The sequence below is a fragment of the Phoenix dactylifera genome, chromosome 15 (assembly GCF_051530095.1).
Source record: "Phoenix dactylifera cultivar Ajwa chromosome 15, Ajwa_hap1_PhDact_Kaust_v1.1, whole genome shotgun sequence".
NCBI lineage: Eukaryota > Viridiplantae > Streptophyta > Magnoliopsida > Arecales > Arecaceae > Phoenix > Phoenix dactylifera.
Window position 1 is genome coordinate 1,166,168 of NC_143204.1, and position 72,089 is coordinate 1,238,256.

At 40.9% G+C, this 72,089-nt stretch overlaps 2 non-coding genes and 1 pseudogene across 2 annotated transcripts; 2 read left to right on the forward strand and 1 right to left on the reverse strand.

Annotated features, from left to right (window-relative positions):
• Positions 1-26,615: 26,615 nt before the first annotated feature.
• On the forward strand, positions 26,616-26,721 carry LOC149751185 (small nucleolar RNA R71). Its single transcript, XR_016398590.1, has one exon. It is a non-coding gene; the product is annotated as a small nucleolar RNA R71 (small nucleolar RNA).
• Positions 26,722-37,014: 10,293 nt separating this feature from the next.
• On the forward strand, positions 37,015-37,112 carry LOC113463132 (small nucleolar RNA R71; annotated as a pseudogene).
• Positions 37,113-41,607: 4,495 nt separating this feature from the next.
• LOC120105123 (small nucleolar RNA R71) lies at positions 41,608-41,716 on the reverse strand. The gene has a single exon (XR_005507509.1). It is a non-coding gene; the product is annotated as a small nucleolar RNA R71 (small nucleolar RNA).
• Between the last annotated feature and the right edge of the window lie 30,373 nt (positions 41,717-72,089).

Sequence of the window (72,089 nt, forward strand, 5' to 3'; positions counted from 1 at the left end):
CCTCAGTCGGGGTGGACTCCTCGGGCGGGGCGGATTCTTGGCTCGTCGCGGAGACGGGCTTCTGGGCTGGCCGCGCTCCTCGCGGCGCCTCTTCTTGAGGTTCTGCTCGGTCCCGCCCCGCCTGACGGCCACGGCTTCCTCAGCCTTGGCATATTTCCGGGCCCGAGCGAACATTTCGGTAAGGTCCGCTGGAAAATTCTTCTCAATCGAGAAGAGGAATCTGTAGGACCGGGCTCCAGTCTTCAGTGCTGACATGGCGATTGACTGGTCAAGCTCCCGGAATTCCCATGTTGCGGCGGTAAACCGGTCCAGATACTCCTTGAAGGACTCTCCCTCCTTTTGTTTGATGTCGAGGAGGGAGTCGGATGTCCGCCGTTGGGGCTGGCTAGCGGCGAAATTGCCAGCAAACTGTCTGCCGAGCTGCTCAAAGGAGGAGACAGTACTCGGCTTCAGCCCGGTAAACCAAAGCCGGGCTGGTCCTCGGAGTGTCGCCGGAAAAGCCTTGCACATCATGGCTTCCGAGGCTCCTTGTAGGGCCATTAAGACCCGGTAACTCTCCAGGTGGTCAAGGGGATCAGCCTTGCCGTTGTAAGGCTCCACCTGGGGTATCTTGAACCGGAGGGGAACCGGTTCATCTTCAATCTCCTGGGAGAAGGGCGACTTCGTATTGAACTCGAAGTCGCCAACGTCCTGATTTTCTCCCGTGGAGTGCCTGGATTTGGCGCTCCAGCTTCTCGACCTTCTTGTCGAGTTCATCATTCTGGAGGATCGCTACAGCGGTTCCTCCGGGTGCAGGTTGCCCTGGAACCGACTCAGCTTCTGAAGGTTGTGGCCAGCCTCCGTGGCCTCTGACTGGGTGCTCTCTCCAGAGGGAGGCCTGGACTTGAGAGTCCTGACCTCGAAGAGGAAGCCCGCTTATAGGGGGCTCCGGTTGAACTGGAGCCGGGGGAGGCGGTGCCGTTGGGATGCCTCTAGGTTGCAGGCTTTGGACAGCGGTGGCCAAGGCCTGCACCTGTTGCACCAGGGCATCAAACTGCTCCGGCCGAACTTGATGAACTGACTCAGCCGGAGGTGGTGAGTTTCGGACGGAGTGCTCAGGACTGGGTGGAGGATGTCGAGAGGCGTTGGAGGCCCCTTTGCTTCTTAGCTTCATGGCAGCGAACTCGGGCCCTTCCTCTAGCGCCAACTGTTGCTGGAAATTGGACCCGGGGGCCGCCGTGAAGCCGGGGAAGGAGGAGCTCCGCTGCTGCAAGAGGCGGACGGCGGTGCGCCGGCTGGCTGCGTCCTCCGCCGCGGGGGGTGTGCAAGTCCTGCAAGAAAAACCGGTGGCCGGGCTCCCCGGCGCCGGCCCTCCGATGCCTAAGTCAGAGGGGGCAAGTATCTGGAGAGAGCGGGGAAGAGGAAGTGTATGGAGAAAACACAGTATTTTATCAGATCAAGAAGACGAAGGGAATGATGTCATCAATTGTGTCTGTGCTTCCCGGAGAGTTCAGTCCCGGGGGTCTGTTTCCGTTTTTGTTGTTGTCTTCCCTTGGTTCTCCCCAGGTTCCCTTTTATAGGAGGGGATTACGTTACCTGGGAGGTGACCGGAGGATTTGTCCCTGTCCGTAATAATTGGGCACGATTTGGCCCATTTATGGCGTAGTGGAGAACGGGGCCGAATCAAACCGGAACCAGGGAGTTGTCACGGTCGATCGGACCTGTTGGAGTGGTTGAACCGCCGGCCGTGGCGGGCCTGGGGTCTGTGGATGGTAAGTGCATTTATTACCGAATGAACCGGCGGTCAGGTAGAGCCATGCGCTCTGATGGTTCAGTGATCCGGAGATCGTCTTGGGCCGTGTTCATTAAATGCCTGAGTGCATCGGAGACTTGAGGGAGTCTCATGCATTAATGGCAGGTCGTGCCGAATGCCTGCGGAGATCTTATGTCTTGATGGCTTGGAGATAGTGGCAGGTCGTAAGCCGTAGGAGTTGTCAAGTCCCTTGGACTTTAGGCGGAGGTTGAACATTTGGTTAAGGCATCGGCTCGGCAAGGGTGCCGAGTCGAGCTGGTCGCCCAATGGGGCGCCCTGTGGCGGGGCTGCTTTGAATACTCCTGGTCGGCGCCCTTTAGGCGAGCACCTTCTAGCAGAGCGCCTCGGCGCTGTCTTTGGTCGGCATTTTCTAACCGAGCAGCTTATTTTGGTTGGGCACCTCTCGGCGCGCACTCTGGTCGGCGCCCTCTAGTCGAGCGCCTTTCTGGTCGGCATCCTTTGGCCGAGCAGCTCTCTGGTCGGCGCTCTTTGGCCAGGCGCCTTTCCGGTCGGCACTCTTTGGCCGAGCAGCTCTCTGGTCGGCGCTCTTTGGCCAGGCGCCTTTCCGGTCGGCACTCTTTGGCCGAGCGCCTCCGTTATGGCATGACTTGGGGTTTTTCCCCCAACAGGTACATAGGTATTCCCAACCTTGGGCTCGGAGTCTCTCTCCAATAGAGAACCCCTCACTAGCTAAGAACTGGAAATCTATGTACCTACCCGTGGTTACTGTGCGATTTGCACAGGAAGGGGTCACGGTTGGCGGAGCAACCGGAGGAGACGGCGCGGAAGGCTCTTCCCTCCGTTCCTCGTCGTCGTTTGCTACCCTAGGACGCCTCCCACCCGTCCGCCTAGCTCTCTTAGGTGCCATGGATTGGAAACTCTAGGAAAATGGGGAGATTTTGGTTTAGTTTGTGGTGGAGAGAAAATGGAGGCTAGGGTTTTTTGTTGGGGACGAAAGAGGATAGCTTGGGTCGGCTCGAGCTGTTTCGACCTAATTTAAAAACTTTCGTTCGGTCCCCGAGACGTCTCCGCGACTAATGCGAGACGTCTCGCCGGGCGGACGTCTCTGTGATTTGCCAGAGACGTCTCCGGCACTGAAAAATTTCAGACTGATTTCTATCTTTTTCCAATTTATTTTATTCAACCACAATAATCAACTTGATTTCTTTTGGTGAATATAGAGTGAGTTTGCTTGTGATCCTTCCCTTCAATAATACATCCTACAAAAGTTTTTATAATGATTTTTGAATTTATAAATATTGAAATGAGGAATGTTTGACCAAGTTTCGAATGCCTATGAAATAGGCTCTGAAAATATCTCCATGAAGAGTCCAAGGGAGGGTAACCATCCTCCGGAAAGTCAAACAATTCGTCATTTAACTTAGATAGATTCATGCTTTCACTTAATAGATACTAGGTTTGCTATTTGTGACCTTAAGGTGTATTACTAGCTTGAATAGCATTCACATGTATTTCTAGAGCTTACAAAGCTTTGCATTACAAGTTCAATCTAATTGCTAGGGTCATACAAGCACAAAGCATTCCTTAGAAAGTTGAACCTATCTTTATTAAGGGGCTTTGTAAAGATATCGGGCAATTGATTTTCAATACATACATACTCAATCATCACATCATTTTTCAGCACATGATCCCTTATAAAGTGATGCCTAATCTCTATATGTTTTGATTTAGAGTGTTGGACAGGATTTTTTGTTAAATTAATTGCATTTGTATTATCACATCTAATTGGTATGTTGTCCATTTTGATACCGAAGTCTTCAAGTTGTTGCTTAATCCAAAGAACTTGGGCACAATAGCTTCCAGCTGCAATGTACTCAGCCTTAGCTGTGGATAAGGCAACTGAATTCTGTTTCTTGCTAAACCAAGAAACCAAATTAGCACCCAAGAATTGACATGTGCCACTTGTGCTTTTTCTGTCGAGTTTGCACCCGACAAAATCTGCATCGGAATAAGCAATTAAATTTATGTCAGATTGTTTAGAATACCATGAGCCTACATTAGATGTCCCTACTAGATATCTGAAAATTCTTTTAACAGCTTGCAAGTGTGATTCCTTGGGACATGCTTGGTATCTAGCACACATGCAAACACTGAATAATATGTCTGGTCTACTAGCAGTAAGGTAAAGTAAAAAGCCTATCATACCTCTGTACAATTTGCAGTCTATATTTTTACCTTTTTCATCTTTGTCAAGCTTGCAACTTGAGCCCATGGGTGTGTTGATTTCCTTTGCATCCTTCATCTTGAATTTTTCCAACATTTTCTTGATATATTTGGACTGACTGATGAAGATGCCTTCCTCTGATTGTTTTATTTATAGCCCAAGGAAGAAGTTGAGCTCACCCATCATGCTCATTTCAAATTCTCCCTGCATAAGCTTGGCAAACTCTTGACAAAGACTATCATTAGTAGCACCAAAAATTATATCATCCACATAAATTTGCACAAGCAATAAGTCATTCCCTTTTCTTTTAATGAAGAGGGTTTTGTCTACATTTCCTCTTTTAAATTTATTTTTAATTAGGAAATTACTTAATCTTTCATACCATGCCCTAGGGGCTTGCTTAAGTCCATACAATGCTTTATGCAATTTATAAACATAATCTGGATGTAAGTGGTTTTCAAAACCTGGAGGTTGTCCTACATAAACTTCCTCCATTATATAACCATTTAAAAAGGCACTTTTTACATCCATTTGATAGAGTTTGAAATCCATGAAGCATGCGTATGCCAAAAGTAGTCTAATAGCCTCTAACCTAGCAACATGAGCAAAAGTTTCATCAAAATCTATTCCTTCCTCCTGATTATAGCCTTTGGCAACTAGTCTAGCTTTGTTTCTTATTGCTATTCCATCTTCATCTAGTTTATTTCTATATACCCACTTGGTGCCTATAATTGAAACATTAGGGGGTCTTTTCATTAGAGTCCAAACTTGATTTCTTTCAAATTAATTTAATTCCTCTTGCATAGCATTTATCCAATTTTCATCCTTTTCGGCTTCCTCTAGTGATTTGGGCTCTATTTGTGAAACGAATGCAAGATAATTACTAGTATTTCTTAGAGAGGATCTTGTCCTTACCCCTTGTGAAGGATCACCAAGGATTAGATCCCTTGGATGACCATGTGCATACCTCCATTCCCTCGGAAGATCTTGATTTCTTGCTTGGGGTTGATCTTCTTCATCTTGCTGAATCGTATCTTCCTTGACTTCATCCTCAAGTTGTTTGTCTTGTATGGAGAACTCCTTCATTCTGTCTTCAAGTATACCTGCATCACCATCTTCTTCTTTCTAGAAGAATCTCCATTAGCTTCATCAAAAACAACATGAATGGATTCTTCAACAATGAGAGTTCTCTTGTTGAAGACCCTGTATGCTCTACTAGATGAGAAATAACCTAAGAAGATCCCCTCATCTGATTTAGCACTAAATTTACTTAGATTGTCCTTTTCATTGTTTAAAATAAAGCTGCGACAACCGAAAACATGAAAATAGCTTATATTGGGCTTCTTATTTTTTATTAACTCATAAGGTGTTTTCTTTAAGATAGATCTTACTAAAGCACGGTTTAAAATATGACATGCAGTATTTATTGCTTCAGCCCAAAAGTACTTTGGTAGATCCGATTCGCACAACATGGTACGGGCCATATCTGCTAGTGTGCGATTCTTCCTTTCTACCACCCCATTTTGTTGGGGTGTCCTAGGGGCCGAGAAATTGTGATTGATACCGTTTTCTTCACAAAATTTTTCAAAGTACTGATTTTCAAACTCGGTACCATGATCACTCCTAATTGCTTTTAGTTTAAGATTAAGTTCATTCGAAATCCTATTATGAAACTTGATAAAAGCGGAAAAGGACTCATCTTTATGTGCAAGAAATGAAACCCATGTAAAACGTGAAAAATCATCAACAATTACAAGACCAAATTTCTTACCCCCTAGACTAGCAGTTCTAGTAGGTCCAAATAAATCCATGTGAATTAGTTCTAAGGGTTTTGATGTCGAGACTATGTTCTTAGACTTAAAGGAACTTCTTGTTTGTTTCCCTAGTTGACATGCAGCACAGATTTTGTTCTTTTCAAAGTCTATTTTTGGTAATCCTTTGACTAGATCTTTTGTAATCAATTTAGAAATTAAATCCATGCTAGCATGCCCTAACCTACGATGCCATAACCAGTTAGTCTCATTGACTTTGGCATCCATGGCTACAAGACATTGGCCATCCTTCATGGTGAGATCATCAAGATCTACCATGTAAACATTTCCACGCCTATGTCCCGTAAGTATGATTTCATTGTCAATTGGACTACTAATTATGCATAGTGAAGATTCAAAAGACACTTTAAAGCCTTTGTCATAAAATTGACTTATACTTAATAAATTATGTTTTAATCCATTAACTAACAATATATTGTCAATAAATGAGGAGGGTGATATGGAAATTTTACCAACGCCAATGATTTGACCTTTAGCATTGTCTCCAAATGTGACTACTCCTCCTTCTTTCGATTTCAAGGTGACGAAAAGGCTCTTGTCACCGGTCATATGCCTTGAGCAACCACTATCAAGATACCACATTCTCTTTTTACTTCCGGCTGCAAGGCATACCTGCAAAATAATCATGTGAAGCTCTTAGGTACCCAAGTTTTCTTGGGTCCTTCTTGGTTAGTGTAGTTGGTCCCCTTAGGCACCCACACTTTAGTTGTGTTTTTACCTTTTACAAATATATTCTTGTTAGATTGAATCTTTCTTTGAATGCAAGAATAGGCTTTATGTCCACTTTTCCCACAATGAAAGCATGTAGGTTTTTTAGTTTTGGTATCTTCTGCTTTCACAAAAAAGTTCTTTAGATATTTTTGTTGTTTGCTAGTTTTGTATCCTAATCCGGCTTTATTAAAAACAGCTCTTTGATTGGATAGAATAAGATTTAATTTTTCAGAACTAAGTGTAAATTTTTCCACAATTGGTTTGTACTTATGTACCTCATTTTTAAGAACCAAATTTTCTTTAACCAATTCTTCCTTATCATTTTTAAGGGATTCGACATTTTGCATAAGTGAGGTATTACTATTGAGTAGGGATTTAACTTTTAGATTTAATTCCTTAATTAGTGTTTTTGCCGTTTTGTTTTCAATGCTAAGCTTTGAATTTTTATTTTCTAGGTCAATGGTGTTAACATTTTCAACGCTCTCCTTCTCAATCAATAGGTTTTTAATGTCATCCTTTAGTTTTTGATTGGAGGCCTTTAATTCTTTATTCTTTGCTCCTAACATACTACAATCACTCATGAGCTCTTGGAAAGCTTCATATAATTTTTCTAAAGTAAAATTTGTGGTTGAGCTTTGACATACCTCATCGTCTTCAAATGCCATGAAGCACAAGTTGGCGGTCTCTTCCTTCTCTTTCTCGGAGGATGATGTGTCACTATCATCCCAAGTTGCTTTCAACGCCTTCTTCTTCTTCTTTCCAAAGTGCTTCTTCTGTTGAGGGCATTCGGAACGGATGTGTCCCGGTCTCTTGCAATCATAACATATGATTGGGTCTCTTTCTTTTTCTTTTTCCTTTTCCCAATCATTTCTCCCTCCAAACTTCTTTCTTGGGAAAGGTTTCTTTCTTCTCATGAATTTCTTAAACTTTCTTACTATTAAGCCCAAGTCCTCATCTTCGCTTTCTTCTTCACTCTCACTACTTTCTTCTTCACACACACTCGAAGTAGCCTTGAGTGCGATTGTCTTTTTCTTCGGCAAATCTTCTTCATGTTGCTTCATTGTGAGCTCATGCATCATCAATGAGCCCAATAGTTGCTCAAGTCCCAATGTGTTGAGGTCTTTAGCTTCCACGATCGCCGTGACCTTTGCTTCCCATGCTTTTGGCAAGGACCTGAGAATTTTACTCACAAGTTCTGGGTTAGTGTAGGATTTGCCCAAATTCTTTAGACCATTTATTATGTCCGTGAAGCGTGTGAACATGCATGAAATGGTTTTGTTGGGTTCCATCTTAAATAACTCATATTTGTGAACTAGAAGGTTTACTTTAGACTCTTTGACTTGATTGGTACCCTCGTGGATAACTTCGAGCCTATCCCATATTTTCTTGGCGGAACTACAGGTGGAGACTCTATTAAATTCATTCACATCTAGAGCACAAAACAATGAGTTCATGGCTCTAGCATTGAGTTGAACCATCCTACTATCATTCTCATCCCAATCCTCTTCAGGTTTGGAAACTTGAATGCCATTAACCATGTGAGATGGTTCGTGTGGTCCCTTAATTATAACCCTCCACAAGGCATAATCTTGTGCTTGAATAAAAATCCTCATTCTAGTCTTTCAATAGGAATAATTTGTCCCATTGAAGAGTGGAGGTCTATTGGTTGCCTGCCCCTCAACAGGAACATTGTTGAAGGGTGTTGTCATCTAGATCTTTGGCTAAGACGGTTAGGTCTTCAAGAAATACACAGAGCACCTGCTCTGATACCACTTGTTGCCCAGAGATGGTCACCCAAGAGGGGGGTGAATTGGGTGTTTTAAAACTTTTTGACTAATTAAAACAAAACACACAAGTGTATGTGCAAAGGTAAAACTTAAAGTAGCAATCACAGTCAAACGCAAACACACAAAGATTTATAGTGGTTCGGAGCTTCCACTGCTCCTACATCCACTCCCCAAACACCTTTGGGAATTTTCACTATAATCAGCGATTACAGTACGGTAGTTTTGCGAGTTCACTACCCAACTCGTTGTTTTACCCCGGGCTAACAACGAACCCTACAATCCCCCAATTTAACCTATGCTTGGGACGCCTATCCCTTGTTCCAAGTCCCTTGACTGGAACAAGCACAATAAACAAAGGTTTTACGAAGATTTAAAAGCTCTTAATGAAGCGAATATAACAATGAGAAATAATAAAACCCGAAAGAACCCTTTTAGCCGTTGAAAGCATGGGTAATGTTGGTTCTTCCGATGTGGATCGTGTTGGCTTGAATGTGAGCTTTGAATGCCGAGTGGGAGTGAGTAGTTGAGCACGAAATCAGATGGGAAAGCTTGAATGCACTTGATTTCTCCTCTTGAAAGCTCTAACTCCCTTGAACCTCTTTTTCTTTCTTCTCTCTTGAATGATCTTGTGTTGGGTTGGTGAGAAGTTTTGGAAGGCACTTAAAAGCTCCCTTTTATAGCCCAAAAGGCAATAGATCCGTTAGACACAAAAATATGACCGTTTGAAATTCAAATTTATCTGAAAAAGTGTGTCAGTCGCGTTCCAGGCGCTCCGGAGACGTCTCCGCTTCGACGCGAGACGTCTCGGCTGTATAAAATTTCTCTTGACGTTGTTTGGAGTCGACTCGGCACTTTTATAGGGACGTCTCTAAAGAAGAACGACTTGAATGCTTGTTCTTCTGTTTTTCTGAGAGAGTCGGCTCAGCACTTTACGGGGACATCTCGGGATGTTTGCGCTTTTTTCATGGGGACGACTCCGCGACTTTGGGGACGACTCCGTAGTTGTATCACTGAAAAACATGTCCTCTGGAATCCCCTGAGAGAGTCGACTCCGCACTCTCTGGGGATGTCTCGGGAAGTCCGCTTTTTACTCGTGGGGACGACTCCGCGTCCTTCGGAGACGACTCGCGCGCATCCCTTGAAATCGGCCTTTCTGCCGCCTCTGAGAGAGTCGACTCCGCAGAGTCAGGAGTCGACTCCGACCCTGCGAGATGCCTCGCCAGGTGTCGGGGACGTCTCCAGACGTGCCAATTCTTCCTGTTCGTGCCAAAGACGTCTCTGAGATAACCCGGAGACGTCTCGGCTGTCCCTGATCTGTTTTCTTCAACTCAAAAATTCTTCAATAAATCCTTGAAAAAATATGGAAACTTGCCTAGACATTTCTTAACAATATTCTTAATAAAACACCTGAATTCCTCAAATAAATTGTTAAGATAAGTGGAATTATACTCTAGTGTTTTGTATTCATCAAAATCCATTAGGGGGTCATTTAATTTATCCAAAATTGAAGGGTATGAATCAGTAAATCCTGAAATTATAGCTCCTCCTTTCATTTGGAATTATATAAGCCTTCATATCATGGAATCAATTGTGTGGCTTATATGTGTTTAATGAATTTGCTTTCTTAAGATTTCAGATTCTCTCCCTCAATATATGCATTCAATTTTGTTTAGGTTCTCTGAATTTTCTTTTAATATCTTGAAGCTTTTGAGCTTAAATTCTTACTTTTAGAGGGAAAATCTGTCAATTTGTTCTTGAGTATGATTCAACTAATCTCCGAATATCTCTTGAATAGATTATGGAGATTACTTCTTGAGGAGCCCCAACAGAGAGATAATGAGCCTCGAGGTATCGAATGCACTAAGAACAAATTACTTTTTGCTTTAAGGATTTTCTTTTTAGTGATTTCCTTTACATTTCAATTCATCATATTTTCTCCTCCTTTTTGTCATCATAGCAAAAAGGCACAAAACACAGAAAAGTATAAGAACTCAAATTGCACAGTTTTAAAAGAAAATTTCTACTCATTGTATTAAAGTCAAATTTGAGTACAAGTATGATTACATAACAGAAAAAGTCCTCAAGGGACTGTACATCATAAAAAAACACTAGGGTTTCTTTGTAGTGGAGGATGTGACTTCTGTACTCAGTCTAGTATGTTTGATGACCAAGCTTATCCCCTCAGAGACGTTTCCTAGTTGTTCGATATCTTCGAGGTGGCTCTAGACTGTATCGAAGTCAGCTGGGTCACACTTTCTTGGAGGGTGTCAGATTTGGAGATCAAGGCATTTGCTAGCCTTTCTGCACCCTGACTCTGGCTACCTAGCTCGTTTCTGATGCTACTCGCATCTTCCTCGTGTCATCCTTTACGTCGCTAAGATTCCAGTATTGAGCTTGGACTAGGCTCCTTATGTTGTAGATTTCCTCCTTCAGGTCTGCTACCATCTTGGACACGGCTGCTAAGGAGGGAACGACATCAGAGGAGGGAGCACTCAGTGGACCTCGGAGCTCTCTCGATAAATCATCTCTCAGCTCCCTCACAATCTCCTGTCTCATCTCCCGGAGCTGCTTAGTGCTGATCCGGACTTCTAAAGGTTGCTGAGGTGGTGGAGCTGTAGATGGTCCCGCTGAAGTAGATGGGAATGAAGGACCAGAAGTGAAAGGAAAAGTGGGAGGAGCTGAGCAGTGGCCCTGATCATGGTCAGAGCTAGGTGAATGGTGAGTAGTGGGGTCGGAAGGTGTGCATGAAGATGTTTTCCTAATCCAAACATCCTCTACTTTATGGAACTCCATTCTGTGGAGAGTCCCCACACCCATGTGATCAGTATTTCGAAGTGAACGAAAGGGTTCCCCCTCAGGGATAGGGACCTCTAATTCCCTAAAGAAGAGTATGAATAGCATGCCATAAGGGAGACTCAACCTAGGTTTATCTAGGGGTTCACAGATATATTTGTAGATGAGTTTGGGAAAGTTGATGGGAGTATCTTGGAGAATGTGGAACATCAATGCTAGGTCTCTCTTAGAGATGAAGTCAAACCTACCAGTTTTGGGAAAGAGAGTCCTAGAAATGATTGATAGTCAATTTAAAAGACCACGTAATAGCACGTATCTGGTAGGATAGTGATTACGGGTATCGATCCACAGGGATTGAGGTACAGTTGTTTTTCTTTAAAAATATTTAAAAGGAAGAGTTTGTGAAGAAAATTAAACTAAGCAAGTTAATAAAAGAAAATGCGATTAAAAGGATATCAGTTGGAGGAAACCTATGGCAAGGAATTCACCACTAACATCGGAACAAGGGTTATATGTATTTTAATTTATTCTTGGATTAACATGCAGATTGGGTACAAGCCTAATAAGCATTTAAATAGAAATTCACAAAAGTAATTTAGAAATAATCCATCTTCAGTTGGCATGAAATGTCTATCCTAAACTAATGTGGCAGGACACCGTATCTTTCCTAAGTATGGACTATCTTATATTTACTTAGTGATCATGAAAAACTGTTGTATAAACGTTATACTTAAAATCATAGAAATTAAATATGAGATAAAATAAAATATTTATTAGGATCAAAATAAAGTTTATACAACTCCAAGAATAAAAATAAAACAAATACAAAACCCTTGGCCCTTTGTTAGAGCTGCATCCAGCCCTAGAGAAGAGTTTAGGCTTCCATGCAGTGGTGGACGGCAGTAGCAGCACAGCAGCGGGCTCCCTCCATCTTTTCGACGTCTCCTTCCGGTGTAGCTTCTACTGAAAACGGCTCCCTCTCAGCTCTTCTGGAAAATCATTCCCAGAATACCCAAAAATAATCTCTCTCTTGACTTCATGGGATTCGGCTCACTCCAAGCTTGATGGGGGAAGAAGAATGGAACGGAAGAGAAGAATGAATCCCAGAGAAGAGAACTCCCTTCCTTTTATAGCTTCCCTATCCTCTGTTAGCATCCGGAGGAAAAGCTTCCCGAGTGAAAAGATGAGGATGGAGGAACGGCTTCTGTTCCATGGCAGCGGGCGACGCATAGAAGATTTGATTCGAGCGTTGGGAAGAGGCAGATGGTTGGGAAGCTTGATCCGTGGACTGTTGCAGTTCTGATCCGTTGAAGCAAGGGATAAGGGTGGTAGGTGGGTAGCTGGGAGCGGAAGAACTGAGATAAGGTTTAGATACTAATCTAGACTTGGTTCTAGATGGCTTGGGAACAGATGAGTCTTGATTCAGTGGGAACAGGGGATTCAGAAGATGCTGCCGTTGGCTTGGTTCGGGAGGAATCAGACGTTGGCATGCATCGCTGATGGTTGATCCGTGGGATAAGGAGGATCTCGAAACAGGGGAGCTGGATGCAGAGGAATTCGGACGCGAGATGAACTCAGGACGTTGGGAAAGCTGGACTCTATTTTGTGGGAAGTTTGGATGTGAGCGTGGGAAGGATGAGGATGAAGGGGAGGAGGATCTGCACGTGGGAGGATGAGGATGGGTTGGTTGAAGACGCTAGATTTGGTGAAGGTTGGATTTGAAATGGGATACGGCTGGGAAGATGTCGTGGAAGGAACATGGAGAGCATGGGATGCTGGGATTCGTTCATGACCGGGAAGAGATCTTGACGTTGGAAAAATCTCCGGACGGTTGGAACACATGGATGAAGGGAGTTTGGATTTGGTTCATGGCTGATTCGTGAGATAAAGGTGAACTCGGAACAGGGGAACTGGGAGCTGATCCTTGAATCGCGGATGGGAGTAGGGGAGTTTGGATTCGGCTGATGGCTGGTGGACACCTCGCAGACGGCTGGAAATGGAGCTAATCCGAGCTGACCATGAGATACTTGGACGCGGAGGGAAATGATCACGCAGAGGATTGATCGGTTATTTCAATTTTGAAAATAAACCACGCAATAGCACGTATCTTGTAGGATAGTGATTACGGGTGTCGGTCCACAGGGATTGGAGACAAGTTATTTTTCCTAATTAAATGATTACTTCAAAGGGGATAAGCTAGAGTAAATGATAAAAACTAAGAATTAATATGGGTGTAGTAGTATGAATTATCTATGGAGAGAGGTGTTTAGGTGTAATAACCCCAAAAAAAATTTTTTTATATATAAAAAGGGATAGAATAGTCCTTTTCAATTAATATAAGGGGTAAAATAGGAAAGAATCAAAAGATAATGGCATAGTTGTAGATGCATTGAAGTGGTAAGGGTAAAATTGGAAGGAATCAAAAGTTAATGGCATAACGGTAGATATGTTGAAGTGTTAGGGGCAAAATGGGAATTTAATAATATTAAACAAAGGGTGAATAGTGTTTTGATGTGATTTAATTAGGGGGTTTGTGTGGCTTTTGGATGGAAACCGAGAGAGAGTCACAGGGGAGTCTCAGACGGACAGAGAGGAAGAAAAAGAAGGAGAGGAAAGGAAAAGAAGAAAGGAAGAGAAAAGGAAAGGAAGAAAGGAAGAGGAAGGAGATCCCGGTTGCACTTCTAGCTGAAGGGAAAAACGTAGATCTCCTTCCCCTCTACGCAAGAACCTCGATTTCCAAAAAAAAAAAGGTAAATATCCATCCCTATCTAGTCTTTTGATGACATTAGGCTATACAAAGGGTGGATATAGTCTAGAGGGGTCGGATAAGGGTTGTAGAGGCGGTTAAAAGAGGAAGAATCGGATTTTGACAAATTTTTCCGGCACTACGGAAAAACTGTGCCGAAGTCCCAACTTCGGTGAATTATTTAGGGGGTCAAACGGCCTCCGATGATGATGCATGTTATCTTTTTGGAATCCTCTATGAGTGTAGAATGTTAGGTAAAAATTTCATCAAATTTGGAGTCTGAAAAGTGGATCAAATCTGGGATGAAGTAACCGGCTGTCGGTCCAGGTTACTGTTCATCCGGGTGGAAAATAGGGGATTTCATGCTATAATAGGGTATTAAGCCTAGATCAAGCAAAAAGGGACCTTGTACTCATGCAAGGGAGTCCCTAATACACATAAATGATGAGTTAATTAATTAAAAAGAAAAAGAAGAAAGAAAAGAAAAGATTTAGGAAACAGGGGAGTTGAATCAATTAAAGTTCTCTATATTATAATTGGCACGTAGATTATAGCCCTTGATACAAAACTAAATATATTGTAAATGCATGTATCAGTTGGGCAAGAAGCTAGGAAACAAGAGGAAGAAGTTTTCCACTGCCAGCTGTAGATTTTTGGAGGCGTATCAGGGCTGTGCCAGATTGACAGGTGAGTGGGAGTCATGTACTTTGCACTATGAGCATTCTTAATTCATTTTCATGAATGTCGCCAAGTGTGAATTGATTCCACTTGAGCATATTGATTGATATTGTAGTAGATTCCTCTATAATCTTGATTCTCCATGCTTGATTATTCTGTGCATGCATTTGAGGGAACATTGAGAGGAATTACAAGGGGTTGATGAGTAATCAAATTGATTCCGAATTGTGAAATGATTTCTTTTGTAAATTGATTTCATTTCCTCCATTTCAAAGATTTGTAGAGCCTTCTTAGTGGTATATTGAGTTGTATTGCACTTCCTTGACCCTCACTCCTAACCCTGATGTTAGTTTATGATTGGGTCATGATCGAGTGAGTGGTAGTCTTGATCATACTCCTTTTTAGTAGAGTATTGGGAGGGTGCATTATGGCATTTATGCATGGCTTGGTAGTATCTGCAGGACACCTATAGTCGATGGGGTTGAACATCGGCCTTTGTGCACATAGTAGCCTTCTGGGTGGGCGGAGCCCAGTCCCTTCCTAGGGGGGGACACGGCCCTAGGCGTAGGATCGGCCGGTCCTACGACTTATATTCTGCTTGCCGCCGGGCATAGTAAGACCCCGCGAGGTGCAGTATGGCTTTCCGCGGATGTAGAATTCCCGCGAGGTGCCGTTTAGTATGTAGATGTGAGATGGATTTCTGTTCTGGATACTGGCCAGCATTTATATGATCAGTGTGGTGTCTTATCCTGCATATGCATGTGACAGTAGGGAGTTGTTGCTGGTTCGCCTGGGGCGTAAAACCCACCTCCCGATAGCTGTCTAGCATTTATGTTATCGGTATGGTGTCTTATCCTGCATATGCATGTGACAGTAGGGAGTTGTTGCTGGTTCGCCTGGGGCGTAAAACCCACCTTCCGACAGCTGTCTAGTGATGATTTACATATTGGTGTGGTGTCATATTCGATGTATGCATATGGCAGTAGGGAGTTGTTGCTGGTTCGCCTGGGGCGTAAAACCCACCTCCCGATAGCTGTCTTGTTGATGATTCAGCCTATTGACACCTGATTTATATGATTCAGTACTATGACCTGTTGAACATATTCATGAGTAGCATATATGTTGACTTGATTATTCCATATATGCTTCAGATGAGTTGATATTGATTGTGGTGATATTGATGATTTACTCCATATTCTTTATGTTGAGTTCATGTTCATCTTGTTATTGATCTTGAGATTTTACCTCGAGCCATGATTATATCTTGTCTCATGTGCATAGTACTCTCTACTCCACTCACTGAGTATTTATATACTCACTCCCCAGTTTGATGTTTTTGATTGCAGGAAAGGTATTGTATAGAGAGGAGCAGGATTAGTGGTTGCCTGCTAGCTGTGCCGCTCCATAGTATAGTATAGTATAATGTAAATAGAGGTTTATACCTTTTGGTGTATTATAAACCTTCTATTGTATATAGTGCATAGTTACAGTCATAGATCCTGTTGTGGATATGGGTTTGACCATGGATGGAATGGGAACCAGATTTTTATACAGATGAGTTATATGCCTGAGATAATGTATTGATATATATTGTCCAGGTTCATTATGTGACGGATTATGTGATTGCTGCTCTGACAGGTAGTGTGTTATATGTATTGAGATAATCCTGACAGGTCACCATAGGAAAGGTGATCATTTTGTGCATGCATCATGCCAAAATTTTTCAGAATTTATGGATGATTGATAGGTAGTAGGGTTCTACGTGGTGGCTGGTGGCCTTATGCCTACCCGCACCCTAGGACCGTCGCGGCGGCCCGCCGGGAACGGGGCGGGGGTCGTGACAAAGCTTGGTATCAGAGCAAAGGTTAAGAAGAGTCCTGTCAGAGCAATAGGGTGAGTCAGGATTAAGTATAGGATTATACTATGGAGCATAAGGTTTTTCTGTATGTTAATTTATGAGTCATTTACAATTCAGTAAAATATATTATGACTCAGTGTGTAACGACTGCCCTCTCTTTTTAACTCTTTTAGAGACATATAAAGAATACCTCCAAGGAGAGGATCTGCTCGTCCTGGAAGGAGGATGGAGCCAGATATAGCATTGGATGCGGGTTCTGCACATGTCGAGCCCCAAAGAGAAAAATCTCCTCCTGCTGATAGACGGAGGGTTGATGATCAAGGAGAGGTAGGAAGTAGAGATGCATTGATGGAACAGTTACTGGCGGAGAATCAGGCTCTGAGGGAGCAGATTGCTCGGGGGAAACCTCCTGCCCCGTCAGTAGTATCTATCCCACCTTCTGTACCTGTGCCAGGAAGTTTGGCCAGGCGAGCTCTAGATGATGAGGGGATTACTGTACAGGAATTTCTGAGGCTCAGAACCCCGGAGTTTAAGGGGGAAGAAGGTGAAGATCCTCAGAGATTTCTGGAGGAGACTGAAAAGATGATACGGAGACTGCCCTGTTCTGATGCAAGAGCTATAGAACTTGTAGGGCTTACAATGAAGGAAGATGCCTGGGACTGGTACCAGAGGCATATGGAGGACAGATTGTACAGTAGGAATCCTCCAACCTGGGAAGAGTTCAGGCAAGCAGTGATGGATGAGTTTTTGTCTCCTGCTGAGAGGCAGAATCGGGCTCTTCAGTTTGAGAGGCTGAAGCAGATGCCCGGAATGAGCGTATCTGAGTACGCTCGTGAGTTCACTAGATTGGGAAAGTATGCTCCTTACATCATCCCCACTGAAGCTGTCAGGATAGAAAGATTCAGGCGGGGTCTGATTTCCCCGCTTTATAATGCGGTGTTGGCAGTAGAGGTCCCCACCTTGTCTAGGCTGATAGATAAAGCAAAACAGTGGGAGACCAGAAACAAAGAGGAAAGAGCTGAAAGAGAACAGAGAAAAATGAGTGTGGGGAAGGAGCAAAGCAGTAAAGATAGATCTGAGGGAGTAGATCTCTCGGAGGGCCCGACGGAGCAGTCTGTACGCTCAGCTCCACCTGCCCCACGTAAGAGGAAGTGGAGGGAAAGAGGTCAATCACAAGATACTTTTCTACCATCAGTACCTCGTCCTCCGGTCACTATGGCCAGAACTGAATCCAAGTTTCAATCATGGCCAGTGTGTGGCATATGTGGGAAGCAGCACCCTGGTAGATGCAGAATGGGTCAGGGAGTGTGCTACAGATGTGGACAGCCGGGTCATTTTGTCAGAGAATGCCCGCAGGGTGCCACCCAGCAGTTTGTGCCCTTGGAATCCTATCCTTCTGTGCAGATGGACAGGCCTAGTAGTAGGGGGCCTGTAGGCAGAGGCAGAGGTCAGACACCAGTGTCACAGCAGAGTGCCGGACCATCTCAGCCATTAGCTCCAGTAGGCAGAGGGCAAGGAAGGGTGTTCACGGTAAATCCACAGGAGGCACAGGCATCGAATGCAGCTATGACAGGTATACTCTTCATTGATAAGATTAAAGCTAGAGTGTTATTTGATTCTGGAGCTACCCATTCATTTGTATCCCCTTATTTTGCTAAAAAGTTAGCTAAGAATAAGATATTAATGCATATTCTCTTAGCTATTAGTACACATGTAGGGGATAGTATAAAAGCAAAGTATGTGTATCCTACCTGTGTGGTAGAGATAGAAGGTAAAACACTTCTAATTGATTTGATTTCCAATACCACACCGAGCAGAATATGAAAAGCAGATACACTCACCCCTTTGAGTAATCAGGTAATTTACTCTTTTAAATTCGAGGACGAATTTTATATAAGGGGGGAGGATGTAATAACCCCAAAAAAAATTTTTTTATATATAAAAAGGGATAGAATAGTCCTTTTCAATTAATATAAGGGGTAAAATAGGAAAGAATCAAAAGATAATGGCATAGTTGTAGATGCATTGAAGTGGTAAGGGTAAAATTGGAAGGAATCAAAAGTTAATGGCATAACGGTAGATATGTTGAAGTGTTAGGGGCAAAATGGGAATTTAATAATATTAAACAAAGGGTGAATAGTGTTTTGATGTGATTTAATTAGGGGGTTTGTGTGGCTTTTGGATGGAAACCGAGAGAGAGTCACAGGGGAGTCTCAGACGGACAGAGAGGAAGAAAAAGAAGGAGAGGAAAGGAAAAGAAGAAAGGAAGAGAAAAGGAAAGGAAGAAAGGAAGAGGAAGGAGATCCCGGTTGCACTTCTAGCTGAAGGGAAAAACGTAGATCTCCTTCCCCTCTACGCAAGGACCTCGATTTCCAAAAAAAAAAAGGTAAATATCCATCCCTATCTAGTCTTTTGATGACATTAGGCTATACAAAGGGTGGATATAGTCTAGAGGGGTCGGATAAGGGTTGTAGAGGCGGTTAAAAGAGGAAGAATCGGATTTTGACAAATTTTTCCGGCACTACGGAAAAACTGTGCCGAAGTCCCAACTTCGGTGAATTATTTAGGGGGCCAAACGGCCTCCGATGATGATGCATGTTATCTTTTTGGAATCCTCTATGAGTGTAGAATGTTAGGTAAAAATTTCATCAAATTTGGAGTCTGAAAAGTGGATCAAATCTGGGATGAAGTAACCGGCTGTCGGTCCAGGTTACTGTTCATCCGGGTGGAAAATAGGGGATTTCATGCTATAATAGGGTATTAAGCCTAGATCAAGCAAAAAGGGACCTTGTACTCATGCAAGGGAGTCCCTAATACACATAAATGATGAGTTAATTAATTAAAAAGAAAAAGAAGAAAGAAAAGAAAAGATTTAGGAAACAGGGGAGTTGAATCAATTAAAGTTCTCTATATTATAATTGGCACGTAGATTATAGCCCTTGATACAAAACTAAATATATTGTAAATGCATGTATCAGTTGGGCAAGAAGCTAGGAAACAAGAGGAAGAAGTTTTCCACTGCCAGCTGTAGATTTTTGGAGGCGTATCAGGGCTGTGCCAGATTGACAGGTGAGTGGGAGTCATGTACTTTGCACTATGAGCATTCTTAATTCATTTTCATGAATGTCGCCAAGTGTGAATTGATTCCACTTGAGCATATTGATTGATATTGTAGTAGATTCCTCTATAATCTTGATTCTCCATGCTTGATTATTCTGTGCATGCATTTGAGGGAACATTGAGAGGAATTACAAGGGGTTGATGAGTAATCAAATTGATTCCGAATTGTGAAATGATTTCTTTTGTAAATTGATTTCATTTCCTCCATTTCAAAGATTTGTAGAGCCTTCTTAGTGGTATATTGAGTTGTATTGCACTTCCTTGACCCTCACTCCTAACCCTGATGTTAGTTTATGATTGGGTCATGATCGAGTGAGTGGTAGTCTTGATCATACTCCTTTTTAGTAGAGTATTGGGAGGGTGCATTATGGCATTTATGCATGGCTTGGTAGTATCTGCAGGACACCTATAGTCGATGGGGTTGAACATCGGCCTTTGTGCACATAGTAGCCTTCTGGGTGGGCGGAGCCCAGTCCCTTCCTAGGGGGGACACGGCCCTAGGCGTAGGATCGGCCGGTCCTACGACTTATATTCTGCTTGCCGCCGGGCATAGTAAGACCCCGCGAGGTGCAGTATGGCTTTCCGCGGATGTAGAATTCCCGCGAGGTGCCGTTTAGTATGTAGATGTGAGATGGATTTCTGTTCTGGATACTGGCCAGCATTTATATGATCAGTGTGGTGTCTTATCCTGCATATGCATGTGACAGTAGGGAGTTGTTGCTGGTTCGCCTGGGGCGTAAAACCCACCTCCCGATAGCTGTCTAGCATTTATGTTATCGGTATGGTGTCTTATCCTGCATATGCATGTGACAGTAGGGAGTTGTTGCTGGTTCGCCTGGGGCGTAAAACCCACCTTCCGACAGCTGTCTAGTGATGATTTACATATTGGTGTGGTGTCATATTCGATGTATGCATATGGCAGTAGGGAGTTGTTGCTGGTTCGCCTGGGGCGTAAAACCCACCTCCCGATAGCTGTCTTGTTGATGATTCAGCCTATTGACACCTGATTTATATGATTCAGTACTATGACCTGTTGAACATATTCATGAGTAGCATATATGTTGACTTGATTATTCCATATATGCTTCAGATGAGTTGATATTGATTGTGGTGATATTGATGATTTACTCCATATTCTTTATGTTGAGTTCATGTTCATCTTGTTATTGATCTTGAGATTTTACCTCGAGCCATGATTATATCTTGTCTCATGTGCATAGTACTCTCTACTCCACTCACTGAGTATTTATATACTCACTCCCCAGTTTGATGTTTTTGATTGCAGGAAAGGTATTGTATAGAGAGGAGCAGGATTAGTGGTTGCCTGCTAGCTGTGCCGCTCCATAGTATAGTATAGTATAATGTAAATAGAGGTTTATACCTTTTGGTGTATTATAAACCTTCTATTGTATATAGTGCATAGTTACAGTCATAGATCCTGTTGTGGATATGGGTTTGACCATGGATGGAATGGGAACCAGATTTTTATACAGATGAGTTATATGCCTGAGATAATGTATTGATATATATTGTCCAGGTTCATTATGTGACGGATTATGTGATTGCTGCTCTGACAGGTAGTGTGTTATATGTATTGAGATAATCCTGACAGGTCACCATAGGAAAGGTGATCATTTTGTGCATGCATCATGCCAAAATTTTTCAGAATTTATGGATGATTGATAGGTAGTAGGGTTCTACGTGGTGGCTGGTGGCCTTATGCCTACCCGCACCCTAGGACCGTCGCGGCGGCCCGCCGGGAACGGGGCGGGGGTCGTGACATTAGGGCTAGAATCCACCGATGGATTCGTAATTGTGATGCTTTCAATGACTTAGATGCGTGTATGATCTGATTGCTCTTAACTACAAGTTAGGGCAATTATACAAAAAGCTGAAATCTAACCCACAGTATGAGTCATCTAAGCCTGGCACAAACCATCTTTTCTAAGGATAGGCATGGTCTGTCCTATTTAGCATGATTCATCTGAGGATTAATTTTTCAAAGATAAATCCGATAGTTGCATAGCAATCTCTTCCAAACCACAGGTATTGGATTCAATTTCGATAAACTAGATTAATTCATGCAAAGACTTTCTACAAGATAAACATCTTACATAAATTAAACAAGACATTTTAAGATCATAATTTCATCGAGTATGCAACTGTCTTACAACGCTAAAAATCAAAGAAATGCAACACAAATACTCATCCATGGCTTCATCAAACCCCTAAACCGAGGCTTAGCTGCTCATGGTGGCCGGAAGTCCTCCCATCTTCATCTCTCTCTCGGCTTTCTTCTTCTTTTCACTGAAACGGGGGGTCTCCCCTGTTTTTCTTTCTTCTCAACCGAGCCCCCCCCTTTTATAGTCATCCAGTGTGCTCATTCGGGAAGGGAGAAGAGATCACGGGCGGCTAATTTCGGGGCGTGATGCTGGAGGGCAGCTCGCGGACGAAAATGGCGAATGGCTGGATCTCGGGAGGAAAGCATGATCCGTGGAGTGCCGGGTTGAATGCAGATGGCCGCTGGATCGATGGGAGGTTGACGTGTAGATGAGATAAGGTGAGATGGCCGCGGGATCGACGGAAGGAGCTGGACGAGCCGATCACGGACGGCTGGGCAGACGATGATCGCGGAGAAGGCTGAATCACAGAGATTTGATGGCGGAGGAGTTGGGAAGAGAGGCTGCACCGGTTGATGGCGGAGAAACAGGATGCTGGGGGGGAAGCGAAAGAAGAAAGTGATCGGATCCATGGCGTGATACGCTGGGATGCGATGCTGTCTCGGTTGCTCGGAATGGCAACCGTGCGGAGGCGCTTGTCACGACGTGGAGCTGGAAATCCGGAAGAGGAGATGCCGCACGTGGTTGATGGCGGAGGAGCTGGGAATCCGGAAGAGGAGATGGCATGAATGCGGTGGGCACGACGCGGGATCGACGGGAGGAAGGTGGACGGCCCTGATGCAAGGAGGGAGGAAGAAGATAAACAATGGCTTATATATTATATATTTTTTTTGTAACACTGTTCATATGAACAGTGTTTTTCACGGAACACTGTTCATATGAACAGTGTTACCTCGGAATACTGTTCACCTGAACAGTGATTCTGGTAATTTTTGGGAAAAATTATTTTTCTTGCTTTATTTTGACAAGAAAATGGGCATATATAAATTTAAAACAAGGATCTCCTCTATTTTGCTTAGTTTGGAAATGTGATGCGGAGACGGGAGTTTCTGAACCGTTGGATTGCTTGGATAGTGGTCGCGGGAAAGGAATAGGATTGGTTTGGGAATTGGCTTTGGATTTGAGGTAGGTTATGATCTTTAATTTGCTTGAACTTGATCTCGAGCCCAATGTTATTTAAATTCAATTATTGCTAAACTGCTTCAGACCAGACTCGATAAAACTAAAAACAGGACCGTGACTTAATAACATTAATCAAACATTTTCCCCATACAAAAATAATTAATTATAGCTTTCAATCTAATTAGGACCAAAACCCATTTAATTATAGCCTTAGCTTGATTACAACTCCATTAGGTTACCAAATCGGGTCAACACAATCTCCTCCTTATATGTTTTCATGAAAGATTATAACCAGGAGAGAGACAAGTTTAGAGTCTGTTTTGAGAAAAGAATTATTTACCTCTTACCATAATTTAAATTTAATTCAATGTTTATTCAATTTCATGGTAAAATATGTATTTATCAGTTTAAAAACATTGATAAGTGCTATGGAAAGATAACTAAATTATAAATTATTAAGCACTTATCACACCCCCAAACCTATGTTTTGCTAGTCCTCGAGCAAAATTAAAGAAGAATTCTAACTCACTTTCGCAGGCATCGCGGTTACATTTACCATATGTAACAAGGCTTTAAACCCCTAGGTTACCCTAGTGGACGAGTTATAGTCTCGTGAGGGTTTCCAGTGAAGATACCCACAAACTTCAATATCATTTATTGTTATGATTAATTTGTTGTTGTTGTTGTTGTTTTTTTTTTTTTTTTTTTAATTCGATTGATGAAACTTCAAATTCCAAGTGCATACTAGCTAGGAAAAAAAAAACTTTTTTTTAATTAAAATCTAATTTAAGATACATAAATGATAAGAATTTCAAAGCACACACGGTTTTATTTACTAAGTCAGCCCAAATTCTAGATTAGTATGCAATCTAAGTTAAAGTCATTAAGTTTCCTTTTAGGGAGTTGTAAGACTTATTTATACTGGAGTGCTCGGTGAAATCTGGACCGTACCCAAGCTAAGAGTTCGGATCTCCAAAATATTGCTAATACCAGTAGTTTCCAAGGATTGGTCGAAGGAACCTACTCACTGATTCAAAATCATCTTATCTGCAGGATTTCGAGAGTTGTGGATGTTTACTTTAGTACCTCACGGGCTTTATCTGTAATATTCCAGTTTACTCGAATTTTTACAACGACGGCTTTCACACTATTGTCTTTTCGGTCAATACAGCATTTTTTCCTTTTTTTTTCTTTTCTTTTTTAAGAAAGATATATAAATTGTGCACTTTTACTCTTGTGGTGATTTCTCCGTGTAACGAGCAATCAGTCGACAACTCTCACACCAGTTGGCATAAGGTGTCGGGCATCAAGACTCCCCTATGGACTTATGCTCGGAGTCCTCATCACAAGCCCACTTGACCTTTGACAATAGGTAGCCCTTTTCGATGTTCCTGACTAAATCCATTATTATTGATGATTTTTTTTTTTTTTTTTTTTTGGACTAGATAAGTATGATTCATCAGGGTCCAAGGTTGCTACCATACTCTCAACATAATGTCGAGCCTAGACCTTAGAAGAGTCGGCCAGTGTGTAGTGAAATTCCAAAGTATTAATTAGCTTACAACTCCCTAAGAGAGACTTAATAAAAAGAACTTAAATTTGTATTACTTTCCACTAGTCATTGGGCTTTTTAGATTTTATATACCTTGTGTGTTTATCATTCTCGCATAAATATATATAAATTAGGATTTTTTTTTTAACAAAAACTTTTTTTTTAATAATTTTTTTTATTATTTTATAAAAAATGAAAATAAACACATTTTTTTTAAAAAAATATTTTTATTTTTTATTTTTTTTCTTTTTTAAAAAAAATGATTTTATTATTATTATTTTTTATTTTTTTTATTTTTTTTATTTTTTTATATTTTTTTTATTTTTTTTTTATTTTTATTTTTATTTTTTATTTTTTTTTTGGGATGAAAATCAAGATGAATACCCCCAAACCTAAACCTAACATTGTCCTCAATGTTAAGAAATAATCTAAGAGAATTGGGTTGCCTCCCAACAAGCGCTAAGTTTATTGTCTTCAGCCAGACATAGTGAGATAGTTTTTGCATCTCCTTCTATGAGGTCATCTATTTTGTCTATCATAAAACATTCAATTTCCCTTGCGGGTTGGTCGTCTGCATTGAACACATTTAATTTTACCTTCATGTTTCCAAATGATATATTCATTACCCCCGTTCTACAATTTATGCACGCATTGGCTGTTGCTAAAAAGGGGCGCCCAAGGATCACGGGGATTTGTTTCTTAGGATTAGGTTCATGTTCCATATCAAGGACAATGAAATCTACTGGAAAATAGAATTTGTCTACCTTGACAAGAACATCTTCAATTATCCCACGTGGTGTTTTTACAGATCGATCAGCCAATTGAAGGGAAACCGAGGTTGGTTTTAACTCACCTAACCCAAGTTTCTCATAAACTGAATAAGGTAAAAGGTTGACACTTGCCCCTAGATCTAAGAGTGCTCGATCAATGAAATTATTTCCTAAGACACAGGAGATGGTGGGAGCACCAGGATCTTTGAATTTCGGAGGGGTGTTGTGTTGGAGAATAGAACTCACTTGCTCAGTTAGGAAGACCTTTTTAGGCACATGTGTCCTAGATTTTCGCTTTTGTGTACAAAGGTCTTTGAGAAATTTGGCATAGGAGAGAACTTGTCTGATGGCATCAAGGAGTGGGAGGTTGATTTTAACTTGTTTGAAGACCTCTATCATCTCTTCTAATGAAGTTCCCTTTTTGCCAAATGGAGAGGGTGAAGTAAGAGCTTCAGGAAATGGGGCCTTTGGGATGTGAGTTTTGGCAGAAGATGGACTAGCTGAAGAAGAAGAAGAAGGTTTTAGATTTTCATTTGACACATTTCTATCCTCTTCTTCACCTTCCTTATTGTTGTCCTCCCCAATCTTATTGTCTATTATACGTCCACTCCTTAGGGTAGTCAAAGCATTGGCTTGTTCATGATGAATTGCATTTAATTGATTTTCTTGAGCCATGTATTGTCCCCTAGGATTACTTAGTGGTTGGCTTGGAAGCTTTCCTTCCTCTCGCTTGTTCAGTGCATTAGCTAGTTGACCTATTTGGGATTCTAGCTTGGCGATTGATTGCGTATGAGAGTGCACTAATTGTGTAATGGTTTCCAAACCTTGAAGGGCGTTCAACACTTTCTCCTCAAAGGCTGTGTTTCTTTGGGGTGGAGGAGAAGTGTGTTGAAATTGAGTCGAGGGACGGTAGGGATGAATATTTTGTTGGGTTTGAAAATTCTGAGAATTTTGAAAATTTTGGGAATAGGGTTGGGCTGTGTTCGAAGCTTGCTGCTTCCAAGAAAAGTTTGGATGATTTCGCCATCCCGGGTTATATGTATTGGAAAATGGGTCATTACCCGGTCTAGGCAGTGTTTGAGCAGCATTGATGTGTTCTTGCACGAGTTCGGAGAATTGGGGCGCTGAAGGGCACTCATGAATAGGGTGGGATGGGCTAGAACAAATAGTACACACTTGTGCTTGGGAAGAGTTCATGTAATGCCCACCTATCATCAATTGGTCAATCTTATGGGACAATGCATCTACCTTGCTAGACAGGTCCATAGAATGACTTATTTCACAAATGGTCCCTTTTCTTTGAGAACTCGGGGGTGCTTGACGAGAACATGAAGCATGGTGGAGGGAGTTTTCATTTAGATTTTCAAATAATTTCCATGCTTCATGCTCATTTTGAAGCATGAATGTCCCCCCACATGCGGCATCAATCATCTGACGGTTTCGTTCAGTCAATCCGTCATAGAAGCATTGCACTAGCTGCCACTTAGGTATTTGATGATGTGGGCATTTACGGATTAGGTCCCTAAATCTCTCCCAAGTTTCATGAAATTCTTCTCCCTCAGTTTGGGAGAAGCTTGTAATGGCACGTCTAAACTGGTTCGTTCTTCCTATGGGAAAGTATTTTTTAAGAAATTCTTGTTGCATTTGATCCCAAGAACGAATTGAGTTAGCTTCTAAAGAATTCAGCCATTGTTTGGCTCTATCTTTAAGGGAGAAGGGGAATAACCTAAGTTTCAAGGCATCATCAGTGAAGTTTTGAATCTTGACAGTGGTGCAAATCTCAAGAAATTCATCTAAATGTTTGTATGGGTCTTCATTGGTGAGCCCATAAAAAGATGGGAGCATTTGGATCACACTAGACTTTATTTCATATTGTACAGCTGCTACCTCAGGTAATCGAATGCAAGATGGGGAAGTGTAAATGGTGGGAGTAAAGTATTCCCTCAGGAGTTTGGGTTGTTCTTCAGCCATCTTAAGAGGTGGGGATGATCCTAATGTTTTGATCTTAGCTCGAATGTTCCTAAGGGTTCGTTCTATTTCAGGGTCAAAAGGTAATAGGTTTTGTACTCTAGAACGACTACCGTGCATACACTAGTACTCGATTAATCAAGCATGCAATAAAAGAGAAAAGCATATCAATCCTAGTCTTTGACCTAAAATCACTAGACAGCTCCTAACTGGTTTGAAGAGGGCACCTAAGCCTCCAATCCGGTCTAATGAACCGAGTTGACCAGGTAAGCTCCCAGGTAAGTGGAGGGGTCACGATGCGTTCGCAAAGGTCCCACTTAAAACCCACTTGCCTCGAACAGATGAACTGTCTCCCTTATAGGGACAAAGCTTGCCTAGACATCAACTAAGCCACAGAGCGAAATTGGTGCAACCTTCGGTGATCTTCGTCCTATTGAGCTCGAATGTCCCTAGGGGCCAACGTCTAATTGATTTTAATTAAAGATGACACTATGTGAGATTGAGTTCACCTAAATTGGGCAAGAGTCCGGTGATGAAATCCGGCTCTTATCTTGTTGGGGTGATTGCCCTTACTATGTGCAAATTGATTTGTGTATGTGTATCAAGCATGCATTCACAATTTTGCTATAATTAAAATCAAACAATCACCACAAAATTTCAAACCAATAATTAATTTAAATAAGAAAAGTTTAGAGGTTACCAAAGGAAATTTCCCCAGCAATTTATTTTTTATATTTTTTTTTTTGCAAACCTCTACAGCATTTCTTTTCCGGCAGTTCTCCTTTTGATCATCCCAGATTTTTTTTCCTCGATTCCTGATAAAAAAATAAATAAATAAATAAAAATTAGTAAGGGAGAAAAAGAAGATAAGAAAAGTAACAATAATAGAAATTTTTTTTTAAAGAAATTTTTTTTTTAATTTTTAAATAATTTTTTTTTAATAAGAAAACTAACTATGCTAGCAATCCCCGGCAACGGCGCCAAAAATTGATCGGTTATTTCAATTTTGAAAATAAACCACGCAATAGCACGTATCCTGTAGGATAGTGATTACGGGTGTCGGTCCACAGGGATTGGAGACAAGTTATTTTTCCTAATTAAATGATTACTTCAAAGGGGATAAGCTAGAGTAAATGATAAAAACTAAGAATTAATATGGGTGTAGTAGTATGAATTATCTATGGAGAGAGGTGTTTAGGGCTAGAATCCACCGATGGATTCGTAATTGTGATGCTTTCAATGACTTAGATGCGTGTATGATCTGATTGCTCTTAACTACAAGTTAGGGCAATTATACAAAAAGCTGAAATCTAACCCACAGTATGAGTCATCTAAGCCTGGCACAAACCATCTTTTCTAAGGATAGGCATGGTCTGTCCTATTTAGCATGATTCATCTGAGGATTAATTTTTCAAAGATAAATCCGATAGTTGCATAGCAATCTCTTCCAAACCACAGGTATTGGATTCAATTTCGATAAACTAGATTAATTCATGCAAAGACTTTCTACAAGATAAACATCTTACATAAATTAAACAAGACATTTTAAGATCATAATTTCATCGAGTATGCAACTGTCTTACAACGCTAAAAATCAAAGAAATGCAACACAAATACTCATCCATGGCTTCATCAAACCCCTAAACCGAGGCTTAGCTGCTCATGGTGGCCGGAAGTCCTCCCATCTTCATCTCCCTCTCGGCTTTCTTCTTCTTTTCACTGAAACAGGGGGTCTCCCCTGTTTTTCTTTCTTCTCAACCGAGCCCCCCCCTTTTATAGTCATCCAGTGTGCTCATTCGGGAAGGGAGAAGAGATCACGGGCGGCTAATTTCGGGGCGTGATGCTGGAGGGCAGCTCGCGGACGAAAATGGCGAATGGCTGGATCTCGGGAGGAAAGCATGATCCGTGGAGTGCCGGGTTGAATGCAGATGGCCGCTGGATCGATGGGAGGTTGATGTGCAGATGAGATAAGGTGAGATGGCCGCGGGATCGACGGAAGGAGCTGGACGAGCCGATCACGGACGGCTGGGCAGACGATGATCGCGGAGAAGGCTGAATCACAGAGATTTGATGGCGGAGGAGCTGGGAAGAGAGGCTGCACCGGTTGATGGCGGAGAAACAGGATGCTGGGGGGGAAGCGGAAGAAGAAAGTGATCGGATCCATGGCGTGATACGCTGGGATGCGATGCTGTCTCGGTTGCTCGGAATGGCAGCCGTGCGGAGGCGCTGGTCACGGCGTGGAGCTGGAAATTCGGAAGAGGAGATGCCGCACGTGGTTGATGGCGGAGGAGCTGGGAATCCGGAAGAGGAGATGGCATGAACGCGGTGGGCACGACGCGGGATCGACGGGAGGAAGGTGGACGGCCCTGATGCAAGGAGGGAGGAAGAAGATAAACAGTGGCTTATATATTATATATTTTTTTTGTAACACTGTTCATATGAACAGTGTTTTTCACGGAACACTGTTCATATGAACAGTGTTACCTCGGAATACTGTTCACCTGAACAGTGATTCCGGTAATTTTTGGGAAAAATTATTTTTCTTGCTTTATTTTGACATGAAAATGGGCATATATAAATTTAAAACAAGGATCTCCTCTATTTTGCTTAGTTTGGAAATGTGATGCGGAGACGGGAGTTTCTGAACCGTTGGATTGCTTGGATAGTGGTCGCGGGAAAGGAATAGGATTGGTTTGGGAATTGGCTTTGGATTTGAGGTAGGTTATGATCTTTAATTTGCTTGAACTTGATCTCGAGCCCAATGTTATTTAAATTCAACTATTGCTAAACTGCTTCAGACCAGACTCGATAAAACTAAAAACAGGACCGTGACTTAATAACATTAATCAAACATTTTCCCCATACAAAAATAATTAATTATAGCTTTCAATCTAATTAGGACCAAAACCCATTTAATTATAGCCTTAGCTTGATTACAACTCCATTAGGTTACCAAATCGGGTCAACACAATCTCCTCCTTATATGTTTTCATGAAAGATTATAACCAGGAGAGAGACAAGTTTAGAGTCTGTTTTGAGAAAAGAATTATTTACCTCTTACCATAATTTAAATTTAATTCAATGTTTATTCAATTTCATGGTAAAATATGTATTTATCAGTTTAAAAACATTGATAAGTGCTATGGAAAGATAACTAAATTATAAATTATTAAGCACTTATCAAGGATCATGTGGGACGCTGGGTTCTTGCAAATGGAAGGAAGAAAACGGATTGAAGGAGCTGGGATTTGAGTTTACCCGTGGATCATGTGGTTCCATTCCGAAACAGGGGAGAAAATGACGTGGAAGGAGCTTTGGATGCGGAAGGGAAGAAATCCGGAAGAAAAGCTCTTCCGTGGTGCTTGGGGAGGAAGATTGGAATTAATCCAGGTTGAATGAAGGGTTAATCAGTTGGAATGAGGTAGTTGTTCGGTTTGAAGTTTTGAATTTGATTCAGCTGAAAAGAGCCAACGGCTCTGTTCAATGATGAAAATTATAATAAGTGCTAAGGATAAAATATTTAATCATGCAAATGTTAACACCTATTATTTATCATTATTTTGTTAGCATTAGGCTAAGTTAATTTATACTTAGATCGTACTTTTGTGCTCTCATCACACCCCCCAACTAGCTTATTGCTAGTCTCTAGCAATTTACGAGCAGATAATAAAATGAGAGTGCAAAAGGTGTTGGTTGATCCTTTGATGTTTTATTAGAACTAATTGCATAAAATTAAGATAAGCACTCACTTTCATAGGAATCACGATTGCACTTAGCACGTGCAACAAGCCGTTAAACTCCTAGGTTACCCTAGTGGACGAGTGTTGTCTCGTGAGGATTTTCAGGGATGCTACCCACAAACATCATGAATGATATGACATGAGATTCTAATAGAAATATGAAATATATTTTAAGCTAATACACATGTAATTAATTGATATATATTTTTAAGTATGGCAACTGTCAAAGCAAGGAAATATAAAAGTGTAGTGTGCATCAAATCGCATGACTTTTTCAGAGTATTAATACCTCCACCACAACAGGGCACCGCCTGAGTTTTAGGGGTACTACTCAAGTTCAAAATTGTTTTCTACAATTTGTTGGAAACTGATCCATCAAATTTTCAAAATATCACATGTTGTCTAAATTTGTCAAGAATGGTTCGCATGTAAAGAAAGAGCTATCAATCCCAACTAAACAACCCAGGTACACGGAGGTCCAATACAATGGAGTCAAACCAGCCATTACCACATATCACTAGGTTCAGCCTAACTAACTCATTCATGCTTATTTTTATTTTACTTTTTTTTTTGTCAATACACATGATAACTATAGCTATTCAACCCTATTAGGCTCTAGTAAGGTCCATGTAGCGAGCTTTCAGTCAATGACCCCCGATCCAGTTGGCTCAAGACATTAGGTGAAACACCCCTCGGACTTAATTACTCGAACCAGACTACGCCACGAGGCCAGACTTGTCATCATAAGTATTTTTTTTTTGAATAATAATTATGCAAGAAAAGAGATGGTAGACTGAACATATAAATATTTTTATTATATATGTGACTGCATCGTGACTATAGGTCAACCAAGGTCGGATCATAAGGCACCTAAGTAATCTAGTCAGGATATTCAACCTCTATCTTTATGTGAAAACCAAATCCTGAACCTTATGGTATGAACAAGGATACTCATACTTCTTTTACGAATAAGGCTAACAAAAATGCAGTTAACAAATATGAACTCCTGAGGCCTTCCTATTGTCATTAAGTACACGTGTAGGGATCTAATAATAGGTCTCTGATCAGTCATAGTATGCATGTGTTCCTTGCCTTAATAGTTGCACAAACTCAATATGAAAATACATGTGCATTTGCTCAGAAAAGAAAGTAATAGAATAAATCAAATGCAAAAACAAGTTTTTTTTTTTTGCAAAATATTTTCCTCCCCCCAACTTAAACATTGCATTGTCCTCAATGTAAAAGATGCAAGAAAATTATATATTAGAGACAGTAGAAAAAATAATATTGGAGAGAAGAAGAATACCTTGAGCTGTTGATTTCCAGAAAAGAAGACCTACAAAATAAGAAGAAAACTAGAAATAAAAGGAAAAAAAATAATTCTAACTAATATACACATACCTTGGCCGTCATGCTCAGTCATAAGAAGGCTCCCCTAAGGAAAAGGAGTCCTCTTCATTTGCAAAATTCTCAAGAAAAGGTTTTAATCTGTATCCATTTACGTTAAAAATTTTGCCATCCTGTGGATTCTCAATATCAACTGCCCCGTGTGGAAAAACAGTTTTTACAATGAAAGGACTTGTCCATCTTGATCGTAACTTTCCAGGAAATAGATGTAAGCGAGAGTCATAACAAAGAACTTTTTGTGCAGGTTGAAAAGATTTTCTTAGAATTGATTTATCATGCCTAATTTTTATTAGTTCTTTACAAAGTCTAGCATTGTCATATGCATCCCGACGAATTTCATTCAACTCACTTAGTTGTAATTTTCTAGCTAAACCAGCATCTTGTAATTCAAAGTTTAATTTTGTAATGGCCCAATACGATTTATGCTCTATTTCAACAGATAGATGACATGCTTTTCCATAGACTAGCCGATACGGGGATATACCAAGAATAGTTTTATAAGCAGTACGGTAAGCCCATAATGCGTCAGAAAGTTTTAAAGACCAGTCTTTGCATGATGGATTCACCGTTTTCTCTAAAATTCGTTTAATCTTCTGATTGGCTAACTCTACTTAGCCATTAGTCTGCGGGTGATAAGGAGTTGCAATTCTATGAGTGATACCGTACTTTCGTAACAGGATCTCAAAAGGCTTATTACAAAAATGTTTTCCCCCATCACTAATTATAACCTTGGGCATCCCAAACCTAGAAAATATATTTTTTTAAAGAAATTTTAAAACTGGTTTGTGGTCATTTGTTCGATAAGACACAGCTTCCACCCATTTGGACACATGCTCAACACCAACTAAAATGTACTCATATCCAAAAGACGGTGGGAATGGGCCCATGAAATCGATGCCCCACATATCAAAAATTTCAATAGCAGTAATGGGCTGAAGACGTATCATTTGCCTACGAGTTAGACTTCCAACACGTTGACATGGGTCACATGTCCTATAGAACTCATGGGCAACTTTAAATAGTGTAGGCCAATAAAAACCATATTGTAACACCTTAGCTGCCGTTTTCTTAGATGCAAAGTGTCCTCCGCAAGCACTGGCATGACAAAAAGAGAGTACACTTTGCATCTCATGATCCGGTATGTATCTTCTAAAGATTTGATCATTGCAATACTTGAACAAATAGGGGGCATCATAATAATAACTCCTTACTTCAAGCAAGAAATTATTCTTATCATTCGATCCCCAATGCTTCGGCATCCGATTCGTGACAAGAAAGTTTACAATATCAGCATGCCATGGCATAGTAGAAAGTGCAAACAATTGCTCTTCAGGGAACGAGTCCTTGATGAGCAACTGTGGCACCAAATCATGAACAACTAGCCGTGATAGATGGTCAGCAACCACATTCTCTACTCCCTTTTTATCTTTGATAGTGATGTCAAATTCTTGGAGTAGAAGTATCCATCGTATTAAGCATGGTTTGGCCTCTTTCTTATTCAGTAAATATTTTAGCGCTGCATGGTCCGTAAAGATAACAATAGAAGCACCAAGGATATAAGAGCGAAATTTGTCTAATGCAAATACTACTGCAAGCAATTGCTTCTCGGTGGTGGTGTAATTCATTTGAGCATCGTTCAAGGTTTTGCTTGCATAGTAAATGACATATGGCTTATTATCCTTGCATTGTCCTAGGACAGCTCCTATCGCATAGTCGCTAGCATCGTACATGATCTCAAAAGGTAATGACCAATCGGGTGGTCGCACGATGGGTGCAGTGCTAAGCATAGACTTCAACTTTTCAAATGCCTCTTGACAGATTTCAGTCTAATTGAATGGTGTATCAAGGGATAGGAGGTAACATAATGGTCGAGCTATGACACTAAAGTTCTTGATGAACCTCCTATAAAATCCTGCGTGACCCAAAAATGATCTAACATCTCTAACCATCTTGGGTGCAGGTAGCTTGGCGATTAAGTCAATCTTGGCTCTATCAACTTCCATGCCCTTCGATGAAACAATATGTCCTAGGACAATTCCCTTTGGCGCCATGAAATGGCATTTCTTCCAATTCAGTATCAGATTTTTTTCTATACACCGAGCTAAGACAGCTTGTAAATGTAATAAACAATCATCAAATGAATCGCCAAAAACAGAGAAATCATCCATAAACACTTCTAAAAATTTCTCGTTCATGTCTTCAAAAATGCTGAGCATGCGTCTTTGGAATGTCGCAGGTGCATTGCACAACCCGAATGGCATCCGACGAAAAGTGAATGTGCCAAAAGGACAAGTGAAGGTAGTCTTCTCTTGATCCTCAGGTGAAATTTTGATTTGGTAGTACCCGGAATAGCCATCTAGAAAACAATAGAATTTGTGTCCTGCAACTCTTTCCAAAACTTGGTCTAGGAAGGGTAGGAAAAAGTGATCTTTTCTAGTGACCAAATTCAATTTTCGATAGTCAACACACATGCGCCAACTCGTCGGAACACGAGTTGGGACTAGTTCACCCTGGTCATTTTTGACTACTGTCAGACCCGCTTTCTTGGGCACAACTTGAGTAGGACTCACCCACTTGTTGTCGGAAATCGGGTAAATAATACCCACATCAAGCAACTTAAGGACTTCTGTTTTAACCACATCTCTCATTGTCGGATTCAGCCTATGCTGCATTTGCCTTGTGGTTTTCGCATTATCCTCCAAATATATCCAATGCATGCAAATCAAAGGGTTAGTCCCCTTTAAGTCTGCAATCGACCATCCAAGTGCTTCTTTATGACTCTTTAGGACCGTAAGTAATTTTCCTTCTTGATCAATATCGAGCTCAGTCGAGATAATTATAGGAAAAGTGTTATCGGGTCCAAGAAAGGCATACTTGAGTTCCCTTGGTAAGAGTTTCAGCTCAAGTATGGGTGCTTTTTTCCGAGATTGTACAAATTTTGTCCCTTGTGAGGGCAACTGCTCGAATTCCTCTATTCTCGGTCTCCACCTATTGACCATCATGACATCCGAATTATCTAAAATAGGTGGAACCACATCATCAGTAGTACCTTCGGAAAACCAATCTATTAAACCATTGTCGGCCGATTCAGTAAATGTTTCTTTTAACAAATATTCTTTCGCAATGGTTTCAACCCATTCAACTTCTTTACTTTCTTCATGATCACTGGGTTGTTTACCTATACTAAAGACGTTCAGTTCCAAGGTCATATTGCTAAAAGAAAACTTCATGACACCATTCCTACAATTGATCAATGCATTAGAAGTTGCAAGGAATGGACGTCCTAAGATAACCGGAATCTGAGTTGGTGAATTGGAAGCCGGATGTGTGTCCAGTACGATAAAGTCAACAGGAAAATAGAACTTGTCTACTTGGACCAACACATCTTCGATAATCCCTCTAGGAACCTTCACTGACCTATCAGCTAATTGTAAGGTGTCAGTTGTTGGCTTCAACTCACCCAAACCGAGTTGCTCATATACCGTATATGGCAACAAGTTCACACTCGCTCCCAAGTCTAGCAATGCTCGCTCAATCCTAAAATTGCCAATGATGCACGAGATAGTTGGGCAACCTGGATCCTTATATTTAGGAAGAATGTTATGCTGTAAAATCGCACTCACATTTTCAGCCAAAAATGCCTTCTTCTTGACATTTAATCGTCGCTTGACAGTGCACAAATCCTTCAAAAATTTTGCATATGAAGGCACTTGTTTGATTGCATCAAGAAGAGGTACATTAATTTTTACTTGCTTAAAAAGCTCAAAAATTTCAGAGTTTGGTTCAAGCTTTTGCAAGGGCTTTAATCTTTGTGGAAATGGTGCAGGAAAAGGACATTTAATTTTTTCAGTAGATGTTGGTGCTTCAGTTTCTTCGTTATCCTTTTCTTTTGTCTTGGGAGGGTCGGAATCAAGTATGACTTATGTTTGTTCTAGGACTGGTCGGTCAATAACCTTTCCACTTCGCAAAGTTATTATACTCTTCGCTTGTTCTTGATGCAAAGTTGAAGATGATGCATTGCTATCGCCGTAGACTTGAGGGTTAGGTTGTGGTTGAGCTGGTAGCTTACCCTTCTCTTGAGCACTTAAAGCAGTGGTCAGCGTTGTCAGTTGATTTCTTAATTCATCATTGATTTGAGCTTGACCTTGCATGAAAGATTGCAAAGTTTCTTTGAGACTGGATTTTTGAGGGGGTGCGTGTGCATAATGAGGTTGCGGAGGTGGAGGAGTTGGGTTATATACTTGTTGAGGTTGGTCATTCCTCCACCTGAAATTTGGATGGTTCTTCCATCCAGGGTTGTAAGTACCCGAAAAAGGATTATTGAAAGATTTTTGATAGGTATTCATAACATTGGCCTGATCGTGCAAGACTTCCTTGAATGCGGGTATTGTGGGGCAATCAGTGGTGAGATGGCCAGGCATCTCGCAAATCCTACAACACTCGCTGTTATGTTCTACGGTCTTGACAGGTTCAATCCTTCTAAGTTCAATTTCCTCTACCTTCCTAGTAAGAGCTGCCATTTTAGCCTGAATATCATCCTGAGTACTAAGGTTGTAAAGGCCCCCGTGTCCAATGCTAGTAGGCTTAGGTAAAGGTTTATTCAGTCTATCTCCTGTATCCCATAATTGTGCAGTCTCTGCGAGAGAGTCTAAATAGTCCCATGCCTCATCGGGTTGCTTTTCCAAAAATAGACCATTGCACATAGTCTCTATAAATTGTTTTAACTGTGGAGACAACCCTTCGTAAAAGAAACTAATGCTTCTCCATGTTTCAAACCCGTGATGAGGACAAGAGAGAAGCAACTCTTTAAATCTCTCCCAGCATTCATAAAATGTTTCATAGTCTTTTTGTTGGAAGTTACTAATGTGCCTTTTCAAAAAGTTAGTCCTTTGTGCGGAAAAGAATTTTTTCAAGAATTCTCTTTGCATATCATGCCATGTTCCTAGCGATCTAGGTCTCCAGGAGTTCAGCCACGTTTTGGCTTTATCCTTTAAAGAAAAAGGAAACAAGGTCAATTTAAGGACGTCTTCCGATACATTTGGCACTCTAAATATGATGCTAATTTTCTCAAAATCCTTAAGGTGAAGATAAGGGTTCTCGGATTCCATTCCATGATACTTTGGCAGCAATTAAATTACTCCTGGTTTGATTTCAAAGTGCTCTACGTTTTCAGGAATAATCATGCATGAAGGTTGACTAGTCCTAGTGGGGTGCAAGTATTGTCGAAGTGTCATAACTGGGGGTCTACCTTCATTACCATGGTGACTTCCTACATCGTCATCAGCCATCATATATCTAGAATGTAGAAAGAGAATCTTCTCATTCAGAAAATGCCTGAAGGGAAGGGGCCCATGTATTTGCATGACCCCTGCAGATTTTACCCTACCTACACCCGGAGCCAATCCTGATGCTAAGCGATCCGCAGTGTTCAATGTGAGCCCAACCACCCCAGATCTGAGATTTTGCGAAAGAGTTTTAATAATATGATCTAAGGAATTGTCAAAAATTTTTTGATTCAAACGCCCAGTGTTGTCCCTATTCCAACCTAGCATACAAAATTTAATTAAATTTTTTTTTATGTTTTTTTTAAAAATATAAATATAAATATAAGTACCAACTAAAGATACCCTAAAACGACATCCTAAAACAAAAATCTATTCACAATCAAACATGCAACAAAACATTACACCTCAATTTCTAATGTTTTTCTTAAATTTCTAGACAGCTCCTAACTGGTTTGAAGAGGGCACCTAAGCCTCCAATCCGGTCTAATAAACCGAGTTGACCAGGTAAGCTCCCAGGTAAGTGAAGGGGTCACGATGCGTTCGCAAAGGTCCCACTTAAAACCCACTTGCCTCGAACAGATGAACTGTCTCCCTTATAGGGATAAAGCTTGCCTAGACATCAATGATGAGAGTACAAAAGTACGATCTACATACTACTTAAATTAGTATTATTGCCAACGGATAACGATATTATCACTAATTTAATATTATATTTTTGATTGGGTGCAGGTGATCAGAAATCAAAGTTACAATGCGTATTTAGAATAAATTGGGCCTAGACAAATGCATAACTTAGACCACATACGCCCAACCTGGTCATGGTGATCAAACCCACCAATCTTCAAGCACACTTGCACTCGAGGGGTATATGCCAGCCATCCTAAGACAACACGCAATGGGACATCCAAAATGGCCACATCAGCGATCATCCCGTGATCAACGAGTCCCCTCCAGGTCGTCCACACCCGTGATGAGTTCCGTTCTGATCCTGCCCGAGCCCGTGAAGCTTCTCCCACATGATCTTTTTTCCCCCGTAATCCCAGCTTCCGGAAATTGAGTCCCAGCGATCCTAGACGTTCGCAATTCACTCGTCCACGCCCCTGCCGTCCGCGATCCATCCGAGTCTCCCACCGGCTCACGCGTCCATCCCTTCTTCCGGACCCGTTTCAGCTCCAACGTCGCAGCAACCGTGATCAACGCCCAGCATCCGTCCGCGGCTTCCACTCCCGTGCACAATCCCAGCATCCGAGCAACCCGCGCCCAGCCGGGATCCGCCTCTCCCAAATCTCCCACGCATCTGCAATGCTCCTCCACTGATTCTTCCATGATCCCAGCTCCCGTATTAAGACCTCAGCATCCCGTTGATGCCGCCAGCAGCCGTTCATGATTATCTCGGCGATCACCCAGCCGTTCTCCCTTCCGGGCGTCCTCCAGATCTGCAACGCTCCTCCACTGATTCCGCTTCACCTTCCAGCCATTCACAAGCTTCCCAGCGGCCATCCGGAAGAGATCGCGATCCAACCGCAGCTGTCTTCCTCCTCCATCGATTCATCTTCACTAGAACAATCCCGCGATCATCGCTCCTCCTCCGCCTCAGCCCGCGCCTCTTTCCTTCCGCACCCGCTTCTCCTCCACGCCATGCTCCGGCGATCTATAAGAAGGGGAGGGGGAGGAAGAACAGGGGAGCGCTCATTCGAAAGAAAAAAAGGAGAGCCGGGCTGCTGCAGTAGCAAGAAAAAGAAGAAAAAAAAAAAATAGAAACAGGGGATGCCCTGTTTCTGTTATTAAAAAAAAAAAAAAAAGAGTGAGAAAGAGAGAGGAAGATGATGAGCTAAAATCCTTGGTGATGGGTGAAGGAGGATCCTTTGGTGTACCGAGTTCATGATGTAAATTCTAATCCTTTGCTTTATACGATTTATCTTTTGATTATGTTATGATTCTCATATGTTGAAAATTCTTTTATGATTTATGCTTATTGATACATGTCTTCCTCAATTATTTGATTCATCGTTGACGTTCTAAGGCACGTTGAATGCTTAAAAAGAGAATTCATGTTATCAAGAACATACTCAATAATTAAATTTTATCTGCTTATACTTTTTAAAAGAAAACAAAAGAATCATAGAATTTATTGCATGAACTTGATATTATTAAAGGAGATTCTGGATCCCTACACCATTTTTAATATATCCAAACTTCGACTCTCTATTTACTAGTTTATTTTCTATTTGCAAACCATCATCTTAATCCACAAGTTCATTGAATCAATTAATCTGAAATTAAACTAATAATCCATATTTCGTTCCCTGAGGAATCGACCTCGGACTTCCGAGTTATACTACTTGTGCGATTCTCCTGCACTTGGGAGAACAGTTTTTCAAAAGCACCAAGTTTTTGGCGCCGTTGCCGGGGAACGGCTGAGTTATTAGCATAATTTTAGATTTAATTTTTTACCTTAGTAGTTAGTATTTTTCTTTTGAAAAAAAAAAAAATTGCATCTTTACTACTATTTTTAATTCCCTACATAGTTTGCATCAAACTCTGATATCATAGAAATTAGCCGTCGGATTTGATTAAAATTTGGTCAGCTAGTGCAAGACACATTCTTAGATAATCTGAACGGTCTGATTGACATTCTGATATTTTTAAGACCATCAGATTAATACGAAACCTTGCTGATTTCTGTTTTGAATTTTCTGCATTTATTTTTTAGAATCAGAATTATATTGTTATTATATCTCATTAACCCTTGTTGCTAATTAAAAATTGAAGAAAAGAAACCTTAAGAATAGATCAAGGGTGATTATTCAAAAAAAAAAGAAAAGAAAAAAAAAACCTAAAATTTCCAATTTCAAGTTTCAAATTTCAGAATTCAAATTTCAAACGTCAACTCATAAAATTTAAAAAAAAATAATTAATTTGCTTGATCGCCTATTCAATGAAATTTAATGTCATGTCATAAAATATTAAAAAAAAAATCTCTTGATTGTTGCATATAGTGTAAGGCATCAACATAAAATATTCTAAGGGCTGAACCTATTTAAAAAGATAAGGTCGGGATTTCATCACTCGTCCTTAGCCCAAAAATCACCCCAGTGCATAAATGTCCCAAGCTTAACTAAAATCAACTAGACATTGGCCCCTAAGGACATTCGAGCTCAATAGGACGAAGACCGCCGAAAGTTGCACCAATTTCGCTCTGTGGCTTAGTTGATGTCTAGGCAAGCTTTGTCCCTATAAGGGAGACAGTTCATTTGTTCGAGGCAAGTGGGTTTTAAGTGGGACCTTTGCGAACGCATCGTGACCCCTCCACTTACCTGGGAGCTTACCTGGTCAACTCGGTTCATTGGACCGGATTGGAGGCTTAGGTGTCCTCTTCAAACCAGTTAGGAGCTGTCTAGAAATTTAAGAAAAACATTAGAAATTGAGGTGTAATGTTGTGTTGCATGTTTGATTGTGAATAAGACTTTTGTTTTAGGATGTCGTTTTAGGGTATCTTTAGTTAGTACTTATATTTTTTTTAAAAAAAGAAAGAAAAAAAAAGAGAGGGAATTATTTTGCATGTTAAAGTGGAATAGGGACGACACCGGTCGATTAAGTCGTACAACTTTAGATCATCCCTTAGGACATACTTCTGAAATTCCTTCGCAATATCTCACACCTTTTGAGATGGCTGATCTAAATGAAGATGCGGGGAGTCACCACAATCGAGAACGAGAACCCCATGTTATGACTCTAAGACAATACCTACAACCGGCTAGGACTAGTCAGCCTTCATGCATAATTTTTCCTGATAATGTAGGTCATTTTGACATCAAACCAGGGGTAATCCAATTGCTGCCCAAGTTTCATGGGTTAGAGTCCGAGAGTCCGTATCTTCATTTAAAGGATTTTGAAGAATTGAGCATTACATTTAGAGTGCCAAATGTCACCGAGGATGTCCTCAAGTTGACATTGTTTCCTTTCTCTCTAAAGGATAAGGCCAAAACATGGCTAAACTCTCTGCGACCTAGATCAATAAGAAATTGGCAAGATATGCAGAGAGAATTTTTAAAGAAGTTCTTCCCCACACAAAGGACCAACTTTTTAAAAAGACATATTAGCAATTTCCAACAAAAAGATAATGAAACATTTTATGAATGTTGGGAAAGATTAAAAGACCTTCTTCTCTCATGCCCTCATCACGGATTCGAAACTTGGAGAACCATTAGCTTCTTTTATGAAGGTTTATCTTCACAGTTAAAACAATTTGTAGAGACCATGTGCAATGGTAGATTTTTAGAAAAACACCCTGATGAGGCATGGGAGTATTTGGATTCCCTTGCTGAGACTGCCCAACTTTGGGATAACGGGGATAGAAACAACAAGTCTTTGCCTAAGCCTACTAGCTCTGTACAGGGAGGCCTTTACAACCTCAGAACTGGGGATGATCTTCATGCTAAAATGGCAGCCCTCACTAGGAAGGTAGAAGAAATTGAGCTTAGGAAGGTTGAGCCTGTCAAAACTATAGAGCTTAGAAACGAGTGTTGTGGTATCTGCGATATGTCAGGTCATACCACTACAGATTGCCCCACCATACCGGCATTCAAAGAAGTCTTGCATGATCAAGCAAATGCTATGAACTCCTACCAAAAGCCTTATAATGATCCATACTCGAATACCTATAACCCTGGTTGGAAGAATCATCCAAACTTTAGGTGGAGAAACGATCATCCTCAACAGTCACACCATTCAGCTCCTCCACCTGCACATCCTACTTATGCACCATCACCATCTCAAAAGCCAAATATCGAGGATACCTTGCAATCCATACAAACTTTTCTACAAGGTCAAGCTAATATCAATGCTCAAAATACTCGAAATTTTGAAGACATAAGGAACCAATTGTCAATGTTGACTACCGTCCTAAGTACCCAAGAGAAGGGTAAGCTTCCAGCTCAACCCCAACCTAACCCACAAGTGCACGGTAGTAATAATACGGCTCCTTCTAGTTCACATACAGAGCATGCAAAGAGCATTATGACTTTGCGTAATGGGAAAGTCATTGATCAAACCGTCCAATTGAAACCGCAAGTTACTTCTAATTCTGATGCTCCTAAAGTCAATGAAAGGGACAAAGATGAAGTTGAGGTCCCAACTTCTACCGAGAAAGTAGAATGTCCTTTTCCTCCACCTTTTCCACAACGGTTAAAGCCGTTGCAAAAGCTCGAACCAAATTCTGAAATTCTTGAGCTTTTTAAACAAGTAAAAATCAATATACCTCTTCTTGATGCAATCAAACAAGTACCCTCATATGCCAAATTTTTAAAGGACTTGTGTACCGTCAAGCGCCGATTAAATGTTAAGAAGAAGGCATTTTTAACTGAAAATGTGAGTGCTATTTTGCAGCACAACATTCTCCCTAAATATAAAGATCCAGGTTGCCCAACCATCTCATGCATCATAGGCAACTTTAGGATAGAGCGAGCATTGTTAGATTTAGGGGCGAGTGTGAATTTGTTGCCATATTCTGTATATGAGCAACTTGGTTTAGGTGAGTTGAAGCCAACCTCCGTCACTTTGCAATTAGCTGACAGGTCAGTTAAAATTCCTAGGGGGATTATCGAGGATGTATTAGTCCAAGTAGACAAGTTCTACTTTCCTGTCGATTTTATCGTATTGGACACACATCCGGCTTCGAACTCACAGTCTCAGATTCCGGTCATTTTAGGACGTCCATTCCTTGCAACTTCTAATGCATTGATTAATTGTAGGAATGGCGTCATGAAGCTTTCTTTTGGTAACATGACCTTAGAACTGAACATTTTTAATGTGTGCAAACAACCCAATGATTCTGAAGAGAGTAAAGAGGTTGATTGGGTTGAAACCATCGCAGAAGAATATTTGTTAGCTAAAGCAATTAACGACCCATCCAATGATAGTTTAATTGATTGGTGTCCTAATGGAACCGATGACGATGATTTGTCAGTCACACCTATTGTGGATAATCTGGATATCAAAATGGTCAATGGGTGGAGACCAAAAGTAGGAGAATTTGAGAGGTTGTCGCCTCAAGAGGCGAAAATAGTACCATCCCATGAGCAAGCACCCAAGCTCGAATTAAAACCCTTACCAAAGGAACTTAAGTATGCCTTTCTTGGACTTAATGACACTTTTCCTGTAATTATCTCATCTGGACTTGATCATGACCAAGAAAGAAAATTACTTGGTGTTCTAAAGAATCATAAAGGAGCTTTAGGGTGGTCTATTGCCGACTTGAAGGGGATTAGCCCCTTAATTTGCACGCACCGGATATATTTGGAGGATAATGCCAAAACCACAAGGCAAATGCAACGAAGGTTGAATCCTACGATGAGAGATGTGGTTAAGGCAGAAGTCCTCAAGTTGCTTGATGTGGGTATTATTTACCCAATTTCCGATAGCAAGTGGGTAAGCCCTACTCAAGTTGTTCCTAAGAAGTCGGGTTTGACGGTAGTAGAAAATGAACAAGGTGAACTAGTTCCAACTCGTATCCCGACGAGTTGGCGCATGTGTGTTGACTACCGAAAGCTTAATTCGGTCACACGAAAGGATCACTTTCCTCTACCCTTCCTAGACCAAGTATTGGAGAGAGTTGCAGGACATGCTTTCTATTGTTTTCTTGATGGCTATTCGGGATATTATCAAATTGAAATTGCACCAGAAGATCAAGAGAAGACTACCTTCACTTGTCCTTTTGGCACATTTGCTTTCCGACGAATGCCATTCGGGTTGTGTAATGCACCTGCAACATTCAAAAGATGCATGCTCAGCATCTTTGAAGACATGAACGAGAATTTTTTGGAAGTGTTTATGGACGATTTCTCCGTTTTTGGCGACTCATTTGATGATTGCCTGTCACATTTACAAGCAGTCTTAGCTCGATGTATAGAAAAGAATTTGATACTGAATTGGGAGAAATGTCACTTCATGGTGCCAAAGGGAATTGTCCTAGGACACATTGTTTCATCGAAAGGAATGGAAGTAGATAGAGCTAAGACTGATTTAATTGCTAAGCTACCTGCACCCAAGACGGTTAGAGATGTTAGATCATTTTTGGGTCACGCCGGATTTTACAGGAGATTCATCAAGGACTTTAGTGTCATATCTCGACCATTATGTAACCTCCTATCCCTTGATACACCGTTCAATTGGACTGAAACCTGTCAGGAGGCATTTGAAAAGTTGAAGTCTATGCTTAGCACTGCACCCATCGTGCGACCACCCGATTGGTCATTACCGTTTGAGATTATGTGCGACGCTAGCGACTATGCGATAGGAGCTGTCCTAGGACAACGCAAGGATAATAAGCCATATGTTATTTACTATGCAAGCAAAACCTTAAACGATGCTCAAATGAATTACACCACCACCGAGAAGGAATTGCTTGCAGTAGTATTTGCCTTAGATAAATTTCGCTCTTATATCCTTGGTGCTCCTATTGTTATCTTCACGGACCATGCGGCACTAAAATATTTGTTGGATAAGAAAGAGGCCAAACCACGCTTAATACGATGGATACTTCTACTCCAAGAATTTGACATCACTATCAAAGATAAAAAAGGAGTAGAAAATGTGGTTGCTGACCATTTATCACGATTAGTTTTTCATGATTCAGTGCCACAGTTTTCCATCAAGGACTCATTCCCTGAAGAGCAGTTGTTTGCACTTTCTAGTATACCATGGTATGCAGATATTGTAAATTTTCTTGTTACAAACCGGATGCCAGAGCATTGGGGGTCGACAGATAGAAAAATTTTCTTGCGCGAAGTAAAAAATTATTACTATGACGATCCCTATTTATTTAAATATTGCAACGATCAAATCTTTAGACGATGCATACCGGATCATGATATACAAAGCGTACTTTCTTTCTGCCACACTGATGCTTGCGGTGGACACTTTGCCTCTAAGAAAACTGTTGCAAAAGTTTTGCAACGTGGTTTCTATTGGCCCACTATGTTCAAAGATGCCCATGAGTTCTGCAGGACATGTGATCCATGTCAACGTATTGGAAGTCTAACTCGTAGGCAAATGATGCCTCTTCAACCCATTACTATTATCGAAATTTTCGATTGTTGGGGCATCGATTTTATGGGCCCATTCCCACCATCTTTTGGATATGAGTACATTTTAGTCGGTGTCGAATATGTGTCCAAATGGGTAGAAGCTGTTGCTTGTAAGACCAATGATCACAAACCCGTTCTGAAGTTTTTAAAAGAAAATATTTTTTCACGATTTGGGATGCCTAAAATCATAATTAGTGACGGTGGAAAACACTTTTGTAATAAGCCTTTCGAAACCTTATTAAAAAAATATGGTGTCACCCATAGAATTGCTACCCCATATCATCCGCAAACCAGTGGCCAGGTAGAGTTAGCCAATCGAGAGATCAAGCGTATTTTAGAGAAAACGGTGAACCCATCACGAAAGGATTGGTCCTTGAAACTATCAGATGCATTATGGGCTTACCGTACTGCATACAAAACCATTCTTGGCATGTCTCCCTACCGGCTAGTCTACGGAAAAGCGTGTCATTTGCCCGTAGAAATAGAACATAAATCGTATTGGGCAATTAGAAAATTAAATTTTGATTTACAAGATGCCGGTCTAGCTAGAAAATTACAATTAAACGAGCTTAATGAGATTCGCAGAGATGCTTATGACAACGCTAAAATTTGCAAAGAACGAATGAAGATCTTACATGATAAATCAATTTTAAAAAAATCTTTTGAACCTTTGCAAAAAGTTCTTTTATATGATTCCCGCTTACATCTATTTCCTGGTAAGTTGCGATCGAGATGGACAGGTCCTTACATTATAAAAACTGTTTTTCCACATGGGGCGGTTGAGATTAAGAATCCACGGGATGGTAAAATTTTTAAGGTAAATGGACACAGGTTAAAACCTTTTCTTGAGAATTTTGCAGATGAAGAGGACTCCTTTTTCTTGGGGGAGCCTTCTTATGACTGAGCATGAAGGCAAAGGTACGTGTATATTAGTTAGGATTATTTTTCTAGTTTTGTAGGTTTTATTTTCTGGATATCAACAGCTCAAGGTATTCCTCTTCTCTTCAATATTATTTTCTCTACTGTCTTTCATTATAGCTTTCTTGTATCTATTACATTGAGGACAATGCAATGTTTAAGTTGGGGGGAGGGAAGTATTTTGATTTAAAAAAAAAAAAAAAATTTTTGCATTCTTTTCTAAGCAAATGCACATGTATTTTCATATTGAGTTTGTGCAACTATTACGGCAAGGAACACATGCATATTATGACTGATCAGAGACCTATTATTAGATCCCCGCATATGTACTTAATGATTATAGAAAGGCCTCAGGAGTTCATATTTGTTTAATGCATTTTTATTAAGCCGTATCTGTAAAAGAAGTACGAGTATCCTTGTCCGTACTATAAGGTTCATGATTTGGTTTTCACATAAAGATAGAGGTTGAATACCCTGGCTAGATCACCTAAGTGCCTTATGTTCCGACCTTGGTTGACCTATAGTCACGATGCAGTCATGTTATATGGTTCAGTTTATCTTCTCTATTTTGAAAAAAATAAATAAATAAATAAATAAATAAATGAGGAGATGACAAGTCTAACCTCGTGGTGTAGTTTGGTTCGAGTAATTAAGCCCGAGGGGTGTTTTCACCTAATGCCTTGAGCCAACTGGATCAAGAGTCATTGGCCGAAAACTCGCTACATGGACCTTGCTAGAGCCTAAGGGGGTTGGACTATTGTAACCACCATATGTGTTTCCAATATTTATGCTAAAAAAAAAAAAAAGCATGAATAGGGTTGGTTGGGCTGAACCCAGTGACATGTGGTAATGGCTGGTTTGACTCCATTGTATTGGACCTTTGTGTACTTTGGATATTTAGTTGGGATTGATAGCTCTTTCTTTACATACGAACCATTCTTGACGAATGTAGACAACATGTGATATTCTGAAAATTTGATAGATCAGGTTCTAATAAACTGTAGTAAACACTTGCGAACTTGAGTATGCACCTAAAATTCAAGCGGTACCATGTTGTGGTGGAGGTATTAGTGCTCTAAGAAAGTCATTCTGTTTATGCATACTACACTTTAGTATTCCCCTTGCTTTGATAGTTGCCAAGCTTTAGAAAAATATATATATCACATGTGTATTGACTTAGATTTCATTGTATATCATTTTATGAATGATGTTTGTGGGTAACATTACTGAAAACCCTCACGAGACAACACTCGTCCACTAGGGTAACCTAGGAGTTTAACGGCTTGTTGTACGTGCTAAGTGCAATCGTGATACCCTACGAAAGTGGGTACATATCTTAGTTTTATGTCTTTAGCCTTAATAAAAAGTCAAAGGATTGATCAACACTTTTTGTACTCTCATGTTATTGGTTACTCTGAATTGCTAGAGACTAGCAATAAGCTAGTTGGGGGGTGTGATGAGAGTACAAAAGTACGATCTACATACTACTTAAATTAGTATTATTGCCAACGGATAACGATATTATCACTAATTTAATATTATATTTTTGATTGGGTGCAGGTGATCAGAAATCAAAGTTACAATGCGTATTTAGAATAAATTGGGCCTAGACAAATGCATAACTTAGACCACATACGCCCAACCTGGTCATGGTGATCAAACCCACCAATCTTCAAGCACACTTGCACTCGAGGGGTATATGCCAGCCATCCTAAGACAACACGCAATGGGACATCCGAAATGGCCACATCAGCGATCATCCCGTGATCAACGAGTCCCCTCCAGGTCGTCCACACCCGTGATGAGTTCCGTTCTGATCCTGCCCGAGCCCGTGAAGCTTCTCCCACATGATCTTCTTTCCCCCGTAATCCCAGCTTCCGGAAATTGAGTCCCAGCGATCCTAGACGTTCGCAATTCACTCGTCCACGCCCCTGCTGTCCGCGATCCATCCGAGTCTCCCACCGGCTCACGCGTCCATCCCTTCTTCCGGACCCGTTTCAGCTCCAACGTCGCAGCAACCGTGATCAACGCCCAGCATCCGTCCGCGGCTTCCACTCCCGTGCACAATCCCAGCATCCGAGCAACCCGCGCCCAGCCGGGATCCGCCTCTCCCAAATCTCCCACGCATCTGCAATGCTCCTCCACTGATTCTTCCATGATCCCAGCTCCCGTATTAAGACCTCAGCATCCCGTTGATGCCGCCAGCAGCCGTTCATGATTATCTCGGCGATCACCCAGCCGTTCTCCCTTCCGGGCGTCCTCCAGATCTGCAACGCTCCTCCACTGATTCCGCTTCACCTCCCAGCCATTCACAAGCTTCCCAGCGGCCATCCGGAAGAGATCGCGATCCAACCGCAGCTGTCTTCCTCCTCCATCGATTCATCTTCACTAGAACAATCCCGCGATCATCGCTCCTCCTCCGCCTCAGCCCGCGCCTCTTTCCTTCCGCACCCGCTTCTCCTCCACGCCATGCTCCGGCGATCTATAAGAAGGGGAGGGGGAGGAAGAATAGGGGAGCGCTCATTCGAAAGAAAAAAAGGAGAGCCGGGCTGCTGCAGTAGCAAGAAAAAGAAGAAAAAAAAAAATAGAAACAGGGGATGCCCTGTTTCTGTTATTAAAAAAAAAAAAAAAAAAAGAGTGAGAAAGAGAGAGGAAGATGATGAGCTAAAATCCTTGGTGATGGGTGAAGGAGGATCCTTTGGTGTACCGAGTTCATGATGTAAATTCTAATCTTTTGCTTTATACGATTTATCTTTTGATTATGTTATGATTCTCATATGTTGAAAATTCTTTTATGATTTATGCTTATTGATACATGTCTTCCTCAATTATTTGATTCATCGTTGACGTTCTAAGGCACGTTGAATGCTTAAAAAGAGAATTCATGTTATCAAGAACATACTCAATAATTAAATTTTATCTGCTTATACTTTTTAAAAGAAAACAAAAGAATCATAGAATTTATTGCATGAACTTGATATTATTAAAGGAGATTCTGGATCCCTACACCATTTTTAATATATCCAAACTTCGACTCTCTATTTACTAGTTTATTTTTTATTTGCAAACCATCATCTTAATCCACAAGTTCATTGAATCAATTAATCTGAAATTAAACTAATAATCCATATTTCGTTCCCTGAGGAATCGACCTCGGACTTCCGAGTTATACTACTTGTGCGATTCTCCTGCACTTGGGAGAACAGTTTTTCAAAAGCACCAATCAACTAAGCCACAGAGCAAAATTGGTGCAACTTTCGGTGGTCTTCGTCCTATTGAGCTCGAATGTCCTTAGGGGCCAACGTCTAGTTGATTTTAGTTAAGCTTAGGATATTTATGCAATGGGGTGATTTTTGGGCTAAGGACGAATGATGAAATCTCGACCTTATCTTTTTAAATGGGTTCAGCCCTTAGAATATTTTATGCTGATGCCTTATACTATATGCAACAATCAAGAGATTTTTTTTTAATGTTTTAATACATGACATTAAATTTCATTGAATAGGTGATCAAGCAAATTATTTTTTTTTTTTTAAATTTTATGAGTTGAAGTTTGAAATTTGAATTCTAAAATTTGAAATTTGAAATTTTAGGTTTTTTCTTTTTTTTTAATTTTTGAATAATCACCCTTGATCTTTTCTTAAAGTTTTTTTCTTAAACTTTCAATTAGCAACAAGGGTTAATGAGATATGATAACAATAAAATTCTGATTCTAAAAAAATTAAATGCAGAAAATTCAAAACAGAAAGCAGCAAGGTTTCGTATTAATTAATCAGACCGTTCAGATGAAAGAAACACAGGTCCTGCACCTGACGACCAAATTTGAGTTCAATCAGACGGTTAATTACTTTGATATTAGAGTTTGATGCAGACTGTGCAGGGAATAAAAAAATAGCAGTAAAGAAACTTTTTTTTTGTTTTCGAAAGAAAAAGACTAACTACTAAAGTACTAATTAAATCTAAAATTATACTAATAAATCAGCCGTTCTCCGGCAACGGCGCCAAAAACTTGACGCGCTCGCAAAAATGCTTTCGCGAAACTAATCTCCCAAGTGCAGGAGAATCGCACAAGTAGTAAATTCTCGGGAGTCCGAGGTCGAATCCTCAGGGAACGAAATATATATGAGATTATTTAGTATAATTTTAGATTAATTAATTCAATAAATATGTGGATTAAGATGATGTTTTGAAGTTTAGAGAAACTAATTAATAGATTAAGTTCGATAATAAAGAGATGGTTAGGGATCCGGAATCCCCCTTGACAATAATACATTCAAGATATTAACTCTATAGTTTCTGATTTAAAAGTTCAAATGTAGGATAGATCTAATCATGGAATATATTGTTTGAACACACGAACTCAATTTCTAAGCATTTGTCGTGCCGGTTATGTCTACGATAAATCAAATAATAAAGTAATCCATGCATCAATAGATATAAACCATTAAAGAACTATCTACAACATAGGTAAGCAAGAAACCAAAACATATCAAAAGATCTAAATTGAATAGAATAATAGTTTAGAGTTTACTCCAAGAAAGTAACAAGTCAAGGGTTCTCCCATCACCCTAGACCAAAGGAATTAGCCGGCCATCAACATGAAAAATCTCCCCTGTTCCTGTTCCCTTTTTTTTCTTTTTATTTTCGGAAACAGGGCCTCCCCTGTTTCTCTCCTCCTATGTTTTTTTCTTTGTTTTCAAATGAGAGCTCCCCTTCCCTTCCCAGCCGAGAGGGATATAACAAGCTGCCTTCTTCTCAGCCGTGGAAGAAGCTGAACCATGCTGGGACTCGGCTGAACGCGTGTGACCTTTGCTGGGAGCTGAGATGCAGATCTGGAAGACGCCCGGATGCTAGCTGATCAAAGATGCGAAAATCGTGGGATGCTGGGGCTCGAGAGATTCGCAAACAGATGCAGAATGGACTGGGAGAAGTTGGATCGCACGCAGACGGATCGCTGATGTTGGCTGCACGCGGACGCTTGGAGAAGCTGGATGCGGGAGATTAGATCATGGATCCTTGCATGCGGATGGGGTCTGAGAAGCTTCATGGGCAAATCACTGGGAAGAGGCGGACGGCTGAGGTTTGGATGCGCTGGATACGGACGGTTGGGAGACGCGTGAGGCGGCTGAAGAAGAGTTGGGCTCTGTTCTGCAGTTGGGAAGAGATAAATTTATATAAAATAATGATGAAAATTATAATAAGTGCTAAGGATAAAATATTTAATCATGCAAATGTTAACACCTTTCATTTATCATTATTTTGCTAGCATTAGGCTAAGTTAATTTATACTTAGATCGCACTTTTGTGCTCTCATCAGTTATCGGAAGTGGCTTTAACTCAAGTTTGGAAGGGGACTCGATGGAGGGACACTGTGGCATACTAGAAAGGGTAGGAAGTGGTTCATATTGGATACGCCAAGGATGAGAATTTGTGGGAGACGGATTGTCAAGTAGGACATTGACTTCTTCTATGGCCTTGTTTAAATCAAAATTATCAATGTCAAAATGGGCTAAACATGCTTCCAAAGGGTCATCTGCTAGAATGTAAGGAAGAGCTTCTTGTACAAGATCGTCCATTTTGTCTACTAGGAAGCACTCATCTTTCCTTGCAGGTTGATCAGAGGCATGGAATACATTTAGTTTGACTTTCATGTTCCCAAAAGATACATCCATCACCCGAGTTCTACAGTTAATACATGCATTGGCTGTAGCTAAGAAGGGACGACCAAGAATCATAGGGATCTGTTTCTTAAGGTTCGGCACAGGTTCCATATCAAGGACGATGAAATCAACTGAAAAATAAAATTTATTTACCTTGACTAGGACATCTTCAATTGTTCCTCATGGTATTTTAACAGATCGATCAGCCAATTGTAGGGACAACGAAGTAGGCTTTAATTCACCTAATCCGAACTTCTTGTAGACTGAATAAGGAAGGAGGTTAACACTTGCCTCTAAATCTAATAGTGCTCGATCAATAGAATTATCTCCTACCAAACAAGAGATGGTAGGTGCACCAGGATCCTTGAACTTAGGAGGGATTTTGTGCTGGAGGATGGAGCTCACTTGTTTAGTTAGGAAGACCTTTTTAGGCACATGTGTCCTACATTTTTGTTTTTAGGTACAAAGGTCTTTGAGAAATTTGGCATACGATGGAACTTGTTTTAAGGCATCAGAAAGAGGAAGGTTGATTTTGATTTGTGTGAAGACCTCCATTATTTCTTCTAATGAAGTTGCTTTCATGCCAAAGGGAGAAGGTGCTTTCAGACATTGAGGAGAAGGGGCCTTTGGTATAAGAGGTATGGTCGATACTGGACTAGATGGTTTCTCCAACCTTATTGTCCACTACGCGTCCGCTTCTTAAGGTAGTCATGGCATTAGCTTGTTCATGGTGAACATTATTTGGGTGAGTCTCTTGAGCCATGTACTGCCCTCTCGGGTTACTCACTTGTTGGCTTGGAAGCTTGCCTTCCTCTCTTTTATTTAGTGCACTCGCTAGCTGCCTGATGCAGGAGCACTACCCTCATTCTAATGGCGTGGAACATTGGGTGAGGGGTGAAGAGAATTTGAGTCCAAGAACAGTTGAGTCCAAGCTGAAATTAGATTGAGTCCCTGCAATAAGTGATTTGATTCACAATGGGTTAGCCTCTTCAGTGTCAATTAGATTGAGTCCAAGGCATGAATGGGTCCATGGCTAATTAGAAGTGGTCACATGTCAAAATAAAGAGAAGTTCAACCATGAAGACCTCTCACATGTGGAAGAAATTCAGAGTTCAGATCTAGTTGAAATCCGTGACAGATTAAATACCATATGGTATTTTGAAAATTTTGGGAGCTACAGAAGTCTGATTAAGTTGATTCAAATTTTGTTAGAAAGTAGACATCCGTAGCTTTCCAATGACTATAAGAACATAAAATTTGGAGATCATATGACATTTTAGGAGTCTCCCGAACTTCATGCTGATGTTGGTACCCGAAAAGGAGTTCCACCTAGATAAATATTCATGGCATGCGGTTGAATTCCTTTTGATGGGTTTCAATCCACACGCCATGGATATGGATCTTAGGTGTCTAGGATTAGGTGTTAAGGCCTTTGATTGGTCAATTAGAAAATTTAAATTTTGAATTGAGTCCACATGTAATTAGGAGTCAAATTTAAAATTCTGTGTAGTCCTTATCCTTATCCTTTGCCAACCTTTCCTTCTATATAAAGGAGGGTATGATGAATGAAGTTAGTTTTTTTTGGATTTCGAAATTATGATTTGTTTGCGTGAAGAGAGGCTACTCCTCTTGCTGGTGCGATGCCAAAGGGGCTGAGGGAAGGTGGGATGCCTCCCCTTCACGCCATTTGAAATTGGGTTGGTTTTGGATGAGATTTTCCTAACCAACTCAAGTTTATCCTTATCCCTTCCTTTGTTCTCATGCCTCCACCCCTTGTGTGCACCCTCCTTGAGTGCCACATCAGCATTTCAGCGCCTCCCTCACGCCCAAGACTCCTTTCCCACGTCCTCCTCTAAGTCCTATTGACATTATGACTCCACAAAACCCAATTCAGCCTAGTCAATTGGTCTAGCCAATTTCAGCCCCCACTAAAATTGGTGTCCAATTTGGTCCATTGGCTGACCCTCCTTGAACCCAATCTCGCCATCCAGCAACCCATCTTCTTCCTCCTTCCTTCCACCACAAAAAACCCTAGCCTCCATTGCCATTGCTTTGAAAAAAAAAAAGAAGAAAGATTCAGCCATCCTCAAAGAAGAAAAAAAATCTGCAGCCCACCCCGATTGCGTCAATTGGTATCAGAGCGAATCCTTATCGCCATGAGTACCAGAAGTGGTAGCCCCTACAACAATGAACGACAACGTGCTGAGATGATGGCCGAGCTCATCCGGCAAGTGGCGGCCTTGAATCAGAAGGTGGAAGTTGTTTGGGATCGTCTCTTCTCCGAGCCAAACAATCTTGAAGATGAACATGTTGTCCCCGCGCAACCTGAAAATTCAGAAGTGCCATTTGGAGGAGACCCCGATGTTGAAGCATTCTCCCCTGGGGGTCTATCACCCCAAAGGCCACCTAGGGATCAGCAGATGCCCCCTCCAAACATTCCTCGTATGGGGAATAATTTTAGAAACCCCTATGTTCATCAAAATCAGCGGGAGCACAATGATCTCGACGATGTCATGAAGCGGGTTCATGTAGAAGTTGCTGATTACAGCGGAAGCATAGACCCAACCCACTTTCAGGATTGGCTGATGTCTCTCGAAGACTACTTCGAATGGTTCAGCATGCCCAATGAAACCAAGGTGCGATTCGTGAAGATGAAGCTCAAGGGCCAAGCACGCATATGGTGGCATAGCGTTGAAGAGAAGCTTCATCGACTCCGACAGCCCCCTATCAATGATTGGAAAGAGATGAAACTTCGTTTGAAGGAAAAGTTTCTTCCCCTTGATTATGAGGAGACACTCTTCGAAGAACTTCTGAAACTTCGTCAAGGGAACTCTTCCGTAGAGGAGTATACGGCCCAATTCCATGAGTTGATGATCCGCAGCAACCTCACGGAGACGGATCGTCAGTCCCTAACTCGATACCGATCCGGGCTGAGGGATGACATCAAGAGGGAGCTAATGACGACGCGCATCTTCAGCCTAGAGGAGGCATACCAACTCGCCATTCGAGCTGAATCACAGCTACGACAAAGATGCCCTGCGCAAGCATTGGTTGCACGAAGATTTCTCGAGCGCAGCACCAACCGAGGAGTTCCATTTTCTCGAGGTAACGCCCCTGCTTTCAGATCAGAAACCTCTGTAAATAGAAGCACATATCAGGAAAGAGGTGCTCCAAGGGCTAATGAAAAGGGTAAAGGTCCTATGCCACAATCCACACCATAAGGGAAGAATCCTATTGAATGTTACAAGTGCGGCGGGCGAGGCCATTTCGCTGTTGTTTGTCCTACCCGAGACCAATGATTTGCATTGGTATGTGAAGAGGATGAGATCATACGACCCTCTGAAGTCACTCCTCCCTCTCAGCCCGCTGATGAAGAGGGAAATGAAGGGAACGAAGAACATGATGAAGAAGTCCCTGCGGTGGAACTAGAAGCTTCAGATCTACCTGTGTGCGTCGTACGGCGGGTTCTTACGGGTTGCAAGCAGGAGGAGAACATGGAGGAAGATTGGAGGCACACCAATATCTTCCACACTCGCGTCGAGCATGCCAACAAGTCTCTAAACCTCATCATTGACAATGGAAGCTGCATGAACATCATTTCTGAAGAAGTGCTGAAAAAGCTGAATCTGAAACCGGTACCGCATCCAAAGCCGTATCGGGTAAGTTGGATTGAAGACTCCTCCATCCCTATTAAACAAAGATGCTTGATCAGTTTTTCACTTGGTAAGGACTTCCGAGATGAAGTATGGTGCGATGTTCTGCCCATGAAAGCGTGCCATCTTCTTCTAGGAAGACCTTGGTTGTATGATCGTAGTGTCAAGTATGATGGTCGATCCAATTGTTATTCTCTATATTGTGCCAACAAAAGAGTTGTGTTAAAGCCCCTTCGGATCACTGATTTTACCTCTGAAAATCTGATAATCCAACGGGTTTTAACCATGAGAAAGTTTGAAGCTTGTAGCCGAGAGATTGGAGTCATGTATGCACTAGTGTCTAGGAAAGTTGGGGCTGAAATTTCAGAAGTTGTTCCTCTTGATTTCAAGTCTATATTGGATGATTTTTCTGATGTAACCCCTGAGGACTTTCCCAAGGAGCTTCCACCGATGAGGGACATCCAACATGCCATAGATTTGGTGTCCGGTTCAAGCTTACCGAATCTTCCCGCATACCGGCTGAATTTGAGAGAACATGAGGAGCTTCATCGCCAAGTCCAAGAACTTTTGGACAAGGGATTCATCCGAGAGAGCCTCAGTCCATGTGCCGTCCTGGCTCTACTTAATCCCAAGAAGGATGGTTCATGGAGAATGTGCATGGACAGCAGAGCAATCAACAAGATTACAGTGAAGTACCGTTTTCCGATCCCGCGGCTTGACGACATGCTGGATTTGTTGCATGGAGCCACCATCTTCTCCAAGTTGGACCTTCGAAGTGGCTACCACTAGATCAGAATCAGACTAGGGGATGAGTGGAAGACGGCATTTAAGACCAAGGATGGCCTCTATGAATGGATGGTTATGCCGTTTGGTCTCCCCAATGCACCAAGTACTTTCATGCGGGTTATGAATCAAGTTCTGAAACCGTACATTGGGCGCTTTGTGGTTGTTTATTTTGATGACATTTTGATTTTCAGTCGTAGCCGTGTGGAGCATCAGCAACATCTTCGCCGAGTGCTTCTTACACTTCGATCAGAAAAACTTTATGTTAACCTGAAGAAGTGCTTCTTTGCTGAATCACAAGTACCATTCCTTGGTTTCATAATTTCAGATCAAGGTGTTGCAGCAGATCCAGAGAAAGTTCGTGCCATTCGGGAGTGTCCGACGCCAAGTAACAGTCATGAGGTGAGGAACTTCCATGGCTTGGCTTCCTTCTACCGCCGGTTCATAAGAAATTTCAGCAGCATAGTAGCACCAATCACCAATTGTATGAAGGCTGAAAATTTCCGTTGGACGCCGGCCGCCACTAGAGCCTTTGAAGACATCAAGGAACATCTAACCCAAGCCCCAATTCTTCGACTTCCAGACTTTGATCAGCTCTTCGAAGTCGCTTGTGATGCTTCTCACATTGGGATTGGTGGAGTTCTGAGCCAAGAAGGTCATCCCGTCGCCTTCTACAGCGAAAAGCTCAACGACGCCAAGCGAAGGTATTCCACTTATGATTTTGAGTTTTATGCTGTGGTTCAAACTCTTAAACATTGGAAGCATTATCTTCTACATCGAGAGTTTGTCATGTACACCGACCATGACTCTTTAAAGTACATCAATTCACAAAAGAAGCTAAGTGCGCGACATGCGAGATGGGTGGATGTGCTGCAGCAATTTACTTTTGTATTGAAGCATAGGCTGGGTGCAGAAAATCGAGTCGCTGATGCCCTTAGCCGGAAGACACATGTTCTCACCCAATTGAATGCAGAAGTAACGGGCTTCAATGATCTGAAAATTCTATATTGCTCCTGATCAAATGGATCATCACGAGGACGGTGATCGATCCGATCAGTGCACAGATCGCTTTTCTTATGGATGGATGAGACTCGAGTTCATAGTGTAAGGACACTGAAGTGATAGTGCAGGTGCTTGTTAGAGAACAAGGGTACTGAGCATGACCAAGACAAGAAGTCACTTGGAAGTCTATCCACTCGTCAGTGACTTGCTTGATGTTGCAGTAGTGTGACTGGTCTTTTGACCTGCAGTGCTTCGGCTATTCACAGTGAAGTTACTGTAGTTTGACTGCACATATACATGGTCTCTAGTCATATGGGTCCTTATTGTGTAGATTGGCTGCAGTAGGTTCACTATAGGAGTAGGGTATGCACTTACATGGAATCTATTGATCTTAATAGATGAGGAGAGACCCTATGTGATTTATAAGACTGAGTTCTAAGATCTTGGCCAGGGCAAAATATATAGTGGAAAAGAGTTTTCCACTCTCGAACTTAAGTCGAATAAATCTTCACATATGACAGACGATGGGGTTTGACGAGTTGTCCATGACCTCCGTCCTGTAGGGATCCACGATAAAAGAACTGTATCATACGATAATAGAGGTTCATCATTCTATTCTGCTGGGTGGCCACTACATACTGCTAGGTGTCACTGGTGGATGGTGAGACTCACAGGGATCATCTTGATGGTCGATAATCCCTGGTGAGTTGAGTTGAAATTGTTTCAACCCATTGAAAGGAGTTTTCAATGATATTGTGATAGAGATCGCAATATATCTCACTACCAGTCAGAATAGAACCTATGGGGTCACACACATTAGAGGTATTGACCGATCCGATGGTTAAATGTGATTAGGAATAACAAATAATCAATTAGATTGATAAATGGATAACCCGCTAAGAGTTAGTGGTTAGAAGAAGGAATAATTGCAATCGGATTGTAATTTAATTTAATTAATTAGATTTAATTAATTGGACTTGATCATGAGTCCTATTTGGAGTAGGATTCATGGAGTCTTAATTGGATTAGGATTTCAAATTAAATTAGTATCCTATTTGGAATAGGATTTCTAAAGTCCTAATTGTCTTAGAGCTGAAATTTGAACAAGTCCTAATTAGATTAGAATTTTCTTAAGTCCTAATTAATTTTAATTTTAATCTAATTAATTTCATGACTCCTAATTGGATTAGAATTGAAGAGTTCAATTGAGTCATGGTTCAATTAAATTCTAATTGGATTAGGATTTGGAGGAATTAAATTGGGTGCACTTAATCCTATTTTGAATAGGATTGGACCTAGAACTAGTCCTAACCCAATCCCCACTTAATTTGATTAAGTGGGGCTAACCAAATGGGAGAAGAGGGAGGGGCCTACACCCCTCCCTTTGCTTCATACGTGAGCGAAAAAGGAGGGGCTATGCCCCTCCTCATTTGAATTGGAAATGGAATAAAGATGAGCTCCTAAAATTTAAGAGCTCATCTCTATCTAAACACCTTATAAGAAAGGGGCTTCAAGGGGCTGCGAAAATAAGATGAAAAATCACCTCCTTTTAGCCGTGAACACCTCTCTCCCGTTCCTCCATTGATCAGCAAGCAAACAAAGGGAATAGGAAGCCTTCGCGTGGCCTTCTTCCTCCTCTTTTTGGTTCTAGCGCAAGAAAAAAGAAAAGGCTACGAAGGGCCTTGTTTTCTTCTTCCTAGATCCCTCCTTCTTCTTCCTCCTCTCAAGCCAATCAAAAGTTGATTCAAAGGAGAGGACTTCAGCCATCAATAGCCTTCTCTGCAAGGGAGCTAGCACCACGGGGAGATTCAAAGGCTTCGATCGCCTCATTACTTCGTGTGGATACCTATAGAGGCCGGACGCGTGTGCGGCTTCCCCTGAGCCTTGATCAAATACCACGTAAATCAGATTTGCGGAGACCATCTACCCGCACAAGGTGAAGATCTGATCTTCTTAATAATTTTAAAATGGTTTAAAATAATTTAATTCTAATCTGTCTACAAACAAAAGATTTTAAAACACATTCATGCGATGAACGGATCCCGCATATGTTTTTCTGCTGCAATCTGAAAATTATTTCGAAATTTTCATGGCATATGAGGGATGCTAACATTGTTTTTCCGGGATCACAATCGAACCCTTACACCATTGGTTTTAACTTCGGCTCACCAACAAACCTTACAACCCTTGATTCAATTTTCTGATTGAATCAAGTAAGAAAATAGTTTAGGAAAAGATACAAAGAAAGCTTCTTAACAAGCAAATATGAATCAATATGAATAGAGTAGAGTTAGAAGTCCTCAAACAGATTTCGAAAGAGGAAGAGAAGGGCTTCTCGAACTCTGAGTCTTCTCTTTAAGTGCACTAAAGATTTGATGTCCGAAGAAGAGCCTTGAATGCGAAGGAAAGACTTCTAGGAATGTATTGGCGTTTCTTCCTTCTTTTGCTTGTCTTTTCTCTCAATAGACTCTTGATAATTGAAAAACACTTAATGCACAGATGGAGTAACTCTCTTGATGTCTGCTACTGTTCACTCTGGCTATTTAAATAGTCCCCCTTGAAAAATAGCCGTTAGACACTGTTTTGTGGCCGTTCTGCACAGTCTGCACTTCCTGATAATGTATCTGTTGGGGTCGGAGTCGACTCGCTCGATCTGGAGTCAACTCGGCTGTTGCTGGAGTCGACTCATGCTTTACTGGAGACGACTCGCCCACTGTTCAGGATTTGAATTAAAGTGTTGTCCCGTCCTGGAGTCAACTCGGACCAAACCTTGAGTCGACTCGCCAATATCCGGAGATGACTCGGCACTTTTAGAGATGGCTCGTTCTTAGGATTCCAGAGATCTATTTTTCTGCATTTCTCTCTCGAGTCGACTTGGATCATTTTGGAGTCGACTCGGCTCTCAGAGCCCGAAAACTGATCCTTTGTCTTTCGAGTTGAACTGCCTCGGAGTCGACACTTACTCTGTTGGGGTCGACTCGGCGGACTTGGGGTCGACTCTCGTATTCTCGGAGTCGACTCATTCACAGAGTCACTTTGTTTGGTTTTCTGCCTTTCAGTCTGCTTTCCTCTGAGAGTCGGCTCTTGCATGTTTAGGAGTCGACTCGCCAAACGTTGGAGTCGACTCGGTAACAGGGTCTAGAAAATACTTCTCTGTCTTTCTGTCTGTTACTCATTGGAGTCAACTCGGAACCGTCGGGAGTCGACTCGGCAAGCATCGGAGTCGTCGGAGTCAACTCGGTGACAGGGTCTGAAATTCATCTTTCTGTCCTTCTGTCTGTTCTCAGTCGGAGTCGGCTTGTAGTGTACCGGAGTCGATTCGAGCTTGTGCCAGAACCTCTGATACACTTAGAGTCGACTCGCAATCTTCCGGAGTCGACTCGAGCTTCAGACTTTGGCTTAATTGTGTTCAACACTTAGCCAAATGACTTTGAATAAAAGCTCGATGCTCTTAAAGATAAATTCACATATATTTACCTGAAACACTAGATTGAATTCATTAGTACAATATGAAATATACTCAAATGCTTTGAGCTCATCAAAATCAAATAGGGGTATAACCAATCACTCCACAGAAGGTTCTCTAAACATTCCCCTTGCCCTAGACCACCTCACAAACCCCACACTAATAAAGACCTACCAAAACATACCTACATATGCTCTTGCAAAAAACTATTGGAGAAAATGAACAATTAAAAAAACACACATACTCATACAAAAACACATACCACCACACTTACTATTAAAAAAGTAAAAGAAGAGGGGATTTGTAACTGCATCTCCCTCTCAAATACACTCTCATCTCATCTTTAACTTTTTTTTTACTCCACTGCCTACTTTTTTACCTTGTAAAAGTGCTAATTCATTTCAGTTCTCACTATCCCTTTAACTTGGGTTTCAGCATGGTGCTGCAGAAAGAGAATCATCTTTGTTGTTTCCATTAATTTTTGGTGTGCTATTCTGATTTTTTCTCCCCCATTTGATTTTTGGCGATGCCTTTTTACTAAGTTTTATGCGATATCTGTTTTATTTCTAACTATATTTTTATTTCTTCCCATTGATTCAATCATTTGAATTTTGTTACTCCAATTTGCGATATTTAACTTTTGGGTATGGTGGTATTGGTTTTTTCCCTTTTTCGGGTAGGTTTCCAGTTAATTATATGTGACTTATGTTGGCAAATATTTGGTAATGAAACTTAGAGCACAGCTCTAGATATTTTTTAACTGCTGAATTAAACCCACTGCAATAACTTAAAGTTTTTCTTTTTTCATTATTGAAAACCAATATATGCATAACATAATTGGCAGCCCATTTTTCATAAAGCTCTCTTTATCTGTGTCCTGCTCTTTTCTTGTTTGTCCACGTATTTTATACATATATCTGATTATGTTGCAATGATGTCCAAAATGATCCTTAACTGCAATTAAGAGTACTCTTTCCTAAATCAACTAGTGCATATCATTCATTTGGAAGTATATTTATTTGTAAACACATATAAGATGGTGTCAATATAAATGAACGACTCTTGAATCAGAAGTACCAACTACCAATCAAGTAACTACATAATATCACACCAACACCATAACAAGTCTGCATCAATATCAATCCCAATCAGATTAGTCATTCATACTCCCTGAGCTACTCTTGTCATTGCCTACCAAAATCAACAAAAATATCTTTAAATGCATCCAAATTCAGAATCTGCAACAACAATCTAAAAGCTACGACCAGAGATGATAATTAAGCAAAACGGTAAGCAGTTATGCAGCTTAACGGAGACTATGAGGATCACTTACCTCATACGACGGCGATGTCGACGGCGGCGGAGTAGCTAGGGCTCGCTCGGGATGGAGGTGTGTTGCCCAGAGATGGTCACCCAAGAGGGGGGGTGAATTGGGTGTTTTAAAACTTTTGTCTAATTAAAAAATAAAACACACAAATGTATGAGCTAAAGCTAAAATAAAGCTATGAAGACAAACAATCGCAAACACAAGCTTTTATAGTGGTTCGGAGCCTCCACTGCTCCTACATCCACTCCCCAAAGCACCTTTGGGAATTTCCACTATAATCCACGATTACAGTACGGTAGTTTTGCGAGTTCACTACCCAACTCGTTGTTTTACACCGGGCTAACAATAAACCCTATAACCCCCAATTTTACTTAGGCTTGGGACGCCTTTCCCTTGTTCCAAGTCCCTTGACTGGAACAAGCACCACAATGAAAGGTTTTACAAAGGATTGAAAAGCTCTAAATAAGCAAATATGACAATGATAAATAATAGAACCCGGAAGAATCCTTTTGCCGTTGGAAGCATGGGAAATGATGATTCTTCCGATGTGGACCGCGTAGGCTTGAGTATGAGCTTTGAATCTCGAGCGGAAGAGAGTGGTTGAGCTTGAAATCACTTGGGAAGCTTGAAAGCACTTGATTTCTTCACTTGAATGCACTCACTCCCTTGAACTTCTCTCTCTTGCTTCTCTCTTAAATGATCTAGCTTTGGGTTGGTGAAGAGTTGTTGAGAAGCACTTAAGAGGTCCCTTTTATAGCCCAAAAAGCAAATATAGCCGTTAGAGATAAAGTAAAAGAGATTTGAAATTCAAACCAAACCTACAAAAGTTGTCAGTCGCGTCCCAGGCTCTCCGGAGACGTCTCCGCTTCAACGCGAGACGTCTCGGCTGTATAAATTTACTTTTTACTTTGTTTGGGGTCGACTCGGCACTTTACGGGGACGACTCTGGAATTGTATCGTTTGAATCCTTGTTTTTCTGTTTTTCTGAGAGGGTCGTCTCTGTACTTTACGGGGACGTCTCGGCTTGTTTGCACTTTTTGCATGGGGACGACTCCGCTGTTATAACTCCGAAAAACATGTCTTTTGGAATTCTCTGAGAGAGTCGACTCCGCTCTTTTAGGGGATGACTCGGAAAGTCTGCTTTTTACGTGCGGGGACGACTCCGCGTACGGTGGGGACGTCTCGCGCATATCTCTTGAAAACTGCCTTTCTGCCGCCACTGAGAGAGTCGACTCTGCTACTGAGAGAGTCGACTCCGCTATCGCGGGGACGACTCGGCAGGTGCCGGGGACGTCTCCAGACGTGCCAGTTCTTCCTGTTTGTGCCAGAGACGTCTCTGAGACAACCCGGAGACGTCTCGGCTGTCCCTGAACTTTTTCTTTCATCTCAAAAATTCTTCAATAAGTCCTTAAAAAATCATGGAAACTTGCCTAGACATTTCTTAACAATATTCTTAATAAAATACATGAAATCCTCAATTAAATTGTTAAGATAAATGGAATTATACTCTAGTGTTTTGTATTCATCAAAAATCCATTAGGGGGTCAACAATCTCCCCCTTTTTGATGATGACAAAACACTGAGTATATGCAAAATTCGAATTTTAAACATATACACAGTATTTGATCAGATGTACAAGCATAATGTTTTGATTAGAGCTAGATACAGTGTGCATAATTCAAAATAGTCAATTTTCAGTTCTATCATTATGCATAAGATTGATCTTTATAGCTCTTAAGCAATTTTAGCATATCAACTGAATTTGAATTAAGTTAAAATTTGAAAGCTAAGTTCTTTTTGACTCCCCCTTTCTTTTCCAGAAGGGCAATTATCTAAAAGCCAATATTTTTCAATTTTCTAATTCAACTTTGGAGTATGAATTTCGTATTTTGCATTCCAATGTATCCAATATCCATATTGGTTCTACTCTTGGTTCTACTCCCCCTTCTATATATCTACTCCCCCTTTTTGTCATCAACAATGAAGGGGACAAATTATCCTTCTATGAACTACTCAAGGAGATTCAAGTTGTGCTTCCCCTGTCCAAGTTATTTCTATTAAAGAATTTTAGTCATTCATATTACTCCCCCTTTGTTTTGGAATTCATTTCAGACTCCTCTTTTTGTTTAACATAGTTATCACAAGATGTGCTCCCCCTGTGTCATATGCATGGATAAGTTGTGTTGAATTTGAATACTTAAGGTATGTTATGAGATTTTTATGGCACATCACAAGAACCACATACACAGTCACAGAATCACATACACAGTAGCACATACACAAGGTTTCAAAAGAAATTGTATTCATGTATCATTGTAAACCTTTGAAGTCAGTACATAGTTAAAAGAAGAAATCATTACAAGTATTGATTTCTACTACAAAAAGTGTTTCAAAATAGCCTAGGGTATACAAAAAGAAGATCCCTAGATGTCTACAAAAAGTCCCTTATCGGCGACGTTGCTCATAAGCCCTACAAGCTGCATCTATAAATGCATTGATTGAATCCATTAGGGTCTTGAACTGATCTCCCTGTGACTTATGGAAGGCTGCCACGAGTGCTTCAAATTCTATGGTTGCCATTTCAATTCTTCCTCTAAGTTGGGCAACCAAGGTGCCCACATTTCCTCCTGGGCTTGTCAACTCTTTAAGACTCTTTGAAATGGTCTTCAAGCTGTCCTTTAGCTCAATTGATCTGATTGTTTGGGTGGCACCCACACCAACTATTTCTTGCGTTGTAGCTTCAATTTGAGCTCTAATTTCCTTCAGCTCTTGTAGAAGCCCTTCATGTGAAGCTCTGATGGGGGCCAACTCAGTAGAGATCATGGATCTCATTTCCTCCCTCATCTGCTGGCAAATGACAGATGCTAAGGTACGCATCTGGTCTTCTGATAGGAAGGAGGGCCCACTGACTGGAGGAGGTGGTGGCATGGATGTGGAAGGTCCAGCTGAGCTGGAAGGTATATCAGGAAAATCCATGTGGCTGGGTGGAGGAGAGTGGTGGTCAGACTCCTGATGTGGGATCTCAGGCTCTAGGGTTTGAGCTTTTCTTTTTGGTACCTTGACCCAAGACCCATCTACCTTTTGAAACTCCATTCTTTGCATTGTGCCCTCATTATAGTAGTCGGTGTTTCTCAAGGGTTTTGCAGGTTCATTTTCGGGAATGTGAACCTTAAAGTGTTTAAATACTAGGATAAATATCATGCCATAGGGTATACTAAACCTAGAATACCTATGACATAGAGCAATGTAGTTTAACATGAGTCTAGGGAGGTTTAGAGGAATCCCTAGTAGGATATGGTGCATGATAACTAAATCTCGCTCCGAAACAAAATCGAAGCGACCGGTTTTAGGAAACAAGACCCGGTTGACAATTCTTAAAAGTAATCTCATCTCGGCATTTAGGTCTTGTGAGTTCACTACATCAAGAGGGCCGCAGTCCTCTCGTCCTAAAAGTAAGTTTAGGGCTATTTCCCTTTGGGGATGTGAGGTTGGAGCCTCACCGTCCTTAGGGATTTGCAAAACAGTGGATAAGATGTCCTCATTAATTTCTACTAATGTCCCCCGGACATATGCAGTGTACCCTAAGTCCCCTAAAGCCATATTACTAAACATTTCTCTAACAAGGCCGGGGTAGGTCGAGGTATTGAGGGTACAAAGGTGCTCCCACCCTTGGGCTCGGAGTCTCTCTCCAATAGAGAATCCCTCATTATCTAGAAAATGAAAATCTATGTACCTCCCGGTTGTCACTGTGCGATTTGCACAAGAAATGGTTGTGGTCGGCGGAGCAACCGGAGGAGACGGCGCGGAAGGTTCTTCCCTCTGTTCCTCACCGTCGGCCGCTGCCCTAGGACGCCTCCCACCAGTCCTCCTAGCTCTTTTGGGTGCCATTGAATGGAAATCCTAGGGAAATGAGGAGAAAGAGGCTAGGGTTTGTGTTGGAGAAAAATGGAGGCTAGGGTTTTTGTTTTTGTCGGGGATGAAAGGGAAAGCTCGGGTCGGCTCGAGCTGTTTCGACCTATTTTAAAAACCCTCGTTCGGTCCCTGAGACGTCTCCGCGACTAAGGCGAGACGTCTCGCCTGGGGGGACGTCTCTGCGATTTGCCAGAGACGTCTCCGGTACTGAAAAATTTCAGACTGAATTCTATCTTTTCCCAATTTTTTTATTTAATCACCCTAATCAACATGATTTCTTTTGATAAACACAGAGTGAATTTGTTTGTGATCCTCCCCCTTAATAATACATCCTATAATAATTTGATAATGATTTTTGAATTATTAATATTGAAATGAGGAATGTTTGACCAAATTTCGAATACCTATGAAATAGGCTCTGAAAATATCTCCATGAAGAGTCCAAGGGAGGGTAACCATCCTCCGGAAAGTCAAACAGTTCGTCATTTAGCTTAGATGAATTCATGCTTTCACTTATGTTTACCTTGAGGTGGATTACTAGTTTGAGTAGCAAAGCAATGCAATACAAGTTCAATTTATTTGCTAGGATCATACAAGCTCAAAGCATTCCTTAAGAAGTTGAATCTATCTTTACAAAGGGGCTTTGTAAAGATATCGGCCAATTGATTTTCAGTACATACATATTCAATCATCACATCATTTTTCAGCACATGATCCCTAATAAAATGATGCCTAATCTCTATATGCTTTCACTTAGAGTGTTGGACAGGATTTTTTGTTAAATTAATTGCACTTGTATTATCACATTTAATTGGTATATTATCCATTTTGATACCGAAGTCTTCAAGTTGTTGCTTAATCCAAAGAACTTGGGCACAACAGCTTTCAGCTGCAATGTACTCAGCCTCAGCTGTGGACAAGGCAACTGAATTTTGTTTCTTGCTAAACCAGAAAACCAAATTAGCACCTAAGAATTGACATGTGCCACTTGTGCTTTTTCTGTCGAGTTTGCACCCGGCAAAATCAGCATCGGAATAAGCAATTAAATTTATGTCAGATTGTTTAGAATACCATAAGCCTACATTAGATGTCCCTACCAGATATCTAAAAATTCTTTTAACAGCTTGCAAGTGTGATTCCTTAGGACATGCTTGGTATCTAGCACACATACAAACACTGAATAATATATCTGGTCTACTAGCAGTAAGGTAAAGTAATGAGCCTATCATACCTCTGTACAATTTGCAGTCTATATTTTTACCTTTTTCATCTTTGTCAAGCTTGCAACTTGAGCCCATGGGTGTGCTGATTTCCTTTGCATCCTTCATCTTGAATTTTTCCAACATTTCCTTGATGTATTTGGACTGACTGATGAAGATGCCTTCCTCTGATTGTTTTATTTGTAGCCCAAGGAAGAAGTTGAGTTCACCCATCATGCTCATTTCAAATTCTCCCTGCATAAGCTTGGCAAACTCTTGACAAAGACAATCGTTAGTAGCACCAAAAATTATATCATCCACATAAATTTGCACAAGCAATAAGTCATTTTCTTTTCTTTTAATGAAGAGGGTTTTGTCTACATTTCCTCTCTTAAATTTATTTTCAATTAGGAAATTACTTAATCTTTCATACCATGCCCCAGGAGCTTGCTTAAGTCCATACAATGCTTTATGCAATTTATAAACGTAATCTGGATGTAAGTGGTTTTCAAAGCCTGGAGGTTGTCCTACATAAACTTCCTCCATTATATAACTATTTAAAAATGCACTTTTTACATCCATTTGATAGAGTTTAAAATCCATGAAGCATGCATATGCCAAAAGTAGTCTAATAGCTTCTAATCTAGCAACAGGAGCAAAAGTTTCATCAAAGTCTATTCCTTCCTCCTGATTATAACCTTTGGCAACTAGTCTAGTTTTGTTTCTTATGACTATTCCATCTTCATCTAGTTTATTTCTATACACCCACTTGGTGCCTATAATTGTAACATTATGGGGTCTTTTCATTAGAGTCCAAACTTCATTTCTTTCAAATTGGTTTAATTCCTCTTGCATAGCATTCATCCAATTATCATCTTTTTCGGCTTCTTCTAGTGATTTAGGTTCTATTTGTGAAACGAAAGCAAGATAATTACTGGTATTTCTTAGAGAGGATCTTGTCCTTACCCCTTGCGAAGGATCACCAAGGATTAGATCCCTTGAATGACCATGTGCATACCTCCATTCCTTAGGAAGATCTTGATTTCTTGATGGAGGTTGATCTTCTTCATCTTGCTGAATTGTATCTTCTTTGATCTCATCCTTATGTTGTTTGTCTTGTATGGAGAATTCCTTCATTCGGTCTTCAAGTATACCTGCATCACCATCTTCTTCTTTTCTAGAAGAATCTCCGTTAGCTTCATCAAAAACAACATGAATGGATTCTTCAACAACAAGAGTTCTCTTGTTGAAGACCCTGTATGCTCTACTAGATGAGGAATAACCTAAGAAGATCCCCTCATCTGATTTAGCACTAAATTTGCTTAGATTGTCCTTTCCATTATTTAAAATAAAGCATCGACAACCGAAAACATGAAAATAGCTTATATTTGGTTTCTTACCTTTTATTAACTCATAAGGTGTTTTCTTCAAGATGGATCTAACTAATGCACGGTTTAAAATGTGACATGCAGTATTTATTGCTTCAGCCCAAAAATATTTTGGTAGATCCGATTCGCACAACATGGTACGAGCCATATCTGTTAGTGTGCGATTCTTCCTTTCTACCACCCCATTTTGTTGGGGTATCCTAGGTGCCGAGAAATTGTGATTGATACCATTTTCGTCACAAAACTTTTCAAAGTGCTGATTTTCAAACTCGGTACCATGATCACTCCTAATTGCTTTTAGTTTAAGATTGAGTTCATTCGAAACTCTATTATGAAACTTGATAAAAGCGGGAAAGGACTCATCTTTATGTGCAAGAAATGAAACCCATGTAAAACGTGAAAAATCATCAACAATTACAAGACCAAATTTCTTACCCCCTAGACTAGCAGTTCTAGTGGGTCCAAACAAATCCATGTGGATTAGTTCTAAGGATTTTGTTGTTGAGACTATGTTTTTAGACTTGAAAGAGCTTCTCGTTTGTTTCCCTAATTGACATGCAGCACAAATTTTGATCTTTTCAAAATCTATCTTTGGTAGTCCTTTGACTAGATCTTTTGTAATCAATTTAGAAATTAAATCCATGCTAGCATGTCCTAACCTACGATGCCATAACCAACTAGTCTCATTGACTTTGGGACTCATGGCTACAAGACATTGGCCATCCTTCATGGTGAGATCATCAAGATCAACCATGTAAACATTTCCATGCCTATGTCCTGTGAGTATGATCTCATTGTCAATTGGACTACTAATTATGCATAATGATGATTCAAATGACACTTTAAATCCCTTGTCACAAAATTGACTTATACTTAATAGATTATGTTTTAGTCCATTAACTAACAATACATTGTCAATAAAAGAGGAGGGTGAAATGGAGATTTTACCAACACCAATGATTTGACCTTTAGCATTGTCTCCAAATGTGACTACTCCTTCTTTTGATTTCAAAGTGACGAAGAGACTCTTGTCACCGGTCATATGCCTTGAGCAACCACTATCAAGATACCACATTCTCCTTTTATTCCCAGCTGCAAGGCATACCTGCAAAATGATCATGTGAAGCTTTTAGGTACCCAAGTTTTCTTGGGTCCTTCGTGGTTAGTGTAGTTGGTTCCCTTAGGCACCCATACTTTAGTTATGTTTTTAGCTTTCACAAATGTACTCTTGTTAGTTTGGATCTTTCTTTGAATACAAGAGTAGGCTTTATGTCCATTCTTTCCGCAATGAAAGCATGTAGGTTTTTCAGTTTTTACATCTTTTGCTTTTACAAAGAAATTCTTTAGATACTTTTGTTGTTTGTTAGTTTTATATCCTAATCCGGCTTTATTAAAAACAGCTCTTTGATTTGAAAGAATAAAATTTAATTTTTCAGAGCTTTGTGTGAATTTTTCAACAATTGGTTTGTATTTATGTACCTCATTCTTAAGATTTAAATTTTCTTTAACTAGTTCTTCCTTATCCTTTTTAAGGGATTCAACATTTTGTGCAAGTGAGGTATTATTATCGAGTAGAGATTTTACTTTTAGATTTAATTCCTTAATTAGTGTTTTTCCCGTTTTATTTTCAATGCTAAGTTTTAAGTTTCTATTTTCTAGGTCAATGGTGTTAATATTTTTAACGCTCTCCTTCTCAATCAATAGGTTTTCAATATCTTCTTTCAGTTTTTGATTGGAGGCTTTTAACTCTTTATTCTTTGCTCCTAACATACTACAATCACCCATAAGTTCTTGAAAAGCTTCATACAATTCTTCTAAAGTAAAATTTATAGTTGAGTTTTGACATACCTCGTCGTCTTCGAATGCCATGAAGCACAAATTGGCGGTCTCTTCCTTCTCTTCCTCGGAGGATGATGTGTCACTATCATCCCATGTTGCCTTCAATGCCTTCTTCTTCTTCTTTCCAAAAAACTTCTTTTGTTGAGGGCATTCGGAACGAATGTGTCCCGGTCTCTTGCAATCGTAGCATATGATTGGGTCTCTTTCTTTTTCTTTTTCTTTTTTCCAATCATTTCTCCCTCCAAACTTTTTCCTTGGAAAGGGTTTCTTTTTCCTCATGAATTTTTTAAACTTCCTAACTATCAAACCCAAGTCCTCGTCCTCACTTTCTTCCTCACTCTCACTACTTTCTTCTTCACACATACTCGAAGTAGCCTTGAGTGCAATTGTCTTCTTCTTTGGCAAATCATCTTCATGTTGCTTCATCGTGAGCTCATGCGTCATCAATGAGCCCAAAAGTTGTTCTAGCCCCAAGGTGTTGAGGTCTTTGGCTTCCACGATTGCCGTGACCTTTGCTTCCCATGCTTTCGGCAAAGACCTGAGAATTTTACTTACAAGTTCCGGATTAGTATAAGATTTACCCAAACTCTTTAGACCATTAATTATATCGGTAAAGCGTGTAAACATGCATGTGATGGTTTCATTGGGTTCCATCTTAAACAACTCATATTTGTGAACTAGAATGTTCACTTTGGACTCTTTGACTTGATTTGTACCCTCGTGGATAACTTCAAGCCTATCCCATATTTCCTTAGCGGAACTACATGTGGAGACTCTATTAAACTTATTTACATCTAGAGCACAAAATAATGAGTTCATGGCTCTTGAATTGAGTTGAGCCATCCTATCATCATTCTCATCCCAATCCTCCTCAGGTTTGGGAACTTGAATGCCATTAACCATGTGTGATGGTTCTTGTGGTCCCTTGACTATAACCCTCCACAAGGCATAGTCTTGTGCTTGAATGAAGATTCTCATTCTAGTCTTCCAATAGGTATAATTTGTCCCATTGAAGAGTGGAGGTCTATTGGTTGCTTGCCCCTCAGCAGGAACATTGTTAAAGGGTGTTGCCATCTAGATCTTTGGCTAAGACGGTTAGGTCTTTCAAGAAATACACAGAGCACCCGCTCTGATACCACTTGTTGCCCAGAGATGGTCACCCAAGAGGGGGGGTGAATTGGGTGTTTTAAAACTTTTGTTTAATTAAAAAATAAAACACACAAATGTATGAGCTAAAGCTAAAATAAAGCTATGAAGACAAACAATTGCAAACACAAGCTTTTATAGTAGTTCGGAGCCTCCACTGCTCCTACATCCACTTCCCAAAGC